The sequence below is a fragment of the Narcine bancroftii genome, chromosome 8, assembly GCF_036971445.1.
Source record: "Narcine bancroftii isolate sNarBan1 chromosome 8, sNarBan1.hap1, whole genome shotgun sequence".
NCBI classification, from domain to species: domain Eukaryota; kingdom Metazoa; phylum Chordata; class Chondrichthyes; order Torpediniformes; family Narcinidae; genus Narcine; species Narcine bancroftii.
In genome coordinates, this window is record NC_091476.1 from 95,958,358 (window position 1) to 96,030,446 (window position 72,089).

At 40.5% G+C, this 72,089-nt stretch overlaps 1 long non-coding RNA gene across 1 annotated transcript; it reads right to left on the reverse strand.

Moving 5' to 3' along the window:
- Window positions 1–38,114: 38,114 nt before the first annotated feature.
- LOC138741814 (uncharacterized) lies at window positions 38,115–60,090 on the reverse strand. Its single transcript, XR_011343788.1, has 3 exons — window positions 59,848–60,090; window positions 57,388–57,527; window positions 38,115–38,347 (listed from the first exon to the last, which is right to left on the reverse strand). It is a non-coding gene; the product is annotated as an uncharacterized lncRNA (long non-coding RNA).
- Between the last annotated feature and the right edge of the window lie 11,999 nt (window positions 60,091–72,089).

The following is a 72,089-nucleotide window of genomic DNA, read 5'->3' on the forward strand; positions in this document are numbered from 1 at the left end:
TCTCCACTGGCCACCGTGAGAGAGGTGCACCAAAGAAAAGGTACAAGGACTGCCTAAAGAAATCTCTTGGTGCCTGCCACATTGACCACCGCCAGTGGGCTGATATCGCCTCAAACCGTGCATCTTGGCGCCTCACAGTTTGGCGGGCAGCAACCTCCTTTGAAGAAGACCGCAGAGCCTACCTCACTGACAAAAGGCAAAGGAGGAAAAACCCAACACCCAACCCCAACCAACCAATTTTCCCCTGCAACCGCTGCAATCGTGTCTGCCTGTCCCGCATCGGACTTGTCAGCCACAAACGAGCCTGCAGCTGACGTGGACTTTTTACCCCCTCCATAAATCTTCGTCCGCGAAGCCAAGCCAAAGAATTCTAGCAAACATTGGCCTGAGAATTTTATAATTCTTCCACATTGTGAGATCAAAAGCAATGATCTGGGCATTTATTGCCCATTCCTGATTGCCTTGACCAAAATAGGTTGTCAGGGCAATTCGGAGGACATTTTGAATGTGAACCACATTGCCTGGAGTAATGAAGACACGTGCAGGGCCGGATTAACATAGCAGCGAAAGACCCCAGATCCCAGATTTTCAAGGATTCAAGCGGCTATGTTGTTAGCAATTTTAGCCAATTATCACCTTTAATTGGGGTTATTACCACAGTCCTTGGGTGTGTTGTCATCAACGTGGCTATCCCTTGACGTCGAGGATGATGGTCTTCATTCCTATGAGCTTTCAAGTAGCTTTTGAGTTCAATCTTGGAAAGTAGCCCACTGAACAAAGACACCTGTGTGTGTATTTGTACTTTATGTTGCACTCATGGAAGCATACGACACTTCACAAATCAACCAACTACTTCCAAAGGCATGAAAACCACGATGATCGGAGCTGATGGATTTGTTGCAGCCATCGTTCGCCTTCACAACCGTTGGGTTCGAAGAAACTTCATCTGCCTGTTCCACTGTTGAGGTTTTGATTGGATTGTTCCTTGTCAGGGACTTCACCCTTGATCTTACCACTATGGGTGGTCCTACTAGAAGCATATCTCCAGTCTGCATCATGGATCTCAGGACCACAGAAGCTTCACCAGCACAACAAGGTGACAATCCATGGAGAAGGGTTTGCTGCATCTCGTAGCTGCTGCAATCTTATAACCACTGGACAAGTTAAATTAAATTGTCCTTGCCTCGCCCAACCACCTTGCTCCTAGTCTGTCATACCCCTCTCCTTCCCCAGTCTAACTCCCGACACAGCAGCATGGGTGCAGTGCTGACAGAGTTCACCTGAGTGCAGCCCCAGCATCTGATCAGGCCACCCCAGCAGCTCATGGCAACGGCTCAATGCGGGAGTAATGGGCGACTTTGTTACCCACAATCCCCCATGCAGCTGGAACAACTCTACCAGTGCCATGGAAATGCAGAGCAGTTCCAGCTGCATGGGGGATGATGGGTAATGAGGATGGCCATTGATCCCGATTCGAGCCAGCCGCCGACCACTGCTGCCGGCGTAAGTCAATTTTGTTGCAACAAAATATGTAAGTAAATTTTAACACAATTTCAGTGTAGGTGTAATTTTAGTGTAAGTGCAAAATGTGTAAGCAAATTTTACTGGGGTGGGAGGGTGCAATTTCAGAGCTTGCCATAGGTGATAAGTTCCCAAGATACGCCACTGGTAATCATTGAATATATAGTGATCTGAGAAAGCTCGCATCATACTTACCAAAAAGGAAGTACAGGGTCAGTATCAGAAACTCTCTCAGGGGGTGGTGGGGGCTGCCGCAGTCACGCTTCTACCTCACCACGCATGGGCCAGCCAGCACTATTTAGGGCCCCTTTAAAATAAATTCTACAGGCCTCATACTACCTTAATCGGGCAGTGTGCAGGTGGAATAAGAATTGGAGATTTCTTCACCCAGGTTTGTTTACAATCAATATTCATGGATAGCATTACTTGGTCTAGCTATTGATTTTTTAAATGCAAATTCAAGATTATTAACTGATTTTAACAGGTTGGAATTTCCAAATTAATAGTTGGTGTCTTAACCACATTACCACTGCCATACCTTTAAATGTTTTGTGCCTCCTGAATTAGATTAGTCCACTCTGCATTTCTTTTTTTAAATTTTTTTTATTTTTCACACTATGAACCATATTGACCAAAATACACATAAACATTTCTCTCTTGAATATACACAGTGTCATTTTCTCCCCTTTTCCCCCCCTTCCCTCCCTCCTTCCCACCCCCCTCCCCACCCACTAAACGTTCAACATATACGATACATTAAACCCATTAAACAATGTCATCACACAATGAAAATAAACAAGAAAATTGTGTCATCTACTTTTACACACTGGGTCAGTTCATTTCGTCTTCTTCTCATTCTGTCATTTTAAGGGGTGGAGGTCTGCGGTAGGACTTCTCTGTTGGGTTCCATGTACGGTTCCCAAATTTGTTTGAATACTGTGATGTTATTTCTTAAATTATATGTTATTTTTTTCCAATGGAATACATTTATTCATTTCTATGCACCATTCCTGTATTTCTAATGAAACTTGCAACCTGAGACATACCACCATCCCGGTATCCATTTTAGTACTAATCCTTCCCTAACCCATGTTAATCTCCCCACACTCACATCAAACTCCTCCCTCCAAATTCTGCCACTTAATCATACAAGATGAGGAATGCGCCTGACCGACCTGCGCGTTTTTGTGATGTTTGAGGAAACCCACAGCAAATAAAGGAAACTCATGAGGTCACAAGTGTCGCATGCAAAATCCATGCAGACAGGTTGATTTGGTTCACTGGAGCTGTGAGGCACTCGACAGGGCAGAGGCCGACAGCATCGAATCCACGCTGCTGAAGATCCAACTGCGCTGGGTAGGTCACGTCTCCAGAATGGAGGACCATCGTCTTCTCAAGATCGTGTTATATGGCGAGCTCTCCACTGGCCACTGTGACAGAGGTGCACCAAAGAAGAGGTACAAGGACAGCCTAAAGAAATCTCTCGGTGCCTGCCACATTGACCACCGCCAGTGGGCTGATATCGCCTCAAACCGTGCATCTTGGCACCTCACAGTTCAGGGGACAGCAACCTCCTTTGAAGAAGACTGCAGAGCCCACCTCACTGACAAAAGACAAAGGAGGAAAAACCCAACATCCAACTCCAACCAATTTTTCCCTGCAACTGCTGCAACTGTGTCTGCCTGTCCCGCATCGGACTTGTCAGCCATAAACGAGCCTGCAGCTGATGTGGACATTTACCCCTCCATAAATCTTTATCTGCGAAGCCAAGCCAAAGAAGAATACATTAGTGGATTAACATTCATTTTTAATCCATTCCTAGAGATCAAACAATAAATTACTTTCTTTTAATAGTAAAATATTTGGGACCATGAGAATTTCATATTAGAAAAAAAATCAGCAAATTGAGATTTTAACCTCCTGGTGTATATTGAAGAAGGTCTGAGTGTTAACTTTGAAAGAAATCTTAAGACTCAAATGTCAAAAAAAAAAGGGATGGTGGGCAAGGAAATGACAGGGGAAAGCAAAAGGCCGTCGTTTTGGATTGTCGCTGAAATTACGGCAAATGCTCTAAATATTCAACAGATCAGGCAGTAACTGTATTGTTGGTTGAATACCCTTGCCAGATCTTGTGACTGAAGGACATTTATTTCAATTGGTTGTGCATTATATTTCCAATATACAGTAAACATCTGTCAGGAATGGATAGAGAGCATCATCAATCCTTTCAGCCATCTATATTTGAATGGTTTAATAACATGTTCAATAATTAATATAATTGGATGTCGAATCATTGCGAAATATTTGAAGTCGTGTAAGTAGTGTAATATCATTTCTACCGTGACACTTCAGTGAGAAGGGGTCAGATGAAAGGTTCTCATTGTTTGGCCATTGCATGCTTCAGCAAATTATTTTCCAAAGGTACCTCATAGATTCTTGAAATCAGAGACTCAGGCACCGATAATTCCACTTGAAGTCTTATCATCATAGATAAGAGCTCAAAAGGGTTTTTTGGTGATGTACATGGATGGGAGAGGTATGGTGGGGTATGGGCTGGGTGTAGGTCAGTGGGATGAAGCAAACAAATATTATTCGGCACACACTAGTAAGGCTAAAGGGACCTGTTTCTGTGCTGCAGTGTTTTATGGTTCTATGTAGGGTTTATAATGATGCAATCTCTAAAACAGTGAGTCGCTGGAGGGCCTCCATGGTTCAGGCAGCATCCATCCGGAGAAATGGACATACTGTAGTAAGGGGTGCAACAACAGAAGTTCTCTGTGAGCTGGACCAACAGAACTGTTTACTGGAATCTAAGCAGGAGATTAAATAATTACAGTTGGCGCCTATCATAATAACCTGACCACTGAAGTCACGTTACCTCCCAGAGTTAATTTTGCCCCTCGGCCACCGGGAACTCCTGATCCTGTGGGAGCCCTCAACTCTGGTCGCTAGAACAGGCCAGCAGACACCCCCTGCACCGGAAGAATGTCACCCATTCTGAATGATCTAGGTCCACATGTGGCGGCTTACGGTGATCTACCAAAACCGTTTCTTGCCTGCTGCTAATGTCTATAACAAATGTGGAGCCGTCATTCTATACCACTTTGAAAGGCCCTTCATATGACCATTGCAATGGGGCCCTGTGTGCATCCCCACGCATGAATACATAAAGGCAGTCCTTGAGTTCAGGCGGAATGTAGGAAGTCATAGACCTATGCTGGATGGCCAGGAAAGTCAGCAGTGGTGTGAGTACCAAAGTGGGAGATTCCTGCTACCCATGTGCTTCCAGAATAAAATCTCCTGGGATCATTGGGGAGGGGTTCAGTAAACTAATTCTGTAGAGGACATGCTAGATCTTCTTTCAGTGCAGTATGGATACCTAAAAGTACCCAAGGCAGTTCATCTATCCAATCTAGTCCCGTAAGATATGGCTTGGGAACCGTTTTCATATGACGGTGAATATGTAACACTAAGCCATGGTACTGGGGATGATACGCCATCAACTGATGCAGTTTCATTCCCAGCAACTGTATGATTGTTGTCCATAACCCGGACATAAAATGAGCTCCTCTGTCATAGGAGAAATGCATGGGTAGTCCAACACACGCTATCCAATCGGTGATGAGGGCTTTTCCACAAGCTGAGGCCAAGGTGTTGGAAAACAGGACAACCTCTGTCCATCTTGTGAAGCTGTCTAGTATTGTGAAGAGGTGAATAATGCCCTTTGACGGGGCAACGGGCTGACGATATCCACATGAATGTGATCAAACCTGCACTGCATGGGTGCAAAAATCTGTAGTGGGGCTTGGTGTGGTGCTGAACTTTTGAGGTCTGGCACTAGATGCATGTCCTTGCCCAAGCAGCGACTTACTCATGCAGCCCATGCCACATGAATGTGCCCACCACCAGCCTTGTTGTTGTCCTAATCGGAGGGTAAGCCAAACTGTGTATGGTGTCAAACACACGACGTCGCCACACAGCAGGTAAAATGGGCCTCAGTTGGCTGGTAGATATGTCACAAATTAGGGAGGCATTTGCTGGACCAATTTCAGTCCCAATATGGCAGTTCATTGTGTTGCCATCTTTTCATCTTCCTACCGAACAGCTGCTAAAGCCGTGTAGTCTATACTGGGAGTAGGAGAATGGAGGGAAACGATGGTGGTGAGGGATAGAGTGTCGGTGACTGGATTGTTCTTCCCAGTGATGTAATATATCAGAGTCGTTAATTCTGAAATGTAGGAGAGTCGACGTCATTGTTGTGCTGACCATGGATCTGACATCTTGGCGAAGGTAGAAGTCAACGGCTTGTGATCCGTGTTGACCGTCCACCCACTGCCGTCTAGGAAATAGCAAAAATGCTATATGGCCAAGTAGAGGGCAAGGAGCTCCCTGTCAAAAGCATTGAACTTTTGCTCCAGTGGTCTCAAATGATGCCTAAAGAAAGCAAGGGGTTTCCATGTGACCTTGATGAGCTGCTCCAGGACCCTGCCTATCACAGTGCCTGATGCATCCACCATCTGAGCTGAACCCTCGGGTGCACGAGTATAATGGCTCTTGTAAGTGTTCCTTTGACAGTCTTGAATGCGGCCACATCCTTGTCATTCCATTTCGGTACCTTGGGATGTCCGGACAAGAGTTGGAAAAGTGGCTGCATAACTTTGGCTGCAGCTGGAATGAAACAAGGTAAAAGTTAATCCTGTCAACAAACTCCTGCAGGCCTTTAATGGTAGAGCCTCTAGAAAATTTGCAAATGGCCTTGACCTTGGAAAATAGTGGAACCGTTTCATGCTGACTGATACGGTGGCCAAGAAAATCGATTAATGTGAAGCCAGGTTGATGGCTAACTCATTGTCATCTAGCTGCTGACGTAGTTGACGGAGTTTGGTCTAGAGATGCTGCTGTGAGTGGCTGGCAATAAGAATGTTGTCCGAATAAATGAATACAAAATCCAGGCCCCGGGTAACTGTGTCCTTTAGGCGTTGTAATATCTGGGCCATGGTTTTTAAACCAAAAGGCATATGGAGGAATTCAAATAGGCCAAACAAGGTAATCAAAGCAGTCATAGGAATGTCGTCTGGGTCAACTTGGATCTTATGGTACCATGCACCAGGTCAATTTTGGAGAAAATCTTAGCGCCGTGAAGGATCACAGAGAAATCCAGTATGTGGGGAATTGGGTAGCGATCTACTGCAGTGATGTCATTCAGACACTGATAGTGCCCATGAGGTCTCCACTCTCCAGACTCTTAGGTACTACATGCAGCGGTGATGCCCAAGGGCTGTCAAAGTGGCAAACAATCTTCATTTTATCCAATGTGTTGGAATTTGTGTTTTGTCAATCGGAATTTATTTGGAGGAGGTAGCCTGCATGCTCGAGCATACAGGGACACCCATGAATCATAATGCAGTGCTGTACTCCATGTTTTGGTTGGGCCGTTGAGAACTGTGGAGTAATAATGCTGGAGAATTCCACTAGGATTCTGGCCTATTCATCCTCAGAGAGCATCACCAAGTTGAGGTGAGGTGCAGGCAATGCTGCAGAGTGGAAGGCAAGGAACTCTAATGTCTTCAAATTAACTAGACAGTGACCTTTGAGATCTACCAGAAGGGAGTGTGCTCACAAAAAATAAGCTCCCAGGAGTGGCTGTGATACATCAGCAATGGCGAAGGACCAGATAAACCGCGACAAACCGAAATTGGGTGGAATTGTCTGTAACCCATCTTTTCTGAACATGTCTGGCCCGGAGAAGGGAAACACGGTAACTTCTAATCCATTGTCGATCAAGAACCGACAGCTTGAGTGTTGATCCCAGAGGAAAAGGAAGTTGTTCTTGTGCTTGGCCTTGGCATTTCCTGGATGCATGCAGGGGAAGAGGCAGCGGTCTGATGGTAATAGCACCACTGCTCAGTTTGCACTGCATCCAGTTGAGTCTGAGGCTGCACCACTATCCATAGTGGGCAGGGTTTGTGCCCTTTGTCAGGGGACCGCTACACACCAAACCAATAGTCTACCATGCTGTTTACCATGTCTTCTGGGACTTGCTTGAGAAAAAGTTGCTGGAAACAAAGACAGGACTTATGTCCGTCCATGAGTGCCAGCATCTCGTTTGTTAGTTTGGAAGGAGTGTGGTCGCCCAGGCCGTCCACATGGAGAAGTTGTGCTGCCCTGTTGCATTGATAAAGGCAGAAAATATGTATGAGCAGACTTTGATGGCTTTATACCTGTTGTTGGGTGGAGGCTGGCATAAGAAATCAACAATGCGCCCACGGTGCCTTGGACCAGCGATGCAACGACTTAGTAGTACTTTATTGTGTCAGCAGTAATCTGGCATAGATGGAACTGGGCCTCGGCCTGCTGCTATGTCCAAAATACTGGAAGTTTGAGCACAATGGCATTCTGCACATCGGGATCACCAATGTAGCGAGCGATGCAGTGAAGAACGCACAACAGGAGTTGTCTGTGAGCTGAACAAACAGAACTTGGATTCCATGAAAATCGCTGGAGTTTAAATAAATACAGTTGGCCCTTTTATCACAATTACCCAACCTCTGAAGTCCCGCGCCCGCCGCCCCCCCGCCATACGGAACTCCTGATCCTGCGAGGGTCCGCAACTATGGAACAATAGGTCCAGCAATTAATGTGGAAATCTATGGAGGAGACAAAAGACCATATAACCCTCATTGTCAATAGGTGAGAGAAAACCACAAAGAATTGACATAAAGGTAAATGCTAAAGGAGTGATGCGGTTTGCCACAATACTGTGTTTTGGATCAGGACCCGAATGGGAGATTAAAGCAGGAAGGGGAGTTAGCAAGCCTTGAAAGTGGGGACGGGTGAAAAAGTTGATCAAGTAGTTGTGTGAAAATAAACTGCTTTGATTCCCAGTGCTTTATAACGAGTTGAGATGCTGTAAGAATCTGGGTATTTTCTATTTCTGCCCTTTGCATGTATCAATGGATAAGGAAGACATTTGTGACCCTTAAAAAAATAGGAAAGATTCCAACTCTTGATTTTATTCCAACATTTATTCTATGAAAGCTGCATAAATATTTGTGTGAGATGATGCAAAGGCTCCCATAATCAGTAAGCCCTATTTATTAATGTAAGATCAAATGAGAGGCTATTAAGCATGTTTACACCACATTGGATATCATAAGTCAGTGGTTCCCAATCTTTTTCTCCCAACTCACATACCACTTTAAGTATTCTATATGCCATAGGTGCTTTGTGATTCGTAAGGGATTGCTCAAGGAGGGATGTGGGTGGAAAGAAATAAATTTGAAAACCACTGTTTTAATCATGCCCAATTGACTCATTATGTGCACGGTTTCATAACTCCAAAGGAAATGGGCCAATGACCATTTTTCTCAAGCAAAATATTTTGGTAACAATTGGGTCTAGAGCAGTGGTTCTCAACCTTCCCTTCCCACTCACATACCACGTTAAGCAATCCCTTACTAATCATGAAGCACTGATGGCATAGGGATGACTTAAAATGGTATGTGAGTTGGAAGAAAAAGGTTGGGAACCATTGTCATAAGTGAAGGTTAACGATCATATTTTACACTTTTCATGGAATCCAAGTTCCAATGTTCACTTTTCATACTCAGAGTCAGTCAAGGTACTTTGGAAAAGATCTGCAGAGGATATAAAGGAACAATATGTCCAGCAAATGATGTGGAAATCTATGGAGGAGGCAGAAAAGTATATAACCCTCATTGTCAATAGGTGAGAAGAAACTTCAAAATATTGACATTAAGGCAAATGCTAACAAATGAATCACCAAAGAGAAATAATTCATTTTTTTTATGCAACAAGGTGAAGCCAAAAACATGTGGCAGTTATCGTTGGGATGAAAGGAACAAAAAAAAAGTTGGAAGCTCTCTAAAGTTAATCCAAGACCTGAATTATTTCAGAACGTGTTAGAACATATTGCAAACCTGAGCCAGCTATTGAAAGGAGACATTGAATACAAGTGGTCACAATTCCATGGAGCATGTTTTCAATAAATTCAAGGAAATGGTTTGTACTAAGACAGGCACAACAGGAAAAAATCCTTGATTTTACAGATGAATGTCATAATTGAAGACTCGGAAGCAGCTCAAGAAAAAGGACGCAATCTGATAACATTTTCCATTAAAAAAAAACCATTGGGTGAAACAAAATGCTATTGTAGCAAAAAATCCTACGGAGCCACACATCCAGCTCCACAGGAAGACATTTGCCACAAAAAGGAAACATAAATTCTTGGAGCAAATCCCACAAAAAAATTATATATATTCAGAGCACCAACAAGATATCAGATTTGTCCAGAAGTAAGACGTATGAATCTGCTCTAAGAAATGTTGCCAGCAGATGCACCATCTTGACTTTCAAGACAGAAGTACAGATTAGAAATGTTAGCACAAGATTACACCTGGCAGAACTGAAACCAACAAAAGTAAGGAGCTACTGGTACCTCTACCACAAGAGATTTGGGATCATCTGAAAGACTGAAGTGATCCGGTGACACTATCAATCAGCGAGAACCAATGACTAGAGTTAGTACTTCTTGTGCTGGATTGGGAATCACTATGGTCAAAAAGAAGCAAGAATGATGATTTAAGAACAAGGTGTACAGCTACAGACAATTGCAGGCAGCCACAGAGAGGTAGAGAGAATGGTGTTTGCATGCAAAGTATTCCAGCAGTACAGAAACACAGAGCATCTAAAAGAGTTGAGGCCAGCAGTGGAGCTATGGAATACTGTGGGAGTTGATTTGTTCACATACAACCTACTACGGTACTTAATAACTGCATCTGCTCCTTTAAGTTCCTCTTTTTGAGAGGAGGAATGTCTTGAGAATTTCATCCACAGTAAGACTCCTATTTACAGATAAAGGGATCCCTGACAAAATGAAGAGTGACAACAAAGCTCAGTTTACTTCTAAAGAACCTAGGGTGTTTGCAGAGTGGTAATTATTCACCTCTGTGACCTCAACCCCATGAATTGAGAAGCTGCTGATTAATAGGGACACGTCCAAACTACAAAGATGAACCAAATCAAGTGCAAAGTAGTAATGACAGACCCAAGCCTTGCCTTATGGCTACTTTGAATTGCAGTTCTCAAGACTGACAGGAAATCGGCATCTGAGCAGTTGAATGGCAGAAAATAAAGTGCAACTTCGCCAGGATAAATATATTCTTCAAAAGAGCGAGATGAAATGAAACAACAGTTCACTGATGCACAATGGAAAGGAAGCCAACAAAATAATGAGCAAGTGAAATCATGACCTGAGTTGGAAGAGAACAAGAAGAAAAGATACATGATCCAGTAGAAAACTGGAACCAAGCTAAGGTTATTGATAAAAAAGACTTTTTAACCAGGATCATCTATCATGGGGACTGAGAGGTGTCAACGGATGAGATGAAATCAGATCCATCTCTTAGCTGCACGAGGGATGATGGCACAGGAAATATCATTAACAACACTGACACCAACTGTCGAAAAGGAAGCTGATGCAAGTCTCACTTCCTCAACAAGAGGATTAAATGAGGTGGCATCACCAAACCAAGAAACCAACCCATCACAGAGTGGAGTTACAGCAAATGAATCAGCAAAGCCAAGATATTTAATGCCTCCAAAAATGGAAATGCTGAAAACAAGGGAATCATCCAAATAAGATGTTTACAAATCTTTAGGTTCAAATTAAAGATGGGATGTTGTATCTTGAAAAGAATGAGTCAGGATCTAAACTCTTTGATGTAAGCATACTATTAAGTAAGTGTTGTACTGTATTCATTAATAGAAACTTGATATCTTGCATATTAAGCACAGATTGTATCAGCAGCGATTGATACGAGGTTTGGTTGAGGAAATAGATTGAAACCTGAAAGTGTAATTATAAACAATGTACTGGAATCATTAAGAGCTGTCCGGCTTGGATGCAAATAAGATTCTATCTATGGAAGAGGGTTCTCTATCTTAGTGTAACTCTTTCCATTCAGAGGGAAGAAGGTGAGGTCGAGATGAAATGGTTTCTGGTTCACTGTTATTTTCCTCATGTTGCTGCTTAGTTCTGCAGGCAAGATTGATAGAAAGTAATCCAGATCACTTTTGAAGTTGGGAATCTGATAAGTGACGAGTCAAACATTCAACAACTATGAAGCCAGTGTCTTTCAATCACAGATCTACAGATGATGCACAGTGGCTCAAAATTTCCTTCAAGCTTGCAAGCCATGTCTGTACTCCAAGAATACATTTGAAGGAATATTAAATATATCATGGATTTTGAATGAGCTGAGGTTTGTTTTCTCCTCAAATGATATCTTATCATGCCTTACTGATACCTCCCACTGAGTTCTTCAAGGGGTGCTGCATTGAAAATTGATCAGTGCAAGTCTATTTCAAGATCCATCAAACAGCTCAAGGCAGCAGCTCGATCTTGGAGCTGCAATAATTCTGAATGACCAAATGAGCATCAAGCTTTGAACTTCAATGGAAGAGGTTGAAAAGCTTAAAGTCCAGAAATAGTAAGGAGGGTGAGGATGTGTGAAAAAAATTGAACATTGCAACTGTAAATGTAGATTAAAGGACTTATTCAACCAATCATCTCAAACTGCACTTGGTAGGAAAAGAAGAACAAGATATTGTGCCCGGCTATAGTCAAAAGCATGTGGAATTACTTCAGATCATTTGTCATTGATGAATGTATGTTGCTCCTCCTTTAGATTTAAAAGTGTAAGAGTGGAGAAGTGTCATTAATTCACATGTTCTGGACTTGTCCTATTCTAGAAAAATACCGGAGAGAGGTTTTCCATACTTTATAAAAAATTTTCAATATGGATTTAACACCGAATCCCTTGGTGATCCTCTGCAGCACAACAGGGGGAAATGATTCTTCCTTATGCCTGGTTCAGAGTTGCGCTCTCTCTTTTGTCTCTCAATGAGACGTGTGATTTTACTTAATTGGAAGGATGCTGCCCCACCTGCTTATGATCAGTGGTGGCGCAAAATCACGTCTTGTTTGAATATGGAAAAGATTCGTTATTCAATTAATAATTCAGATATAAGATTCCAGAAGTTATATAATTACATTGTCTAACTCATATCTTTTCCACATTCCTTATTTTTTTTTACTTTAGCTTTTCTTTCAATGCCAATCATATATACCATTGGCAAGGGGTTTGAATTTTTCTCCTCTACAATTTTTTTTATTTCCTCCTTTTTTTATATTATTAGAGGGCTTTTTCCTTTAAAAATGTATATACTATTTAGAATATGAATTATGGATATGAGTTACAATTTATGTATGTTAGTGATATACAGAATATCTTAATTAGTTAATGTAACTGTCCGTACTATCTTATTGAATTGTACCCTTTTTGTTTGTCTTTTTGTAAAATCAATACAAATATTTTAAAAAGATAAAAGAACGGTTTACATGAAAAAGCAGTTTTTGACTATTAAGAGTTACCCATGTACTCTTCACTCATCATCACTCAACTTCTTTTGCTCATTCCTTTGGCCGCAGTTTGTGACAGGAGATTATAAGAAACAGGAAACGTGATTTTTATAGTTTATGCTATTCTATTCCTTTTTGTTTCTCTCCATTCTGCTTATTCCTTCCCTCCTTTGTTTTCCTAAAATATATAATTTGTCCACTTTCTTCAGTGCACCATTTTCACTTCAGATATTTTGCCAACTCATGGACAACATTGTTTTAAATAGGCACAGACAGCAATGAGGAAGTGTACAGGAGGGAGACTAAGCCGGTAGTTGAGTGGTGTCACAACAACAACCTTGCAGTCAATGTTAGCAAAAACAAGGAGGTGACTGTGGAAATCAGGAGAACATGAACCAGTCCTTCTCGAGGGGTCAGCAGTGGAGAGGGTCAAATTCCTTGGTGTCAACATCTTTGAGGATCTGTCCTAAAGTTTCCAAGTTGATGCAATCATGAAGAAGGCTTGCCAATTAATATACTTAGTGAGGAGTTTGAGGAGATTTGGTATGTCACTGAAGACTCTCGAAAAACTTCCACAGGTGTACCATGGAGAACATTGTGGCTGGTATGGAGGCGCCAATGATTGAACAAGAAGAGACAGAGTGCTGCTAACTTGGCTTGCAACATCACGGGCACCAGTCTTCACTCCATCGAAGACATCAACAAGAGTCAGTGTCTTAATAAAGAAGATTCTATCCTCAAGAACCCCACCACCAAGGCCATGCCCTCTTCTCTCTGCTACCATCAAGAAAAAAAGGTCCAGGAGCCTGAAGACAAGTACTCAGTGACACAAGGTCAGCTTCCTGTCCTCTGCCATCAGATTTCTGAATGGCAAATGAACCATAGACACTACCTTATTTTGCCTGTTTTTTCTTGCAATATTTTTATTTATTTTGTAATGTGGTTGATATAAATATTTACACTGTGATGTTGCCACACAGCAACAAATTTTGTGACATGGTCGTGGCAATAAATCCTGATTCTGAAAATTCTTGTTGGATAATTGAAATGTCCGGTGCCAACAATACCTGGGCCACTAGCCTTGTGGTGATCACAAGCAGACAGCACAAATAATTCTAACTTATGAAAAATAGGTAGTAGCCTCTGAATCTTGTGCTTGCATTGATTCCTGTGAAGATTTTGGTTGACATTTCACATGAAACAACAATCTTATCCTCTGCTTATAATCAGCTTTGGAAGCAATTTTTGTGCATGAAATACATCCAGTGAAATACAAAGTAATCTGAAGAAATAATAACAAGCATCTCACAGAACTGTCAGATATTTATGATTTAGAAAGTTGGTTCCATTTTGGTAAAGTGTATGCTGGTGTCAAGGAAACCTGTTTTGACCTCTTGAAAGACGATGCAGTGTATTCAGGATCCAGAATCAGAATTTATTGTCATGAACATGTGTCACAAAATTCACGGTTTTGCAGTAGCATTACATGTCCAAAAATTGCTCTAAATTACATTTTTCAAAATAATTAAATTAATACAAAATAAGATACAAAGTGGGGTAGTGTCTGTGATTCATTTTCCATTCAGAAATCTGATGGTGGAAGTGAAGAAGCTGTTTTTGTATCATTGGGTGTTGGTCTTCAGGCTCCCACACTTCCTTCCCAATGGTAGCAGTGAGAAGGTGGGATGGTCTGGATTTTGAGGGTCCTTGATTATAGGGGCTGCTTTCTTGAGACACCATCTCTTCTTCATGGAATGAAGAATAATGCCTGCAATAGCACTGGCTGAGTTGACAACTCTCCGTAGCTTCCTCCTAATGTATGCATTGGCAACTCCATACCAGAGAGTGATGCTCTTCCTGGTACACAAGTAGAAATTTGCAAGTGTTTGGCGACATACCAAATATCCTCAAACTCATAACGAAGTATAGCCACTGGCAAGCCTTCTTCATAATTATGTTGACATGAAGGCTCCAGGATAGATATTCAGAGATGTTGGCACCCAGGAATTTGAAGTTTCCCCCCCCCCCCCCTTTCTATGACTGACCCCTAGATGAAGATTGGTTTGTGTTCTCCTTCCTGAGGTCCACAATCAATTCCTTAGTTTTGCTTACATTGAGTGCAAGGTGTAACTGAGGAAAATACTTAAAAAAAAGCATTGTGTTTTATTCATGCACTGAGCTGAACAACATTTTGGACAAAAGCACTTTTGCTGTGATGTTTTGTGCCCTGGAGAGATAGGGGTTAGTCCACTTGTTGAGGGTATTTTATTAGTTGATCTTCCTACCAAGGCACATACAGGCTGTGTAGCAACCAATGGTTGGTATAAATCAGGACAGAAAGCATGAGAGAGAGGCTGCGTAGTGAGTAAGATTCTGCAGCCTGCCTCAAAGGGAATCATCTCAAAATCTGAATGGTCTCCCGGCTGCCAATTACCTCCCCAGACAACTAACAATATTAGCTTGATAGGAATGTGTTCAATGTTGCTTAACACACTGATGTCTCTGTCAAGATGCTTTTTTGCCATATTGTTATTCTCTTCAAGTTATGAATTTCTCCAGCAAGTTGCGATCAGAGATATATTCCTCATTATTGTAAACTGAAGATTTTTTTTTGTGTGTTCTGGTGGGACAATGACCTTAGAGGTGATTTGTAACTTGTAATCTTCATCAGAAATTGGCTTGTGATAAATGTATTAACACACGTAAAATCTCTAAATGTTGCTATGATACACATTATATTATCTCTTGCCTTTTTGCCCAGCAGCCACATTAAAACAAACACTTCAGGACTTAATAAATAATGCCACATTCAGAATAAAAAGAGAGATGCAAGAGACTGTAGGCAAAAAATTAAACAGCTGGTGGAGTTTTGCACATCAGTCAACATCTGTGGAGGGAAGAGGTGGTTAATTTCAGATCAACGTCCTTCATTAGGACTGGAAATAAGGGAGAGAGTCGAGGCAGGAGATGACAAGAGATTGGTGGATGGATGTGAGGAGGAGTTGATGGACTGATGGAGCCAGGAGGGGATTAGGGAAGGATGTAGATTGTGACAGGGGCTGGAAGGTGATATGTGGAGAGAATAATGGGCAGCACAGTTTGTGTTATTACAGCACCAGCGACCCAAGTTCAGATCTGGCACTGTCTGGAAGGAGTTTGTACATTCTTCCTGTGTCTGTGTGGGTTTCCTCTTGGTGCTCCCGTTTCTTCCCACCATTTAAAAGCATATGGGATTTGTGGCTTAATTGGTGGACTTGGGGAGTATGCGCTCATGGGCCAAAAGGGCCTGTTACCATGCTGCGTATATAATGTTAAATGCAGCAAATGATAGAATCCGACAAGAAAGGAAGTTGATGAGTGGAACCAAATAAGGAAGGTAACCATACTGCCGAAAAGAAATGTTCAGGACATTGTAGTATTGTCCACAGGATTTCTTTGTAACATCTCAATATTATGCATCTCAGTCCAAGATGCTGCATTAAAATGAAGACACATTGAGCCAGAGCATTACATGATAAGCCTGCACATATATGCACACATACACCACTCCACACACACACACACACACACACACACACACACACACACACACACACACACCACTCCACACACACACACACACCACTCCACACACACACCACTTCACACACACACACACCACTCCACACACACACTCACACACACACACACCACTTCACACACACACACACACACACACACACACACACATACCACTCCACACACACACATACCACTCCACACACACACACACACACACATATATGTGCCCATTATTCTCTCCACATATCACCTTCCACACTCACACACACACACACACACACACACACCACTCTACACACCATTCTACACACTGTAATGATTATAATATTTGGGAGGAATCTGGTAAGATTTAGTGTTGGTTACATACATACACACATTTTAAAACAGATCTTATTTGAAAGACTGAAGAAATACTGAAGATCACAAGAGAATGTAAACACAATCACAAGTAGTTGTTAAATGAACTGAAGTTATAAAATACACCACAAAATGTTCGGGAAGCAAAATCTTCTTTGTCCAGTGTATGGTTAGCGCACTGCCCGAACAGTGCTAGTGATTGGGATTTGGGTTCAAATCCCACACTGACTATAAGGGGTTTGCAAGTTCTTCCCGTGTCTGCATGGGTTTTCCCTGGGGGCTTTGGTTTCCTCCCATCATTGGAAATGTACCGGGTTGTAGATTAATTGGGTGTAAATTAGGTGGCAAGGACTTGTGATTTGAAATGGCTTGTTACCATGCTGAATATCTAAATTTTTTTTTAAATGTATAAAAAATGTAAAATTCAAAAGAAAATAAATTTATGTCGATGTTTCCTCAGGAGTTAAATGATGCAATTTATGTGCATAGATCCATGAGCAACTTTGTTCTTTCGTTCTTCTATTAAAAATGAATAAATAAAGTTTGTTCTTCTATTAAAAAAAAGATTCATTTTTTTTTCTGTGGATCTGTATGCATTTACACAGCAGCAGAAATTGTCCTGAAACATATCAGAATCAGTGTTTATTGTCCTGAACAAGTCGTGAAATTTGGTGTTTTGCGGCAATGTCACAGTGCAAACATTCATATTATAACCATCTTACAACATTACTATAAATAAAAAGAAAATAATAATAGTGCATGAAAAGTAAGGCAGTGTCTTTGGTTCATTGATTATTCAGGAACCTGATGGCAGCGGGGAAGAAACTGTCCATGTGCCGCTGAGTGCTCGGCTTTAGGCTCCTATACCTTTTTCCCGAAGGTAGCAAAGTGAAGAGGGCATGGCCTGGGTGTGGGGGGGGGGGGGGGGTCTTTGAGGATAGAGGCTGCTTTTTTAAGACACTTCCTCATGCAGATGTCCTGAATGGAGTGAAATCTGGTGCCTTTGTTGTCACAGGCCAATTTAACAACCCCCTGATTCTTAACCTGAGAGTTGGCACCCCCCACCAGGCAGTAATGCAACCAGCCAGAATGCTCTCCACAGTTCACCTGTAAAGGTTTTTGAGAGTGTTCAGTGACTTATCGAATCTCTTCAGACACCTCACAAAGTTTTGCAGTTGGCGAAACATCTTTGTGATTACATCAACATGGAGGCTCCAGGACAGATCCTTGGAGATATTGATACCCAGGAATTTGAAGTTCTTGACCCTCTTCTCTACTGAGTCCTCGATGAGGACTGGGTCGTGTTCCCCTGACTTCCTTCTGAAGTCCACAATCATCTCCTTGGTTTCACTAATGTTGAGCGCAAGGTTGTTGTTGTTACACCATTCAATGAGCTAATCTGTCTCCCTCCTGAACGCTTCCTCATTGCCATTTGTCGTTCTGCTGACCACTGTGATGTCAACGGCAAACTTGTAGATAGCATTGGAATTGTTCTTGGCTACACAGTCATGGGTGTATAATGAGTAGAGCAGTGGGATAAGCTCACATTATTGGGGTGCGCCTGTGTTGATGAGAAAGTCAAGGATCCAGTTTCAGAGCAGGGTACAAAGGTCTAGAGTTTGTAGCTTCTTGACTAGCACTGAGGGAATAATGATATTGAAGGCCGAGCGGTAGTCTATGAAGAGCATCTGTATGTATGAATTGCTAATTTCTAGGTGATCCAGAGCTGAGTGGAGAGTCAACGATGTTTCATCTGCTGTGGAGTGATTGTGATGCTAGGCAAATTGCAATGGGTTTAGATGTTTGCTTAGGTACATGTTATTTCTTGGAATGACCAGCTTCTCAAAGCATTTCATCACGGTAGAAGTTAGTGCAACTGGGCAGTAATAATTGAGGCAACTCACATTATACATCTTGCGCACCGGGATGATTGATGTCCTTTTGAAGCAGGTGGGAATCTTTGATTCCAACAATGAGAGGTTGAAAATGTCTTTGAACACTCCTGTTAGTTGATTGGCGCAGATTTTCAACACCCTGTCAGGTACGCTGTCAGGGCCTGATGCCTTGAAAGGGTTCATTCTCTTGAATAATATTCCGTTATTGATATCAGAGATGGTTGTTGATATTTTTGATTTTGCAAGTGAAAGATTTGAACAATTTAATGCAGTTTTGAAAATTAAACTGATTCTGAACAAGACATATATAAAAAAAAATAGTGCTTTACCATTGCATTGATCACGAGGTGCAGAGTCAAGTTTCAGGAATTTGGCAGTTGCATTCATTACTGTCAGTGTCATTTCCTGCAGACGTCAGTAGATATTGCAATGACATTTGGTGTAAATTCTAGGCCAGGATTTTAAGGGATCCAAGTCAATAAAATAATGGCACCTGGGAGTCATCCTGGCAGTCAACATTGTACAAGAAATCAAGTGTCTTTTGCCTGCAGAATGAAAAAAAATGGGAATTTGGAAATTATTTGGAGAGATTTTCCAGAAAAAAAAAAGACCAAGCAAGGCTGAAATATATTGTACAAATAATTTCAGAGAAACCAATTTTGACCAACAAGATATAGACAGATGCAGAGTTGGGTGAAGAAGAGGCAGATGAGTTCAATCCAGTTGAGTGTGAAGTGATGCATTTTGAATTTAACAGTTAAGTACATGGTTAATGGTAGGATTCTTAACAGTGTTGAAGAACAAAGAGACCTTGGGGCAGTGGTGTACCTAGGGAAAATTGCACTTGTGGCAAGCACTTAAATTGTGCAACCCCCCCCCCCCCCCCCACCCTCACTGCTGCATAACCCTAAAATAGTCATATCCAATGTTGTGTTCGATATATTGCGATAATGGAAAATAATCCACAGCTTAAAAAAACCCTATGATAGCTTCAAAGGCCAGCATTCGCTGAATGAAAGCAGCAAGCGACATTCCTCAGGCCGGAGCAGAATGGCCAAAGTTAAAGGTGTTGAGTGGTTGTCACCGTCCCTGCGGGTACCTTCTCTGAGAATCACTGGTTTATGTAAAAAGGTGAATCTCGGCACTGAGCACGCAGTGGGAGAGAAAGAAGCAGGAAGATGCCGAAGCCCATGCTCAAACTCATCTTTCAGCGCGCACCCTCCTTAGCCCCGACTCCAAGACAAGCGGCTTGTCTCCACTTACTCTGGCTGAGACAGGAAGGGACCAGGTAGGTCTGCCCAATGTCAAAAATAAATAAAAAATACATGAGAGAAATAAATGGAAAAGGGAGTTAGTGCAGCTGCCCTCTTCTGGTCATCAGCTCATGTCCAGATTGAGAAAGCCATAGTCTGTGAACTGCAGTCAACATTAACATGGTACCACCCCTCATTCCTCCCTCCCCTCCTCTCAGCACTGGCCACCAACAGCCCCTTCCGAGGAGGAAGAGAGGCGTCCGCTGGTCTCATGATTCCCAGTAATTTAATGATTCTCTTTCCTGTGTGGTAGCAGGTTGGACCTGCTTTTATAGTAAAAGTACACATGCCAATTATTCTCTCTCTGGTCTGAAAAGTATTCTGTTTGAAATAAATCAGACAAGGGATGTTGGGGGAGTTGGGTTTGGGCCTGCTGGAGTGTAAATAATTTCCAGGGTCTGCTGGGGTGTGCCAACTTGCTTGCTGAGCTCTGCGCATACTGTGCAAAGCGTAGTTTTTAACATTATTGTTAAAGTAGGATTGGTGGTGGAGCACTCACCCCTTGGAGAATGATCAATGCTGGATTGAATAGGAAGCTCACAGCAGAATGTGTGCGGGTTTTGGTGGTGAGCGAGGACATCGGCAGCGAACGGGATGCTGAACTGGTGCCTCCCAGGCACAAATGGGTCAAGGGAACCGACATTGAGCGGTAGAGGGTGCCAACAATGCCTACACTCAATGCACACTCCTGCTCCTAAAGAGCACATGTAAATTTGTCTTTAAACTCTTCTGGAGATTGGTGGTGAGGGCAGTGGTGCCCCACTCAAATGGCATCCAGGCAACCTGTGGTGGCTGCCATACCCTTAATAAGTCTATGCCTTGAGGTGCAAATCCATAGGTCTTTCACAGTTGTCATGCAGGTTGATAAGGTAGTTAAGAAGGGGATTAAGTTCAAGAACTGTGAGGTAATGTTGCAGCTCTATCACACTCTGATAAAACCACACTTGGAATATTGTGTTCAGTCTGGTCACCTCATTTTACTTGAAAGATGTGGAAGCTTTGGAGAGAGTTTGAATCATTCATTGCATATCAATATTTTTTTTCCAAATTTAAACAAGACATTACGTCCCTTAGTCATTGTGCATGAATAGTTTGGATATTATGTGTCCACTTCATCAAAACAGCATGCCTGGCCAGCAACGAAGTAAAGGATAAAATGCGGCATTTAATTCGAGTAATAAAACAAAGTCTTCTCCAAGAATTCCAAAAAGAGCAATTAAAGGATGCAGGGGAGTTATTTAATATGAAGTTTAAAATCTTTCTGTCTTTTGTTGTTGCTTTTCCTTTCTCATGGTTCTTTCTCTGGTCATCCATTTTTTTGTGTGTCTCTTTCTGCCTCTCGTTTAACATTTCTGAATTCCCTTTTCAATGGTTCAAATGTTACTGATTACCGAGATAGCCTGTTGGCACTGATGACGACTCAAGTCCCCATTTATCATCATCAGTTCCTCAAGATTGAAAAAAATTGTGTTCACTCCACTTCTGAGAGATTAAAGATATCTGTGCATGAACTCTTTCAATCTGGATTATCAGTGCACATCAGTTAAATCAGGGCCTTGACAGACTGAGGCACCATGGTACCAGTAAGGAAGTCCAAACCTGACTGACTGACATACAGCATGATAACAGGGCCTTTCAGCCCATGAACCTGTGCCACTCAATTTTACACCCAAATGACCTACAACCCCTGGTATGTTTTTAAATGATGGAAGGAAACTAGAACCCCCGGGGAAAACTCACTCAGTCACTGGGTGAATGTACAAATTCCTTACAGACAGTGTGGGATTCGAACCCCAGTCCCAATTGCCGCCATTGCAACAGTGTTGTGTTAACTGCTACGCCGATCGTGCCACCGTGATTGATATATTGTCCTTACTATGTCAATGGCAGTTCACACCTGCAACAAAAAATGCAGGAATAAATTGAGCATGTGCAGGAATGCCTATAATTAACCAGCTATGACATTGCTTGCCCAAGTAAACCCCTTAAACAGGGCTTAACTCCTGCTGAGCACATATTGTGCTTCCTTAAGACTGCTGGGTGATGCAATTGAATCCAAAAAGTCATGGAGTTTTATTCACAATGCTGAATCACTTGTTCTGAATTAAGTTGTGACCCTCAAAAAAGAGATGGTGTGCAATTCTGAAATAACGTACCTGATGGTTGATAATGTATTACACTGCATCAGCAAATTGGAAAATATCCTTGCCTTGCAGATTTCACCACAGAAACTATTTTTGGATTGTGCAGATGTCTTTTGTGTTTTATTTTGCTTCTATTATGTTACTTGCCATGGATCAAATCAATTGTGCAGAGTGTCCTCCCCCACATCTGCCTTGTTACTACAATTAGATTCTGAACATTCATAATCAGGATGTCATGAACCTTCTGCTACATCTCCTTTTGGCACAGTTTTGGTTTAAATCTGCCACTGCCTTTCTGAGTTTCACACGCTTTAGATCTCAGCCCATCCTCTTGCTTTTGCCATTTCACATTTCCACCCCCACAATTTCTGAAAGCTAACTATCCATGGCCTACTCCACCAACTTCAAACTTAATTGGATCATTCCGGAGGGCACTGTACCGGTTCGTACCATACTATTACAGTGCCAGCAACCTGGGTTTGAATCCAGTGCTGTCTATGAGGAGTTTACATGTTCTCCCTAGGACGTGTGTGAGTTTTCCCTGAGTGCTCTGCTTTCCTCCCACCTGCCAAAATGTACAAGATTGGGAGATTAATTGGATGTAATTAGTTGGCAGGGGGTTCAATAGCCAGAATTGGCTTCTAATGTGCTGTATTATTTAAAAGATTTCCTGTTGTTTCACTCCAAGTCTCTGCCTAACCTCTTCCTGATTCACCTGACATCCCCAGCACAGAATGAAATTAAAATAGTTGGTCACTAGGAGGACTATGTTATTGCAGTGAACAGAGCAAAGCTGTTCAATGAAACAACCTCCCTGTCTGCATCCAGTCTCTCCGATGTAAAGAAGCCCACATGGGATTACCGGATGCAGTAGATAACTCCTTGCAGATTCACAAGTGAAGTATTACTTCATTTGGAAGGACTGCTTGGGGCCACAAATGGTTATGAGGGAGGAGATGTAGGAGCAAGTGTCACATTTCTTTCGGTCACAGGGGTAGGTACCAAGGGGCTATTATGGGGAATGAGTAAGTAGATGAGGGAGTCATGGAGGAAGGTGTCCCTGTGGAAAGTGAGGAGGGGAGGAGAAGATGTGTCTGGTGATGGAATCGCATGGAAGGCGGCAGAAATTGCTGAGGATAATATGTTGGATATGGGGGTTGCTGGGCTGGTTGGAGAGGACAAAAGGAATTGTGTTGTCACATCTTGGATGGAGGGGGCCAGGGAAATAGCTGGGATGTGGGTAAGTGTTGAGTAGAGGGGAAGCCATGTTTTTTTGAAAAAAGAGGACATTTCTGATGTTCTGGAATGGAATACCTCATCCTGGATGCAGAGGAAATAGAGAAAGGAATTGAATCCTTAGAGGGGACAGGGTGTAAAGAAGTGTAGTGGAGGTAACTGTGGACCTTATAAGCTTGCTGAAAATATCTGTAAAGATTTTGTCTCCTGAGGCGGAGACAGAAACAATGGGTCTACCGGGACAATTAGCTTTCTGTATTTTGGGAAGGAGATAGAAAAGGACAAGGCAGGGCTGGGAAACAATGAGGTTAGAGGCTGTGGGAGGGAGATTACCATAAGTGATGAGGTCCGAGATGGTGCGTGAGACAGGAGGTTGCTCTTTCCTGGTGTGGTCTTGTTCAAGGGGTAAGATGAAGTGACTGAGAGCTGCCACCTGGCCCCAACAAGGTAAAGGTCAGTGTGCCAGATTGCAATGGTTTGATAGTGAGGTTGGGATATGTGCACAGAGATCAATGACAGTGCATTCCGAGGAGGTGCGATTGGAATAAATCAGGGGACTGGTGAAGTCAAGACAGTTAATGTCTCAGCAGCAATTGGAAATAAAAAGATCCAGAGCTGGTAAAAGCAAACAACGAGGTGTCTATGAGAATGAAGAAGGCTTACAATGAGAGAAGGGACCTTTATTGGAGGGTGGAGAATCTAGGTTGAAGAAGTAGGCACAGAGATGGAGACGATAGAAGAAGTGTCCAGCATTGTGGTGCGCATGGTTCCTATTAAGGTGTGGGCAAACAGGAATAAATGTGAGGCCTCTACTGGGGTCAGAGCATTCTTTCCTGAGAGAGGGGAAGATTGGCGGAGATTGTAAAGACCAGGAGAATGTTAGAATGAAGATCAGTAGGCTGGAGAGTGGGGGAATCAGAGGGGATGGTGGAGGGTTTGGAGGTCAGTCAGGGTGGTGGAGGGTTGGCGGAGATCAGAGGGGGTGGTAGAGGATAGGGGTGACAGAGGTATGATGGGGAGAGGTGAGAGTGTCAGCAGGTGTGGGAGCTCATTGGAGTCAATGATAGCTGAGGAATTGTGAGAGGTATGAAGGAATAGGGAAGGATAAGGAGTGGTAGTGGGGAGGAAGGGACCCAGCAGGGGACGCATCCAGGGTATCAACCTGAGAATGTTAAGATCTTCCTCAAACAACACAAGTTAACATAACATGCAGTGGAATGTATTTGGGGAGAATGGAATGAACTGATGGCAAATCTGGACCTCGTTTTGCTGAAGTTCGATCATATCATATTTTAATTTTGTTGGCTGTGTATTCATTGTGGATTTCCACAGTGATAATCAGGCCAAATGTATATAAATGCTGGAAATAAATGCAGTGCATGGGATGAGTTAAAAAGTAGAATGGTTCAATTGGGAAGAATTGTATTCCTTCCTTCTGACTAACTTCTCTAAAATAATCAACTAATGATAAGTTTTTAAAGATGATCTTTTGAAGGAGGTAATGTCTCACTTCATCTATTGCAAAGCTCACAAATTTGAGGTATCTGATCATGGATTCTAAAATGCTGTAATTAACCTTTCAATAATGAGCAGACAAGAATCAGGAAAGTATCTGTAATCTCAGCATAATCTTTTCTTGTTGAGAACACAAAGGTTTAGCATTAAAATATAAGTTACAACTAAATTTTACTAGTCATTATATTGCCAAGGGAAGGATTGTTTAATTCAGTGAGCTTGCACATGTATGCTGAATCTGTGTAATTGAAACGGAGTCACAGAAGACCAGGCAATTTCAATCTACTTTCAATTTATATTAAAAAAAAGCACGGAAGATGTTATCAAGCATCTTTAACAAAAACACATGACTATTCATGAAGGAATGCGATGACTACATTTTAATTTATGAATAATCTGAAAGTTAATGGCTGAAACATTGGAGCCTGAAGATTCCACTTGTGATTTGGAGGATTACAGTGTTTGTTGATCCTATCCATAATGATTATGACCATGTAAATAAATAAGATGGACTATTTCATTCTCTGAACTGAACCTCTCTCATTATTAGACAAATGGTGGAGATGTTAATGCTCTGATTACTTTCAATGAATGAAAAAATGATGCAGTATGTTCTAATATTTTTCATTAGCCCTTAAACTGCTGGAGCTAAACATATTTTCCAATGTGTTAAATGCAACAGATTGGAAAATTGGTTTCTGTCTCCTTTATGTTTCGTGAAAGATCCTCTGACTCCACTCCAGTGCTGGGCTTGAGCCCTACTCTAGATGGAAACACAGCACAAAAGACATGGTATCAGCTACACATTTATCCTTTTCATGTTTTATCTCAACTGATTAGAAGCTTGCCCAGGAAGAATAGGGCTTAGAATTTTGACCCAGATCCTTTCCAATGAATGGATCATATCAAGACATATGTTAGAACTCTTATGAACAAGACCAGTAACATAGGGATTAAAGATCCAATGGCCACTGTTGAGAAGGTCCTGAAGTCAGGAGTCACTACAACAACCATTAACTGGAGCATGATCCTATGATGCACCCAAGTCAAGGCCTGAAGATGCAAATGCATAAGATTTAGATCAGGCAAAGTAGAACGTTTTTCTTGCAGTCCACCTAACCAGCCGTTGGGTTTATATGTCTCCAGTACTCAACCTTCAAAACTGCAGAACTTTGAATATCTGTTCCAAAATTAGGAATACGCAATTTGCTGGACTAACTCAGCAGGTTAGGGCGCATCCATGGAAACAATTAATGTTCAACATTTTGGGCCCAAAACTCTTCATCACGAATCCTCTTATTCCTCATGCAGTTATAAAATCCTTTTGAGGGTTTCATGTTATTTCAGAACAGTGTTTCCCACGACTACTTGTTTTTGGGTTGAGTATTCCCTGTGAGATATAAGGTATTTGGTTCAAACGTTTTGTAGGTCAGAAATTTGCACTTTGAGAAATACCAACCTAAAAGGCAGATGACAACATCAGGATCATGTGAACCACAATTGTTTGCTGTTCAGAAGCCTTGAGCCAGACCATAATTCCAATAATTTCTGATGATTTCAATTCTTTTATTTATGCACCAATATGATTGTTGCATCAACTGCAAGATGCTTAGTCTGATTCCTTAAAACATGACAAGATGTTAAATAGCCAAGTTTTCATGAGGTAAAAATGACCTTTTGGTTCAGATTGAACATACACAGTAAACTCTGCCAAGGAAGCAATAGAGAGTGCCTCATTAAATCTATTTAAGAGGCAGTTAGATAGATTTGTGCGTAGCAGGGGAATTAAGGGTTATGGATAAGTAGGTGGAGCAGAATCCACAGCCACAGCACCCATGATCTTATTTAATAGTGGAGCAGGCTTGAGGAGCCTGATGGGCTATTCCTGCTCCCATTTTTTATCTCCTTATAAATAGGTGTAGAGTTTACTAATCAATACATGTGTGCTTATGGAGAACACTGAGTACATTACAATTATTAATCCATTGATGTAGATGTTAGCTTTATAAAGCATACAGGTTGGTGAGACATGTCCAAATAAATTCTGAAATGTAACAATCCAGCAAAGTGGATATTTGGGTTTAGGTACGAGAAACTAATTTTCGTATTGGGACATTTTAATTGGAAATGAGAACATAGCAAGTTGGATGTTTCCAGGGATAGCAACCATAAAATCACCAGTGTTCACAGTTCCTATAGAGAACATTGGTCACTTATCACAAGAGAGGTGGATGACCTTGGTACACCAAAATCGGGAGAGGCATGGCTAAAGAGAATGCTCACAATCTTTTTACCGGGGAAAACAATTCTGGAGCTAGAGGATGTTGGTTTTAGGTGAGAGAGGAGAGATAGAAGAGGAACCTGAGCAGTAGGTTTTTCACTCAGAGAGCAGTCCCTATCTGGAAAGAACTGGCAGAAGAAGCTATAGAAGCAGATATAATTACAACATTGAAAAAAAATTTTAGACTGATACACCCACCCACCCACACACACACTTACAAGAACATTGACCAAATGCTGGAGAATGTTAACAGCCAAGAATGGCCACCTAAATGGTCTGTTTCATGTTGTCTGACTTGATGACAATGTAACTGTTGGAATCTGGTCATTGCTCTGAAAAAATATCCAGAACTCACTCTCATTGAGCTGCAATGGCCTTATGGCAGACTAAAGCAAATTTTGTGTAACATTGCATGACCATAAATTGAATCTTGAATCTTAAATGATGAATAATTATTGTAATGGACTTTGGACTGAACTCAACAAAATGGTAATGGTTTACTCACCCATTCATCAGAATTTATTGTCATGAAGATGTCATGAAATTCATTGTTTTGTGGCAGCATTACAGACAGCTACAAAGTTATATTTAAAAATAAGTAAATTTCAGTGAAAAAAAATAAGAGAAAGTGAGGTAGTGCCTGTGGTTTATTGTCCATTCAGAAATCTGATGGTGGAGGGGAAGAAGCTGTCCTTGTGCTGCTGTATTTCTGTAATCAATCTCCTGTACCCCTTTCTCAATGGTAGCAGTATGAAGAGGGCATGGCCTGGGTGGTGGTGCTTTCTTAAGACACCGCCTCTTGTAAATGTCCTCAAGGAAGTGGAGTCTGGCAGGAGTCACGTGATGGAGTAGTGGGCGGTCGAGAAAACCAGCCCTCTCCAGAAAAATAGGAAAAAAGTTAGGAAAAGACAAAGCACAACAAAAATAAAATATAAGAAATAGAAGATAAAGATACAGAGAAGAGAAAGAAGATGGCACCCAAGAAGGAGAAAGTAAAAGCATCCGAAAAAAAAGTAGAAAAGTCGCTGGAGAAGAAAGAAGAAGGCCTTACCTGCATGAGGTAACAGGGAGCTGTGGTGGCGAGGAGTGCCCGATCCCTGAGGTTAATGCCTACCCTGCGGAGTCGTGGCCTCCCGATCGGTGGACTTCAAAAATGGCTCTCGGAGCCAAACAAAAGTGCGCAACTGTACATGCGCGAGGAGTCGCGCATTCACAGTGTGCTATCAAAGGAAAAAGAGGACACTGACAGGAGGGGGGCTCAGCCGAGGAGCGGGCAACCACAGCTTGAGGGATGCTCGACACCAGGGCACTCAGCTGGAGGACGAGAGAGGAGGGAATGAGGAAACAGATGAGGGAGAAAGATGGAGGGTTGACCAACAAGAGGATCAATGACAGGAGGCCTGACAGATGAGCAGCCCAGGAGGGGAGGACCAACAGCAAGAGGAGGCCCAACAAAGAGATACAAGCAGCTCATCAGGAAAAACAGAAAAGACACAGACACAGACACATAGAAGAGAAGAAGACCAAGATCTTCACAGAGAAATAGAGGGTAAAACTGATGGACAGAATATAGATAAATCTTTTTTTGAAGAACAAATTAGATCATTAAAAGAATGCTTATTATTAGAATTTAGTGCAATTAAAAGCCAAGGTAGTGCCTGAAATGCAAAGTTTAGAACTGGTCATGACAGAAATAGGGAAAAGAGTAGAGAATGTGGAAGAGCGGGAAACTGCTGTAGAAATGGAAGTAAATGACTTGAGAAAAATTGGAGGAAAGCAACAAAAAAATTAAAGAGACACAAGAGTTGTTATCTCATAAAATTGATATGTTGGAAAATTATAGTAGGTGAAACAACATAAAAATAGTGAGCCTGAAGGAGGGTGAAGAAGGCTCAAACATGAAGGAATTTATAAAAGGATGGATCTCAAAGGTCCTGGGAATGACAGAAATGCAGGAAGAAATGGAAATAAAAAGGGCATACAGAGCACTATCTCCGAAACCGCAGACACATCAAAAACCAAGATCCATCTTAGTAAAATTTTTGAGATATACAACAAGAGAAAATATACTGGAGCAGACAAGGAATAAAGTTAGAGAAGATAATAAGATAATACAAGGCTCAAAAAATTATTTTTTACCCAGACATAAGTTTTGAACTTTTAAAGAGGAGGAAGGAATTTAATACAGCAAAATCAATTTTATGGAAAAAAGGTTACAAATTCATGTTAAGACATCCAGCCGTGCTGAAAATATTTATACCCGGGAAGCAAAACAGACTGTCTGGGATCCGGAGGAAGCACAAGAATTCACAGAACGTTTGCAGGACAGAAAAAGAGATATAACAAGAATGAAGAACGGCGATAAAGTATATAAAAAGATGTACAAACAATGTATATGTAAAGAACTAAAGAGGGAAAAGAGAAGGGAAGGAAGGAAGGGGCAATAAAAAGAGAGAGCTTTGTTTTATGTGTAAAAAAGTGTTTTCTGGGTAGGGCTGGGGGGAGTGGGAATAACCGTCACTGCAAAATCAGTTGACACTTGCGAGTAGGATCGCAATCTAAATGGAAGGGGGAGCTGTGGTTGCCCGGCAAGGGATAAGGGACAACTCAGAGAGGGGGTAGAGCATTTGAGGTTATGGTATTATTGGGGGTGGGAACTGTTGGGGTATTTTATGTTTTAAATGTGTTATCGTACATTGAGTTTAATAAGGGAAAACTAAGAGACGAAAATAGGAAAAAAGGGGGATGGAGGAGACGAGGAGGTGGAAAGGAGGTGTAAGTAAGATATAAGATGGCCATATTGAACTATATGACTATAAATATTAATGGAATACATAACCAAATTAAAAGGAAATGGCTACTAAATTTATTGAAGAAAGAAAAAAAATAGATACAGCATTTGTGCAGGAAATGTATCTAACTGAAGTGGAACATAACAAATTAAAGAGAGACTGGATAGGACACATACTGGCAGCATCCTATAATTCAAAAGCTAGAGGTGTAGCCATATTAGTTAACAAAAATGTACCAATCAAAATAGAGGAGGAAATAATAGATAAAGTGTCAGATATACTCTGAATTTTGGAATTTGCTCAATATATATGCGCCTAACGAGGAGGATCAAAAGTTTATGCAGGATATTTTTTTGAAGATTGCAGACACACAAGGAAATATATTGATAGGAGTCGTCCCATATTTAAGGGAGAGTTAGGAAAATGGAGTATAAAGCTAGACTACTATCAGATCATTCACCCCTGTTATTAGCAATAGAACTGGAGGCCATCCCACCAAGAACATATAGATGGAGGTTTAACTCCATGCTACTTAAAAGGCAGAAATTTAGAGAGTTTATTGAATGCCAAATTAAAACATATTTTGAAATAAACACAGAATCGGTGAAAGACAAATTTATATTATGGGACGAAATGAAAGCCTTCATTAGAGGACAGATAATAACTTATGTAACTAAGGTTAAAAAGGATTACAATCCAGAAATAGAGTAGTTGGAAAGGGAGATAGTAAGTACAGAAAAGGAACTAGTAAAAAGGGATGATATAATGAAAACGTGAGAATTGGCGGACAAAAAAATAAAATACGAAACATTACAAACGTACAAGGTGAAGAAGAACATAATGAAAACAAGCAAAGGTATTATGAACTGGGAGAAAAGACACATAAACTATTAGCCTGGCAACTTAAAACAGAATAAGCTAAAAGATCTGTATTGGCATCAAGGAAAAAGGACAAACAAATTATATATAACCTAACAGAGATTAATGAAAACTTTAAGGAGTTTTATAAACAATTATACAAAACTGAGAACAATGAGAAAGATGATAAAATAGAGGAATTTTTAACTAAAATTGAACTGCCAAAATTGCAAGAAGAGGAACAAAACAAACTAATAAAACCATTTGAAATAGAGGAAGTACAGGATATATTAAAAAAAAGCTTCCGAACAATAAAACACCAGGAGAGGATGGATTTCCAATAGAATTTTATAAAACATTTAAAGAGTTATTAATTCCTCCTCTTCTTGCCAGATTCATGGAAGACAGCAATAATTACCGTAATACCAAAGATGGGGAAGGATCCATCAGCACCAGCATCATATAGACCAATATAGCTAATTAACTCAGATTATAAAATAATAGAGAAATTATTAGCAAACAGATTGGCCAATTGTGTACCAAAAAGAGAAAAACAAGATCTAACTGGATTTATTAAGAAAAGATGAACAGCAGATAATGTCTGTAAACTTATTAATATAATTCATGCAGTTCAAGGAAATAAGAAACCAACAGTGGCTGTTGCTTTAGATGCAGAAAAAGCCTTTGACAGAGTAGAGTGGAACTACTTATTTTTTAATTTTTAAAAATTTTTCACACTATGAACCATATTAATCAAAATACACACAAACATTTTGCTCTTGAATATACAGTGTAATTTTCTCCCCTTTTCTCCCTTCCCTTCCCTCCCACCCTCCTCCAAACCCATTAAACATTCAACATATACAATACAATAAACCCATTAAACAATGTCATCACACACTGAAAATAAACAAGAAAATTGTGTCATCTACTTTTACACACTGGGTCAGTTCTTTTTGTCTTCTTCTCATTCTATCATTTTAGGGGGTGGAGGTTCGCGGTAGGCCCTCTCTGTTGTGTTCCATATACGGTTCCCAAATTTGTTCAAATAATGTGACTTTATTTTTTTAATTATATGTTATTTTTTCCAATGGAGTAATTTATTCATTTCCATGTATCATGTACCATTTGCTGTAAGAAGGAAACAGTACATGCAATTTGGGCATGTATGAAACTGAAAAATTTTTGGAAAGATCTAAATCAGATATTAAATAAAATCACAAAAAGCAACATACCATAAAATCCAAAGATCTTTCTTCTAAGAAATATAAGAAGTAAAGAATTAGGCCTCAAACTGGATGAAACGCAAAAAAAGATTTATTATGATACCCTTAGCTGTAGCAAAAATGTATAATGTCAACTTCAAAATCAGAAGAGAGCCTGGAACTACTTATTTAAAGTATTACGGAAGTTTAATCCACAAGAAAAATATATAAATTGGATTAAAACATTGTACATTGGACCATTAGCGAAGGTAGCAGTAAATGAATATGTATCAAATCAATTTAAATTAAGTAGGTTAACTTGACAGGGATGTCCATTATCCCCCTCATTGTTCACCTTAGCAATAGAAGCTTTGGCAGAACTAATAAGAATAGAAAATAAAATAAAAGGGATAAAAATAAAGGAGAAGGAGTATAAAATCAGCTTATTTGCAGATGACATCATAGCATACCTAACAGAACCAAAGATATCAATAAAAGAATTACATAACAAACTGAAGGAATATAGAGAAATATTGAGGTACTAGATCAACGCAAATAAAAGTGAAGTGATGCCAATGAATAACACGGATTATATAGAATATAAAAAAGAATCACCATTTAAAGGCAAACACAAGCAATCTGATACCTAAGTATCAGGTTAGATAATAACTTAAACCACTTGTACAAACTAAATTATCAGCCACTAATAAAGAAATTGCAGGAAGACTTTGAACAATGGAAATAATTACCGCTAACATTGATAGGGAGGGTAAATTGCATTAAAATGAACGTGTTCCCAAGGATACAATACTTATTTCAAACATTACAATTCCCTTACCAGAATTTTTTTTTAAATGAACTAAAGAGAATAATAATGAAATTCTTGTGGAAAGGGAGGAAACCGAGGGTAGCATTAGATAAATAAACAGAGAGGTATAATCAAGATGGTTTGCAGTTACTAAACTTTAAAAATTATTATAGAGCCACACAATTAAGATATTTATCAGATTTTTACCAGACAAGGGAAAAACCAAACTGGAGTAAGATAGAGCTAGATAAAATACGGGAGAAGGTACCAGAACATATGCTTTATAAGTGGGATGAAAAGTTGGTACAATATAAAAGCTCACCAGTACTGCATAATTTACTCAATATATGGAAGAAAATTCACTTAGAAAGGAAAAAAAATGAATTACCAAATACCAAAATTATTATTGATGCAAAATCCACTAATCCATTTTACAATAGATAACCTTTCCTTTAGAGAATGGGAGAGAAAAGAAATCAAAAGAATAGAAAATTTTTTTTTTGGGAAATAATTTATTAACATTTGAACTGTTGAAGTACAAATATGGAATAACTCATGGTACGATGTTTGCTTATCATCAATTGAAAGCTTATTTAAAGGATAAATTGGAAAACAGATTGAGATTATGATAAGGAAGCAGCTTTGAGTATGTGATTACAGACACAATGATAATTAAAAGATTTATAATGAATATGTACATTAAGATGCAAGATAAGGAAAATTATGAAATAAACTATAAACATAAACAGAACTGGGAAAAGCATTTAATCATAAAAATAAAAAACGAAGTAAGGGAAAAGTTAAGTTCTGGAACTATGAAGAATACAATAAACACAAGGTTACACATGATACAGTATAATTGGTTACACAGGGTATATATCACTCCTCAAAAATTAAAAGAATGGGATTCAACATTATTGGATAGATGTTTTCGATGTAAGAAGGAAATGGGAACAACAGTACATGCAATTTGGGCATGTACGAAAGTGAATACGATTTGGGAAGAACTAAATCAGATATTAAATAAAATTACAAAAAGTAACATACCAAAAAAATCCAGAGATCTTTCTTTTAAGTAACGTAAGAAGTAAAGAATTAGGCCTCAAATTGGATAAAGGTTAAAAAAAAATCATTATGATAGCCTTAGCAGTACCAAAAAAATGTATAATGTCAACTTGGAAAATGGAAGAGAGCCTAAGAATACAGCAATGGTACATGGAAATGAAAAAATGTATTTCATTGGGAAAAAAAAAACATCTAATTTAAAAAATATAGTCACATTGTTTGAACAAATTTGGGAACCATACATGGAACATAACAGAGAGAGCTTGCTTATGACCTCCATCACCTAAAATGAAAATGAAAAGAAGACAAAACATCTAAATTCAGTATGTAACAAATATACGACGCAGTTTTCTTGTTTATTTTCCTTTGTGTCAAGATATTGTTTTATGGTTTTATTGTATTGTATATATTTATGGGATTTGGAGGGCGGTGGGAAGAGGGGAGGGAGGGAAAGGTGGAAAAATGGGAGAAAATGCCTCTGTGTAAATTTAATGACAAACATTTGTACATATTTTGCTTGATATGATTCACAGTGTGAAAAAAATTAAAAAAATATTTAAAAAAAGGAAGTGGACACTGACGCCTGCGATGCCCAAGCTTTCAACTCTCTGTAATTATTTTTTCTTGTCCTGTGCATTGGCACCTCCATATCAGAAAGTGATGCAACCACTCAGAATGATCTGCATGGTACAGCTGCAGAAATTTGCAGTCTTTAGTGAGATAACAAATGCCCTCAAACTCCTCATGAATTATTACTGCTGGCAAGCCTTCTTCGTGATTGCATCGACATAGAGGCCCCAGGTCAGATCAACAGCAACAAACTTCCTTTTCCACTGCAGACCCCTCATTGAGGACTGGTTCATGTTCTCCTGATTTCCCTTCCCTGAAGTCCACAATCAGCTCCTTGATTTGGCTAACATTGAGTGCAAGTTTGTAGTTGTGGGCACCACAACTACCTGATTTTTCTTCCTCCTGTACGCTACTTCATTTGCATCTGTAATTCTGCCAACAACCATACTGCCATCGGTAAATTTGTAGCCAGCATATGAATTGTGCCTTGACACACAGTCATGGCCACAGAGCAAGTAGAGCAGTGGGCTAAGCACACATCCTTGAGGTGCACCTATGTTGATCATCAGCGAGGGCGAGATGTTTCCAATTCATACTGGCTGCATTCTTCTGATGAGGAAGTCAAAGAACCTAGGCTAGGCAGAAGCCTAGGCTTTGAAGCTTGTGGACCAGCACTGATGGTAAGATTGTGCTGAACACTGAGCTGTAGTCAATGAAGAACAGCCTGATGTATGTGTTGCTGTTGTCTAGGTGATCCAGAGCTGAGTAGAGAGCCAGTGATATTGCATCTGCTGTGGAGCGATTGTGACCATAGTGGGTCCAAATATTTACTTCAGTGTGAGTTCATTCTTGCCATTTTCAACCTCTCAAAGCATTTCATCGCAATAGTTATAAGTCACCCTGCTTTTTTCAAGCACAGGTATGGTTGATGGTTGATGTCATTTTGAAGCAGATGGAAAGGAAAGACTGCAACAATGAGAGATGGAAAATGTCCATGAGCACTACAGCTATTTGATTGGCACAGATTTTCAGTACCTCATCAAGTACACCATCAAGGCTTGATACCTTGTGAGGGTTCACCCTCTGGAAGGATGTTCTGATGTTGGCCTCAAATATCACAAGGTCATCAGCTTCTGTCGGGATTCTCAGAGGTATCGTTGAGTTCTCATACTCAAAGCGAGCGTGAAAGGAGTTGAGCTCATCAGATAGCGAGGCATCGCAGCTATTTATGGTGTTTGGCCCAGTCTTGTGAAACGTAATGGCTTGAAATCCCTGTCATAGCTGGCGAATATCTGACTCTGTCTCCTGCTTCCCTCTGAGTTGCCTCTTTTGCTGCTGAGATGGCATTCTTTAGGTCATAGCTGGACTTCCTGTAGAGATCTGGATCACCAGCCTTTAACACCATCGATCTCACCCTCAGCAGGTTGTCAATCCTTTGATTCATCACCCAGCAAGATCATCTGAAAACATGTCAGTGCTTGGGTCTCATTTGCTGTCAAACAATCTTGCAAGAGGCAATGTAATAAAGCACTTGTTCTACCATATGACAATTGTTTACTGCATCTTTAAAGGAACAAGTGAATTTCCAAGCCTCTCTTACTTGATGTTTTGCTCACAGGCATCAAAGATCTTGTATAAGTCTCCTTGTGTGCACGTTTCCGGCACAAGACAGTTTGTGATTAATGAGCTCTTCCTTTGTCACTAAGCTCCGAATTCAGGTGAATGTTCAGTAAGCAGGCAACATGGTTGGCTGTGCGGTTAGCACAATGCCCTTACAGCACCAGCGTTCAGGTCCAGGGTTTGATTCCTGTGCTGTCTGTAAGGAGTTTGTACGTTCTCCTCATGTCGGCATGGGTTTTTCCTGGGTGCTCCAGTTTCCTCCCACCTTTTGAAATATTGAAGGGATGTAGGTTAATTGAATGTAAATTGAGTGGCACTGACTTGTGGGCTGAAATGGCTAATTACTGTGCATATGTCTAAAGTTTTAAAAATTTAAAATGTAAATTGAAAATAATTTTTTTGACAGGAGATCCAAGGTATAATCAAATCTCTCTCTCTCTCTCTCTCTCTCTCTCTCTCTCTCTCTCTCTCTCTCTCTCTCTCTCTCTCTCTCTCAAGCATGTTCATTTCTCTTGGATAATTTCTTTATGTCAGCTCACTTGGCCTCTTCTGCTTCACCTCCCATCAGAATATTTTTCTTAATTCAAATTTATCAACTTCTGCTATTGGCTTTCAGATGTCTTCTAACATCTGGTCAACAAGGGAAACTTTCCTTGATTAACATCATAACTTTAATCGCAAATGCCTAGATTACATTTTGACTGGTGGCCTCTTGTCAAATGTTAACACGATCCAGTGCGCGATGTCCTTTCAACAAAACATAGTGGCCCATTCATTTTCATCATGGAACAGTTTTCAACTTTCTGCAGGTGCCAAATAATATTGTGGCAGACGCTATTCCACTGGGTGATCATTGATATGGGCTGGCTGTTGGCAATTAATCAAGATTCCAAATATAATTATCTGAGTGAAATTCACAGAGGAAGCCAGTTACATCTGTACAGACAATAATTTTGAAACCTTTGCTAAAACAGTCTTTGTCAGACAGAATCCACAAATGGATTTAAATATATTTTCTTCAAGTTCACCATCTTTTCAAATCTATGAACTGCTATTAGATAAACATATAATCTAATTTCATCATTTTTTTCTATTGTCTACAGAAATGGAATGAACCACTTTAGTCTTTTGAAGTTGGTCTTTAATCAATAAATCTTCTCCACTTCAACATGGAACCAGTTAAATCATCAAAAAATATTTACCTTTTCAATTAGAAGTTTTTGTTTGGGATTTGGCCAACATGTTGATCTTCAGACTATTAAGTGAATTAAGTGTGTAAGGGTGAGTAATCAAGGATGATTTGGGATGACTTACCATCAGATCTCTCTCTCTTTTTCTCTTTCTTTCTTTGGGGCACAGCCAAAAGACAACTTGCAATTTGTTAAGTAAGTCATCTCAGGCAAGCTATTTGAAGACCATCAGTCTTGCAATTCTTGGTAGTTATTGTTGTTTGATGCAAATTCGAGCTGTTACCTGAAATCAGGAGTTCATCAGGGTGCAGAAGAGGAACATTTAACCCATTAAACTTTGCTGGCTGTTGGCCCAACAATGCTATGGCCCCACAATATTTTCTCAGTGTCTATCTAATTCACTGTTGAAAGTGAAGATTAAATCAGCTTTGACCAACATTTGGAACTCCAGATCATGACCACTTGCTGCTAAAAATGTGACTAGATTCCCCCCATCTTTAACTTATAATTTAAAGAAGAGTCATTTGTCCCAACAAATCCATGTACTATCTGAGGAGATTGCTTTATTTTAGTCTCCTTATAAATTGTCCTCCTGCAAGCTGTTCACTCTCTCACAGGCCCAGTAACACCCCTTTGATTCTTATTACCATTGACTTTGTGGTGCGCTGAGATAGCAGCGAGCAAGCACAAAACTCAGACCGTACATCAGGCTTTATTCAGGTTAAAGTCTGAACACCAGTTCATGCTTCAGTGGCTCCTGTGTGACTGGCTCAGGAGGGGCCGGCTCAGGTCTATATTCAGGTCGGCTGATTGACGGCTGGCCAGGTGGAGTCAGCCCTTAGGTGGTCTTCCTGCAGGTACAGAGATCACCCCTTGCAGTAGGCTGGTGGTTGTATCACCACACACTTGCACTGGGAACAAGTTACATTGGCCATTTTATGTATCAGCAGGCCTTTACAATGTGCGAGGAAACCTGTAGATAGGGAGAGAACATGCAATTGCCAAGTGAAAGCAACTGAGATTAGTGTCAGACCAAGACACTGTAGCACTTCTTGTATTACTGTGTCATGCAGGCCTCCATAATTTTATTGATGACATAATTTTCTCTTTATTTACCTTGCCTATACCTTGATAATTTTGAACATACTTTCATTCTTTGCTTCTAAATTGAGCTACACTTGAAAGTTTCACACAGTAAAACAGCCATTATCAAACTTTTTTGGCTATGGCTCCTGAGACTCAGCTCAACATTGATGGATCCCCTTCCCTGTGAAGCAGTCCAGTTTTGTTGGCTTCTTCTGTGCTTCTCTCAAACCAACGACGTTTTTTTTTAAATATTTCAGTCCATGGCCACCCTGAAATGTGCTGTCACCCCTGGGGGAGTGGGGGCAGGGTTAGCCCCTCGACTTGAGATGGTTGCTGTAGAGTACAATCATAATTATACACGGAGATTGAGCTTAAAGTTGACTTTTCAGACAATGAAATGCAAAAAATTGCAGACACAGAAATCCTGAAATAAAAATGAAAATGCTAGAGACTCTCTGCAGATCAGCAACGTGTGGAAGGAGCCACAGACATAATTTTTCAGGTCCTCAACCCTCCATTAAAATTAGAAAATTGAGAAATCGCATGTTTTAAGTTGCAGAACTTGGTGGAGAGGTAGAGAGAACAGAGCAAATATCTGAAAAATTGTGGAATCCAAAGTTGCAAGGTTACACAATTGCTTTTGGTGCCATCTAAGAGAGAAATGAATGCTTGTCCAGAAGAATGTAAAGAGTGGAAGGGGATGATGCAAAAGCCAAAAGTTGATGACAATCTGAGGTGAAAAAATACTAGAAATACTTAAATGAATCTCTTGTGTTTTGATTAAGGCACAGATAGATCTTTGAATAATGGGGGAATCAAAGGTTCTGGGGAAAAGGAGGATGAAGGGAGGTTTGGAAAGATTCGATGGGAACATGGGGAGAACAGATTATCGGTAATTTTGTGGGAAATGTGATTGGTCTCTGAGCCAATAAAGACTCAAGGGCCACATGACCACCTTTGATATTTTAAGGAGATATGGTGGTAAATCTTTTTTTATTTGATGTACAGTTCCTTATTGAAATCTTACAAGTCCAGAGGACTTCAAAACCCAGCAGCAATAGAAATTCACCAAGGCAAATGGTTACTTAAACAAAAGTTGCTTTTAATTATCTTTAAACATGAAAACAGAATCACACTTTAACTTATCATATTAACTTAACTAAATTAACTTATCCCCCTACTAATTCTAAGCGCATGTGTATGTAATATGTTCAGGAAAGTTCTTTGATTCACAAACCAATCTCACTTCTCACTCCTCCAAGTTCACCGGTATCAGGCAATACTTATATTGTGCACAGAACTGAACATTTATGAATTTTCACCTGGCTCTAGTGCTTAAAGGTAATTGGTTACTGCTCAGAAAGTTTCTCGTTAGTTTCAGAGAGGTTTTTATTTGCTAATTGGACACACACACAAACTGATTTCCTCTGATTAGCCACATCAGTGTCTTGCAAAGAAACTTGCCCCATCAAATGATAACCTCTTCTTCCATGTCATCACAGAGTTCTTCTTGTGTCCCTTATTTCAGGAGAAACACACTAGCCAGTCATTTCCTCTTGTAAGGACTACAAGGGTTTTCAATAGGCTGAACTCAGAACTCACAACCCGTCTTCAAAATGGGATTTTCAACAAGCCTTCCACCTTACCATGTTGCAGTCTCTGAAAGCAACTGCCAAACTGAGGAACTGACTTCTTCCTCTCACTCTTCAAAGAATCGCATGTTTTTTCTCTCTTTTAGAACAGCAAACTGAAACCAGACAGATTGCTGACACTAGAATCAGTTCTGAGTCTGGATACCTGTTCCACAACATCAGTCCAATTAACACCTACTTATGATGTCTCCATAGGCATTCTTTAAAGTTTCTGTAAAGACACTGTGGACATGAAGTCTCTGCTCTTCCATTTCAAATAAGATGTCTTTTGTGAAATGTTAATGTCTGTTTGTGAAGTGACCTACACTAAACCCCCATAATCTATCTCTTTCAAAGATATATTTATGTATAATATAAAATATAATATAACCTATAACATAAAATTGAACACGCACTTGAGCAAATCAAGTCAAGAAAATGTTGGCTGTCAAATTACAATTCTTGAATTTATCATCTCAATTTTGAAACTGATTCACCATTCATCCATTATCTCTCTTCAACCTGCTCAACAAAGCAAGTTCTCTCAATCTTCCTTTCCCTGGGGTTTCAGATCACTTCTCAATTGTATTTCAACAAGTTAGTGACAGACAGTGCCTTCTCTGAATGTTCAGAGAATTCTTAAGGATGAAAGATGGTGAATTAAATCCTTACTCCACCTATCAATGATCAACTTTGTAACTTTGCCACTACCTAATCTCTGCACAAGGAGGAGTGCATGAACTGAACAGCTTCAACAATAAAGAATAGTGCTATGCTTCTTAACAATGGGGTAAGTGTGGAGTATGAGATTTAGTTTGAAGAAAGCAGTGCAGAATCTGAATTAATAGTGTCTTTCATCATTTATTTTATGCTCACTTTAATGAGAAAAATGCTGGTCAACAGCAGAAAAAGAGTAAAGGTAAAAGTTCAATTATTGTCACATAATTCTACATTTCGAATGTAACATTTATGAAATTCTTTAACTTTGTTTATTGTAAGGAAGACAAATACCTTTTGTAAATTTACTCTGACATCAGACCATAGACCTTAACTTTGACCTCTTCTTCCATTGGTGTTTGCAAAGGATAGACTATGAAATATATAAATAGTGTAAGAACATAAGACCACAAGAAATAGGCCATCCAGCATGTCAAGACTGCTCCTCCATTCATTGAGATCATGGCTGATTTGATGATAGGCTCATCTCCACCACCTGTCTTTTCATCATCCCCCTTAATTCCCCTATTATGTACAAATCTATCCAACCTCATCTTTAATATATTTACTGAAGTAGCCTCCACTGCTTCAGTAGGAAGAGATTTCCACAGATTCACAATCCTCTAGGAAAAGCAGTTTCTCCTCATCTCCATCCTAAATTTACTACCCTGAATCTTGATGCTATGTCCCCTAGTTCAAGTCTCATCCACCAATGGAAACAACTTACCGGCCTCTATCTTATCTATACCTTTCATAATTTTATACATTTCTCTGACATCCCCTCCCATTCTGTGAAAATCCAATGAGTATAGTCCCAGGCAACTTAATCTTTCCTCATAGGCTAACTTCCCTCATCAACCTGTTGAACTTTTTCTGCACCACCTTCAAAGGAAAACGATTCAAAGCTGTTGGCTCTTTTGATGGGTTGGTTTCACTAAAAAATGCAAGGTTGTGTGAATTTGTGTGAATTTTGCTGGGTTCCTGTGTTGTTAACATGAGGTGGAACCAGAAGGCTGCTCTGTGTGTGCCAAGGTAGCCTGCAGAAGAAATCCCAGTCATTGGTGAAATTTGATTTAGTCTGCAGGAGACCTTGATCAGGGATCTGTATTATCTGGCCTCCAGCTTCCAATCATTAACTTTAATGCCCAAAATATTACCAACTTAGGAGCACAGAAAATGGAAACTCTGGCCCATAACAGTGAAGAAGATTCATTTCGTGCTTCTCCAGCATTGACACCACTACTCTGAACATCAGTGAACTTCGGAAAAGCAGGGACACCTCTTCCACATTTTTATCTTAAAAGAGATTGCACTGCAAATAAAGCACATTTTGCTTATGAACTGACTGTTATTGATTAAAAAGACTTAGCCAAGTAATCTTGTTTACGTATGGAGCATACGTGGAGTGGTATCGCTGCTTTTCAACAGTTACCTGATCAGTTTTTGATGTACTTTTCTCCTGCAATTTCCACTCCTAGTTTATTCATGAGCATGAATTGCTTCCCCTCACCAAGCCGAAAATGTGTTCCCATGCTCTAACTACCATGCATGCTGCCCACTTCTATTGGGTGATAATGAGATAATGGACTTGTTTTAAAAATAAGTTTTAATCATCTCCATAAATATGTAGGTTCCATTGGACATTTCACAGTGATTATTCTGCAGGAGGTCTTTACAAATATATACCACAGGAATAATTTCCATTTCCCACACCAGCTGTACTTATGCCCTCTGTAACATTTGATTTACACCCAGTGTTAGGAACAGAATGCAGGAATGAACATTTGGATGTGCTAATTGTGGTTTAGGAAATTGCCTTGAATTAAAAAGCAGAAAATGGGAAGAAAAGAAAGTCATGCCCTTCATCAAATTGACTACCTTCTGCTCTCGTACGTCTAACTGCAGAGCTCCTGCCAATTTAAAGTCTGCCATGCTCTAAATATTGAATTAACAAAAGGGATAATTATTTGACCCTCACCCTACTGTGACTCTGCAAAACAGTTTCTTCCTTCTGCTTAAATAATTGATTGCTTTTGCCTGAAGAGTTTATGGGTTTTATATTCTTTCTTACCTCAAAAGCAAATCTGATGTATCATTGTAAAATGAAGAACTCTGTCTTGGCATTATCTCACAATAAACATAGAAGATATCAGTGCCAGGAGTTTCATGTTCCAGGTTGTGCTGTTTTCCTATTTTAGATGACATTGTTAAACATCAAATGCAATGACGTTGCTAATACCAAAACTGATAGGTTCTCCACTCCTGTCATTAATATTAACCTGGTTTGAACTGATATTGCCAAATCACTTCCCAATATCCCTGCCTATTCTTGCCAACCAAGCTTCCAGGAAATGGAATGAAGTGAACATTTATTACTACAATATTAGTCAAGTTTGTTTTCATCTGATTGCACACATTTTCTTCTTTCTTTGGCTTGGCTTCGTGGACGAAGATTTATGGAGGGGTAATGTCCACGTCAGCTGCAGGCTCGTTTGTGGCTGACAGGCAGACACGGTTGCAGCGGTTGCAAGGGAAAATTGGTTGGTTGGGGTTGGGTGCTGGGTTTTTCCTCCTTTGTCTTTTGTCAGTGAGGTGGGCTCTGTGGTCTTCGTCAAAGGAGGTTGCTGCCCGCCGAACTGTGAGGCGCCAAGATGCACGGTTTGAGGCGATATCAGCCCACTGGCGGTGGTCAATGTGGCAGGCACCAAGAGATTTCTTTAGGCAGTCCTTGTACCTCTTTTTGGTGCACCTCTGTCTCGTCTCGGTGGCCAGTGGAGAGCTCGCCATATAACACGATCTTGGGAAGGCAATAGTCCTTCATTCTGGAGACGTGACCTACCCAGCGCAGTTGGATCTTCAGCAGCGTGGATTCGATGCTGTCAGCCTCTGCCATCTTGAGTACTTCGATGTTGGTGATGAAGTCGCTCCAATGAATGTTGAGGATGGAGCAAAGACAATGCTGGTGGAAGCGTTCTAGGAGCCGTAGGTGATGCCGGTAGAGGACCCATGATTCGGAGCCAAACAGGAGTGTGGGTATGACAATGGCTCTGTATACGCTAATCTTTGTGAGGTTTTTCAGTTGGTTGTTTTTCCAGACTCTTTTGTGTAGTCTTCCAAAGGTGCTATTTGCCTTGGCGAGTCTGTTGTCTATCTCGTTGTCGATCCTTGCATCTGATGAAATGGTGCAGCCGAGATAGGTAAACTGGTTGACCATTTTGAGTTTTGTGTGCCCGATGGAGATGTGGGGGAGCTGGTAGTCATGGTGGTGAGCTGGCTGATGGAGGACCTCAGTTTTCTTCAGGCTGATTTCCAGGCCAAACATTTTGGCAGTTTCCACTAAACAGGACATCAAGCGCTGAAAAGCTGGCTCTGAACAGACAACTAAAGCGGCATCGTCTGCAAAGAGTAGTTCACGGATGAATTGCTCTTGTGTCTTTGTGTGAGCTTGCAGGCGCCTCAGATTGAAGAGACTGCCATCCGTGCGGTACCGGAGGTAAACAGCGTCTTAATTGTTGAGGTCTTTCATGGCTTGTTTCAGCATCATGCTGAAGAAGATTGAAAAGGGGGTTGGTGCGAGAACGCAGCCTTGCTTCATGCCATTGTTAATGGAGAAGGGTTCAGAGAGCTCATTGCTGTATCTGACCCGACCTTGTTGGTTTTCGTGCAGTTGAATAACCATGTTGAGGAACTTGGGGGGACATCCGTGGCCCTCTAGTATTTGCCAAAGCCCTTTCCTACTCATGGTATCGAAGGCTTTGGTGAAGTCATCAAAGGTGATGTAGAGTCCTTTGTTTAGTTCTCTGCACTTTTCTTGGAGCTGACTGAGGGCAAAGACCATGTCAGCAGTTCCTCTGTTTGTGCGAAAGCCGCACTGTGATTCTGGGAGAACATTTTCGGCCACACTAGGTATTATTCTATTTAGGAAAATCCTAGTGAAGATTTTGCCTGCAATGGAGAGCAGCGTGATTCCCCTGTAGTTTGAGCAGTCTGATTTCTTGCCTTTGTTTTTGTACAGGGTGATGATGATGACATCACGAAGGGCCTGAGGCAGCTTTTCTTGGTCCCAGCAGAGCTTGAAAAACTCATGCAGTTTGGCATGCAGAGTTTTGCCCCCAGCCTTCCAGACCTCTGGGGGGACCTGCTGCTTTGTCACTTTTCAGTTGTTCAATTGCCTTATAAATCTCTTCCCGGGTGAGGACCTCATCCAAATCTAGCCTTAAAGGCTGTTGAGGGAGCTGGAGCAGGGCGGATTCTTGGACTGAGCGGTTGGCACTGAAAAGAGATTGGAAGTGTTCTGACCATCGGTTGAGGATGGAGATCTTGTCGCTGAGGAGGACTTTACCGTCTGAGCTGCGCAGCGGGCTTTGGACTTGGGGTGAGGGGCCGTACACAGCCTTTAGAGCCTCGTAAAAACCCCTGAAGTTGCCAGTGTCCGTGCTGAGCTGGGTTTGTTTGGTGAGGCTAGTCCACCACTCATTTTGGATCTCCTAGAGTTTGCGCTGAAGATGGCTGCTTGGGCGACAGAAGGCTCGTTTCTTCTCTGGCCAGGACGGCTTTGCAAGGTGAGCCTGGTGGGCAGCTCACTTCTTTACCAGGTGCCCCTGGATTTCCTGGTTGTTTTCGTCGAACCAGTCCTTGTTTTTCCTAGAGGAGAAGCCCAGTATCTTTTCAGTGGATTGCAGTATGCCAGTCTTCAGCTGATCCCAGAGGGTTCAGGGGACGAGTCCGTGAGGTGGATTGCATCCTCGAGCTTTGCTTTGAGGTTTGCCTGGAAGTTTCCTCTCACTTCGTCTGACTGCAAATTTCCAACATTGAACCTCTTTCTGGGGGCTTTACTGTTCCTGGACTTTGGCTTGAAGTGAAGGTTGAGCTTGCAGCGAACAAGCCGGTGGTCAGTGTGGCATTCGTGCTGGGCATGACCCTGGTGTGGAGCACATCTCGTTTGTCTCTTTCACGCACCAGGACGTAGTCCAGGAGGTGCCAGTGTTTGGATCGGGGATGCATCCCCGATTGCACACATACAACCTGACAAAACAGCGTTCTCTGGTCCTCCATGAAAAAGATGCAGGCACACAACCAGACATCACATGCATGCATATGTGGGTAAGTATACAAATAAATATATGAATATGAGAGTCTCGGATGGTTAGTGTGATCCGTTCCTTTGGTCGTTCAGCATTCTCACTGCCTGTGGGAAGAAGAGCTCCTACAGAATGTTAATTTATGGAGGCTTGATTATGACAGAGTATTGATTATTAAGAGGGGCTTCATGTTTTTAATATAGTTCTTCTCATGGGAGACTATATAATTGTGAGTGACTGCTCTTTGGAGTCAAGCTCACAGGATATTTAAAAGAAGAGCTTTTTTTTACACACAGAGTGGTAGAATTCTGCAACTGTCTCCCTTTTTCCAAAATGTGGATCTTTCTCACTCTTCACTTTCCTCTTATCCTTCCACTATTGCCTTTATAACAAGAATAAACTGTCTCTTCATGATGATTGAATGCGAAGGAGAGAGCAGAAGATGAATGTGACTGGTTGGGTGGAGGCTTAATTTCAAGAAATCCCCAACATGATCCCAATAGAATGAACCAAGAGTGGAAGGTTTCCTGATGAAGCAAAATGTATTTTCGAAGGTTATTAAAGGTTCACATAGAGATTTCCAAGAACCTTGAAGAGAGGCAATTTTCATTATTCTCAGAAATAGTATGAAAAAGAGCAGGAAATGTAAAGTTGTAAGGGGCTGAAGAAACTGTGGATGAGTTCTTGTGTGGAGAATTATCAAGCGCAGCAGTAAGCAAGACAATTGTACCAATGTGGGGCTATCATTGTTCCAGGCTTGGTGCATGGAGTTTATAACCACAACTCCATTTAATCTCCTGCTGTTCTAATTCTCTAAGACACAATGAGTCTTGCCTCTGCATTGTCAGAATGAGTTACAAGGAGCATTTTCCGAACGGCTTTCCCACTGAGCATGCAATTCCGTTCCGCTTCACTTCAGTCAGAGGAGACAGTGATTTGCAGTTGATCTGTGTGTTGAGATTTTTGCCCAGATCATGCATCTTTCCCTGGGCTTCTGCTGAGATATCAGGGAAGGGAGATGCTAAGAGAAGGATATGAATTGCAGCTATTTTTTTTTGATTCAAATTTAAAAAAAATAACAATTTAAAATAATCCTTTTAATCTGTGTAGCAATTATCCAATGATATATCACCTACACATCTTGTCATTATTTCAACCAAATAAAGGTGAAAAAATAGAAGCAGGTATGACCTGAAGCCTGCTGTGACATTGAATGAAATTATGTCTGAGTTTGAATCTCATCTGTCCTGCTTTCATCACAAGTTGGATCTGAAAAGCTATCAACAATGTTGAATATATTCTTCTTCTTCAATATTTTTTATTAATATTGAAATTTCACATCCAAAAATACAGAGTAAAAAAGTTAAAAGTTAAAAAGAAACGTTACAATTAAATCATATCGTTTTATCCAAGCTACCCTACATTATAATCAAATAAATTACATTGTATTCGTATTTCATTATTAAAAAATTCTAAACCCACTACCAAGAAAGAAGCTGTTTGGCTTAAAAAAAGGACAGAATTCTTATCAGAATGATAAATTACCTCATTAGTCAACAGTTCTATCTTCAAAACAAATCAAAAGATATAAAAGTAATTCAAAAAGTGTCCGCAGAGTGTGAAAATTTGAATTCAAATTGGAAATTGAGCCTCTAATGAAGGTTGATTAAATTCAAAAATTGGGAATTGAAATTTCTCTTAGATTAAGAATTCCAAAGGTTTACAATACTCTGCTCCATACGATCTTCTCATTTGAATCTGAGATAGCTAAAATATTTCCTGAGGATATGAGAATTTATTGTCATATACCTAAGTACAATGTACTGATACACCCAACATGTTTACTTGCTGCAGCCATACAAGTACATAAGATAGACCAACAATCATATAAAATTACAATAATCATGTTACAGCAGGAGGCAGAAAATAAAATAATCAATATGTATGTATTGTCTTTTTAAATTTATTTCAATGAATTTACTATTATAATTTTCCTTTACAAGTATCTGGCTGCAGCAAGTAAGAATTTTGGTGCATATGTCCATTAAGCAATATGAATGACAGCAGACTCTTGATCATTATCTTAAATATAAAAGATGAATAAATATTCTCACTTGCCGTTGTTGCCAAATTTTTTCAGTAGTGAAGATTGATCTTTGCTGGTCCCAGACCAGGGTTAGGGTAGCACAGAAAGTACGAGAGGTTGATACTTGTTGAGGAAAAAAAACCTGCTCTTGAATGTGGAGGTGTCAAACATCCCCTTCTGCATGAAGGTACCAATGAGATGTGATAGTGACCAGTGAGGTGGAGATCCTCTCTGATCTATCCATGTGAGATACTGCCTCAAGAAGTTAGCACCTCCATTGTCACTTGATATTGGTTAGCTTTCTGAGACGGCACCTCACAGAGATACTTTGAAAAGACACTGTTTTCAGAGAGAGGAAGCAACATCACTTAATTAATTCCTTGTGATAGTACAGATTCTATCACCAATGTGTAGTGTAGGATGACTGTGATTGGCTGAGAGTGTAGCCACACCTACTGGCAGGTCTTAAAGGATTGCTCCTAGCCAGACCAGGTCATTCTGGACTGGTCGACCTACATGTGATATGCTCCCATCTTTTAGTTAATCAAAGCCTTGGTTTGGATCAACAAGTCTTTGGTTCTTTCGACGCGTACTACATTCCTCAAAGATCTTTTTTTATCTTCTTCAGATTGCCTCCAAAGCTCCAGTAACTATGAAAGTGCCAATATTTCCCTTCGTGTAGTCACAGATGAGGAGGAAATGATCATTGTTTGTCAGATGTCCTGAAATGCCCAGTTAGGTACCAATTAAATAGATGAGGGTGACCTCATGTGTCACAGACCAACAGCAGTAAATTTCTTTCATGGACACCTCAGTTCATTTGAGATCTATAAATAACCACTTATAGTGGTTAAAAATAAGGCCAACATGAGTCAAATTCCATAAAATTAAGATGAATATTTAACACAGTTCCCTTTCTCTTTCTTTGGCGTTTTCCACTGTGGTAGTGAAATTCACCAAATGGCAGCTGACCCATCTTTCTGGCACTTGATGGAACCTTAGTATCAGCATTAGCTTTAACCGTATACTTAAACAATAGACAATAGACAATAGGAGCTGGAGTAGGCCCTTCGGCCCGTCGAGCCAGCACCGCCATTTTACAGATCATGGCCGATCACTACTATCAGTACCTCTTTCCAGCCTTATCCCCATAACCCTTAACTCCTTTGCTCACTAGAGTCTTATCTAACTCTCTTTTGAACATAATCAGCGAATCTGCCTCTACCACCCTCTGTGGCAGAGCATCCACAGATTCACCCTTCTCTGCAGTGTGTGATTGGTTTGCTTATGCTTAAAGGTTTGGGTGAGGAAACAGGTTGATAAGCAGAGTGGATACACTGCTGATGTTAATGTGATTTCTTTCCCGTCTTCTTGGGCATTAAAACATTCTCCACTTTGCCATGTTTACCCTATGTACTTTTAAACTCTGTCTCAGTTTATTTCCATAATTTTGCTAATTTTTTGTCTCCAACAAAAATCATGTCTTCCATAGTTCTCCATGCACCTCTTTTACTTTGTGTTTTTGTAATATTTATTATCTCCTCTATTTTCCATGGTGTCTAGTTAATTAGTGGTTCCATTGGGAGCCATTCCAATGCACCAGGTGTGTGACTGCTTCTGCTTTGTTCTCATTTAGCAAGCTGGCATCTGAGCTCTCTTTGACACTTGCTGACTATGGTCCCAGTGCCTCATCTTGTTCACTCCAATTCTAACCTTGGAATTCTTGTTTATGATCTGGTGGCTGTGAGTGTAATTATTGTTAATCTCTATTCCTATTTCTTTTCTGCTTGGCCAGATTGTAATTCTTGAGTTTCTGAATGGTTAACGGGACATGGCGAAGTGTTATGTGAAGGTGGAAGCAATATTGAAGGTGTTTGCCTTCAGCTTTCAAATCAGAAGCATGTGAGTTCAGAAGGGCTAATGTTTGCCTTGTTTTGTGTATAGTCAGCTTTCATATTTTCTGCCTTTTCATTGCTCTCAGCCTTAATAATCAGCGCCTAACAATGACTAACATTGCATCATGTATGAATGTTTGGAACATATGCTACGCTCTGGGCAGTTCCATTGTCTCCAGGTCAAACATAAACTGTAATGTATTTAAACAAGCTGATAGCATGTGTCAAGGGAACAAACAAGTCAACATTTCTCCAAGTGTAGAAATTGCACAGGAATAATTATAAACGGGAGAGCACATGAATTCAAACTTCCCAGTCCTTGCAGGAGATTTGTGTGCCTTTGCTTGCTGCAACAAGGAAGAATTTTGGTGCGAGGTACATTGAAAACCTGTCATTCCCAAAGTGGGCAGTGCTGCCCTCCTAGGGGCAGTGGAAAGATCCAAGAGGGCAGTGAGGAAAAGGGGGGCTTTCAGGGGGCAGTGAGGAAAAAGGGGGAGATCTGGACGTTTCCGGCCTCCTCATCCTGCAATGCTCATTGCGCACTATCCGTCAGGTTAGGAGGGGATGGGGGTGACTGGCCAGGACAGTGACTGCCCAGGACAGTGACGCCTGGGGATGGTAACTGGCTGAAACGAAACCACTCTGGACTGTGACCGCCCGGGATGGTGAATGTAAATTGGTTTTCTATAAGTTTTATTTGTGAAATATCTTTCTTTTCTTTTCTTTGGCTTGGCTTTGCGGACAAAGATTTATGGAGGGGCAATGTCCACATCAGCTGCAGGCTCGTTTGTGGCTGACAAGTCCGATGTGGGACAGGCAGACACGGTTGCAGCAGTTGCAAGGGAAAATTGGTTGGTTGGGGTTGGGTGTTGGGTTTTTCCTCCTTTGCCTTTTGTCAGTGAGGTGGGCTCTGCGGTCTTCTTCAAAGGAGGTTGCTGCCCGCCGAACTGTGAGGCGCCGTGATCCACGGTTTGAGGCGATATCATCCCACTGGCGGTGGTCAATATGGCAGGCACCAAGAGATTTCTTTAGGCAGTCCTTGTACCTCTTCTTTGGTGCACCTCTGTCTCGGTGGCCAGTGGAGAGTTCGCGATATAACACGATCTTGGGAAGGCAATGGTCCTCCATTCTGAAGACGTGACCTACCCAGCGCAGTTAGATCTTCAGCAGCGTGGATTCGATGCTGTCAGCCTCTGCCATCTCGAGTACTTCGATTTTGGAGATGAAGTCGCTCCAATTAATGTTGAGGATGGAGCGGAGGCAACGCTGGTGGAAGCGTTATAGGAGCCATAGGTGATGCCGGTAGAGGACCCATGATTCGGAGCCGAACAGGAGTGTGGGTATGACAATGGCTCTGTATACGCTAATCTTTGTGTGGTTTTTCAGTTGGTTGTTTTTCCAGACTCTTTTGTGTAGTCTTCCAAAGGTGCTATTTGCCTTGGCGAGTCTGTTGTCTATCTCGTTATCGATCCTTGCATCTGATGAAATGGTGCAGCCGAGATAGGTAAACTGGTTGACCGTTTTGAGTTTTGTGTGCCCGATGGAGATGTGGGGGGGCTGGTAGTCATGGTGGTGAGCTGGCTGATGGAGGACCTCAGTTTTCTTCAGGCTGACTTCCACGCCAAACATTTTGGGAGTTTCCGCCAAACAGGACATCATGCACTGGAGTGCCTGCTCTGAACGGGCAACTAAAGCGGCATCATCTGCAAAGAGTAGTTCACGGACAAGTTGCTCTTGTGTCTTGGTGTGAGCTTGCAGGCGCCTCAGATTGAAGAGACTGCCATCCGTGCGGTACCGGATGTAAATAGCGTCTTCATATAATATATGATGTATATAATATATTATATATATATACACGCTTGCTTATAGTGTCAGATCAGTTGTTGTTTTAAATTTGCAGTATATCTGATACCAAGAAAGATGTGTGAGTTTGTTGTATGTGTATGTGTGTTGGGGGGTGGCGGGTGAATGGCACTAAGAATGTGGCCAAGAGGGCAGCAACCTGAAAATGTTTTGGGAACCACAGTTGTGAACAAACTCATTTTCATTTTAATGCATAGGATCACACTTGTATGCGGGCATTGAAAGTTTTAATTTGTTTGGACGTTTACTGGAGAATGATTTTTGCTAACCTGAACTGGTAACAATAATGTATAAACTTCAAACCAGACAGGTTCACATTCCAACCCATCTGCTCCTTGTGACCATACCAACTACACAACTGTGTTCATCCACAGAAACAAAATCCAAACATAAATTCAAAAGCCTGAAAGAGCACTAAAGAACTGAGGTTCCATGTAAGTTTGCCCAATATATTAGCAGCAATTTCTTTAATTACACCATCATGAATACATTGAATTAAATTAAGTAAAACCTGAAATTACATCCATTTTCTGATGGCAGAGGACAAGTTGTCAAACTTAGTGATTAAATTTATTTATTTTTAAATGTAGATATATAGCACGGTTACAGGCCCTTCTGGGCCATGAACCCGTGCCACCAAATACCCTAATTACCCTACAACCCCCTTATGTTTTAAATTGTGGGATAAAACTGGAGCATTTGGAGGAACCCCATATAGACACGAGTAGAATATACAAGGTCTTTACAGACAGTGTCAAATACAAACCAGGTTATTGGTGCTGTAATAGCATTGCATTAGTTACAACAATGGTTCCTTGCACCCAAGGGCTGGTAATGAAGAACAAATTTCTCACTCCTTGATTTCAGCCAGATTATTGGGTCCTATTGCCATTTGTGTTTTACAACACCTAAGTTAAAGTTGAGCACACAACTGCAAATTTTTCTGGTTCAATTTATACTCCATGCTCCTCCAAAAAGTTGTCGGGGTCCTGCGGGATATATCACGGTGCAGAAACTGACTCAAAATTCCTACACATTCCTTTTTAGACTGCCCGTGTCACGGCAAAATTCCTTGGTTGCGCTATTACATACCTGCAGTCTAAAAACCCCTATTGAAGTGTCTCCCTCTGTGTTTTTCTACATTAGTGTGTTTCTCAACAATATAAATGCAAACATGCCAAGGTTAGCTTTCTTCAACTGGCCCCTTTGTCGACCTATGACCATTTCCAGAATGGCCTGGAACCACAATGAACTTTCTCAGTGGCAGTATTCTTGCACCCTGTGTCTTGTTGCATATATTATCATCAAGCATTATCTTGTGTGGAAGTGTGTAATAGTGATTAAAAGTGATTTGGGGGTTTTCTCTTGCACAAGAGTCATTTCAGAAAAAAGAATTGTTCACCTCGGTTTGGTGATGTAAACAAGATTTCCATGGACCACTGCCACTGCTGACAACGTTTGTTGAGCAACTAATCAGACGCTATACTTTTTCAAGATTCTCAGATGGGTATTTCAAACACACAGAACAGCCTGGTAAATAAGGATAATTGTCAAACTCACAGTAGAAAGGAACTTACAGGAGCATTATAAATCTGTCATTGTTCAGCTTGAGACTCAAAACAAGCTGTACGCAAAGATTTTAAGATTTTAAGATCTATCGAACCATATCACACGGCAATAAATCTGCATAAACATTTTAGAGCTGTGTAATTTTAAAGCCACTGCTTAAGGGTAACACCTCCATTTAAAAATAATAGCCAATTATTGAAAATGTATCTTTTTTTAATTCATTGCTTCCAAACCTTATTGACGAGGCTGTTATCCAATAAATTAGCAGGCTATCTTATTGTCCACACTAAAAGGAATGCAAATGAGGTTGATTGGGTAATATTATGAAAGAGCCTGCATGTAATGATTGCAGATTGGACAATAATTAGTAGGTTCAAACAAATATAGAAAATTTGCTCCCTGTTTTTATTTGCTTTGTTCAATTAATTAGGATACCAAGATATTGAGCTGGAAATTTAATTCAGAATAATTAGTGTTTTGACTTTGACTATGCCTTTGGTCATCTATCCTAATTATCTTCATCTTATTGTAATTTCAGTCTGTCTGATTAAGCTTCATGGACTATAGTAATGTTATAAGTTCTATTTTTATATTTAGCAAAATTTGATCAACTTCTAGGATTTCACAGATGGATGATGAAATGTATCCATCCCAATATTTTTCTTGCATGTATGAATTAAGTTTCCATCTGCTAAAATGTCTCATTTAGATGTGCGGAGAAATACCCAACACTCTGTTCAATAAGGGTTCCTATTTTAGAGCAGAATTCACCTTTTCACAAATAATATCTGCATTTCTCTTCCTCCATTGTGACTGTTTCAGGAGCTGAGGTGAAGTGAGACTGACAATTTGGTGCCAATTAATGGCACAGCGTTGGTAGTTTCAGACAATGGATCTATCTCCTGGGACTCTGGCTCAGACTACATTCAGATGCTTGTCACTAATTTTCTGAACGATTGATTGACAACTATTAGGATGACCTGTGACGTGACCATAGTGCCACAAGTAATTTCATTACTGAGGTGAACTCTGATTTCATTTTCAATGGTTAAAAAATGGCAGCATTAGAGACTATTGTGTTTTTTGACAATATTGTGTTGGTTGTGAGATATCAGTTTAGGATTGAGTAATAAATACTATTATCAAGCAAATTCATAAGCCTTGTTCTCTGTTTTGTGAACTAGTAATTTTATTCTCTCCTACAAATTTGCACATGACAATATAACCTTGATTCTTCTTTCTTACAATGTGAACAGCATCTGAGTTTTTTTCACCATTAAATTATTATTGTACCAGATTATTCATTCCTTAGAATCTATCCAATTTCTTTTGTTTACATACAACTTGAATGCAGCAATATGAAAGTCGTGTGCTCAAAATCAGTTGATAAAAATGAAGCAGCTCTCTAGGATTTCCTTGTTTTACTTCTGCTTTGCGGCTTAGTTTGATTTCATATGGATGTAACTCCTTGTTGCTCAAATTTTCATTTAAAATGCATGGCCTCGTGACTAGAACTAAGTGGCACCAATCCATTCCCATCAATTACCACCTGATTAAAGCCAATATTTCCTCTTGTCCATCAAGCAAATCGGAGGCCATTATCTGAATGAAAGACATTTTCACTAATTATGTAATGCTGTACGAAGTTTCTGGAGTGTGGAATGAGCTGCCAGCCAAAGAGGTGAATGCGGGCTCAATTTTAACATTAAAAAAAAAATTGTGCAGGTACATAGAAGGAAGGGGTATAGAGGGAAATGGACAGGGAGCAGATCAGTGGGACTCGTCAGAGTAGTAGTTTGGCACAGACAAGGAGGGTCAAAGGGTCTTTTTCTGTATTGAAATGTTCTACAGTCCTGTAGATGCAAACTTTTGGCAAAACTAGAAACCAGCTGGAAGATCATTACAACTTCAAGCCCAGGAACAAGATTGGAGCTAACTATTGAAACAAAAAATGCAAAATATTTGCGTGATTAGTCCTGAGAAAAAGTCATCCTCCCAGTTCAACAACTTGTACCTGAAGTCTTGTCACATCAATTCATGCAGGTTTATAATGACTTGCTGGGGTGATTTTACATTAAATTGTGCTTCAAACTGTCATTTCTTTTGTCTATATTTAATATATTTAGATAGGTTGCTGTTCAGAAGAGAGATTTCACTGTTTATTTTGTGTTGCAGCAGTTAATTTACAAAGCAAATATTAAAATAATCCAAAAAATTAACTTATTTTGTACAAAGAACTATTCAAATTTGAAGTTGCTCTCAACTAATTATAACAAATGTTTTTTTTCTGCTATTAATAGATATGACATCCTAACTTTTTCCAAAACACTGTTTAAAGGTAATCCTAATTGTGTGTTCTTCACTGTCAGAGATCTATCATAATGCTGTACCTGTGGCAAAACCAACCAATTATTCTTCATTACCAGTTATCTTCCTTCCCATCTGTTGACTTATCCCATCTTCCGCTATGAGAAATGGTAACAGCGAAGATTTGTAAATGTCTTTGCAAGCAGGGTGTCAAGAACATTTACAGACTTCAGACTGAGCAGGATTAGGGTGCAGAGATCATTAGATTAGTATATGAAAATACAATGCAGGTCTAAATAAACCAGAGATCATGGACATTATGTTGTGTTTTCTCTGCAATATGTTGATTTCCTATATTTTTGTTCAATGACAACATTTTGGTCAGTTTGTAAGCAGAGGTGGTTGGAGCATTGACATTGTTTTTCTGTGGTGCACCTTGAGGAACAAGCTGTTGTGCTGGTTTGAAGCTATTGCCAAGAGGAAGGCATAATTACAGGATTTACATTGACAGCTTGTAAATACAGCGATAGGAATTATAATGGGAAAACTTGACACAAAAATGTGTCGACAGGAAGCACACAAAGATGAAGATTTTACTTTCTAAAATAGATAATTTATAAATGTTTACTTTCGTCATATAGCTTCACCTACCATTCCTGGATATACCAGCCAAGCATAATTCTACATAATATTCATGAGCTCACCTATATTCAGTCTATCATGAATCTTTTGTGTCATTTATTAATTGTCAAGTCTTTTCATACATTTTAAAAAATAATTATATTTAGCATATTTAAAATTGCCCTGAACATCCAAAGAATTTGATCTCATCTTTGCTTTAAACATATTGGAATAAGCGGAGGTGCCAGGGTACCTTGCAGAAATGTTTAAAGAAGCTGATTGCTTCAGTTCAGCAGGCCAATAAAAGATCAAGTCTGGACAGTATGTTATCATATGAAGGGCAAACCATCCCTTGGTGAGAGTTTCTTACTCTTGCAGTTTTCTTGCCTTCAGTGAATGAACTCATTATTAGAATGGTATACAAAACATCATGCCCCTTGCTCTTTGGAAGCAGTCGCCCAATCAAATATAATGTTTGCAATGTGCCTTTGAATACTGATTCTATTTAATTATTTTTTAAATAAATTTATCGATACAGCATGGAAACAGGCCCTTCCAACCCATGAGCCTGCATTGCCCAAATGCACCCATATGACCCATTAACCTATTAACCCCATATGTCTTTGGAAAGTGGAGCACCTGGAGGAAACCCATGCAGGAGAATGGCCTTACAGACAGTGCCAGATTTGAACCCACATAGCTGCATTTTGATCACTACTAGACTACCCATGTCACCCAAATTAGTTGGAAAAGTTGGAACTACTACAATAATTGAGCAGCTTAGCTAAATCTGCTCCAATAACTATGCTGCTTGAAAGATAAAATATGCAAATAAAAGCTCTTTCTTGACCCAAGTTCCACCCATTTATCCAGCGGACAGAAATTGAAGGCAAGAAATCTCCCAAGATGAAGAAAGCAATTTTGTTTCAAATTCTGGGAAGGGGAGGCCACATGGAGAATCTATTTTGGCATGCAGTTGAGTATATTAACACTTTAGCATAATTACTTATCACAAATGATGCAATTTTCTGTCCATCTTTTTTGTCTGTTAATTACCATAAAATCCAAATGCCATGTCATTGAAATGCCTTATTGCAGATCATTAACCAATAAGATAATCACAGCATTAAATAAATTCAACCATAGGTGCAGGATACCTTGAGTGGATAATGAACTAAAAGAATCAGAGTTCTAACGATGACGGACTGTTCACAATACCAAATGCCTTGAGAATCCTCGAGGCAGAGTTGTCTCTGGTTTGTGTGGTGACACCTGGTTATTTTCTCTTTTCCCCACACTGTGAAGAACAGAGATACCAAGAAATTACATGAAAAGGGAATGACTTTAATTGTTAATTTTAAAGTCTACCATGTGTCCTTTGTTGAGATCCACTGCGTTAAAATCACATCCTTTGAGGGAGTCAATAGGGCACCAGCTTATGATTCCTGAAATCCACCTCTGCTTCCATTCACAGGTGAAGTGACTCTTTCAGCTTTTGCTGACACCTCTCCCTTCCTTTGCAATTCAAATGAGCAGAGCTGGAAATATTATGATTAATGACACAATCACTGAACCTGTGTAAAGTGAAGCAAGCAATTAAATTCTTCACCCAATTGCCTCACTGGGATGACCCCCCTTCCTCATATTTTGGACACAATGTGAGCCATGCAACCATACTGTGATCCACAGTCTGTTAAAGTGTCATTTGTACTCAGTAATTTTTCAAGATTGACATTAATACACGTGAAAACTTTTTTATTGGTAAGAAGAATCAGAACAGGACATACGTAGTAAATGGGAGAGCATTGATGAATACAGAAGAGCAGAAGGATTTAGGAGTAACGGTACATCGTTCCCTGAAGGTAGAAACACATGTGAATAGGGTGGTGAAGAAGGCTTTTAGTATGCTGGCCTTTATCAATCATTGCATGGAATATAGGAGTTGGGAAGTGATGTTGAGATTGTATAAGGCGTTGGTGCGGCCTAATTTAGAGTTCTGTGTGCAGTTCTGGTTGCCTAATTATAGGAAGGATATAAACAGAGTGGAGAGAGTGCAGAGAAGATTTACCAGAATGTTACCTGGGTTTAAGCATCTAGAGTACAGGGAGAGATTGGGCAGATTAGGTCTTTATTCTTTGGAGCATAGAAGGTTGAGAGGGGATTTGATAGAGGTATTTCAGATTATGAAAGGGATAGACAGAGTGGATGTGGATAGACTATTTCCGTTAAGAGTAGGAGAGATTGAAACGAGAGGACACAAGTTAAGAGTTAAGGGGCAGAGGTTTAGAGGTAACATGAGGGGGAACTTCTTTACTCAGAGAGTGGTAGCGGTGTGGAACGAGCTTCCGGGAGAAATAGTAGCGGCAGAGTCAATTTTATTATTTAAGAAAAAGCTGGACAGATATATGGATGAGAAGAAGGTGGAGGGTTATGGTCATTGTGCAGGTAGGTGGGACTAGAGAGGAGTGTTTGGTTCGGTGTGGACTAGAAGGGCCTAATGGCCTGTTTCCGTGCTGTAATTGTTATGTTATGTTATGTTATGGACATTCGTAAATTCCTGCGTTGTAGTTTCTACAGAATTAGTTCATTTTAGAAGGAAGTTAAAATACTTTTCAGAGTGTATTTACATGAGTATTAATCCAGCATGTGAGAACGTTAGTAGTTCAATAAGTATTTCCATCTCTATTGATTCGCAGCATATATTACCCATTCCTAATTATTCTCTCTAATTAATTGGCTTGCAAGGGTATTTTGGAGAATGATCAAGAGTCAACCTTTTCATTGGATTATTTTATGACAGCCCAGATAAGAATAGCATGGTTCTGCCTTTGAAGGCCATTGGTGAACTGAATAAGTTTTTATTAACAACATGGCAGTTTCATAGTTATGGTCACTGGTCCTCATTTAAAAAAAATACATTTAATTTATTAACTCAAATTGAAAATCTCCACCAGCTGTGTTCATAAGTCCAGAACTGTAGGTACTTACCCAATAGCCTAGCCACAGTGTTATTGCTCCACCAAATTCTTACATGCACACTTCATCTAAATGTCACACATTTCTTTATTGTGATGTGATGTTTTAGTGCATGTGACTCACTGAGAGCAGTGCCAAGATTTGATTGTGTCCTATCAGGCTCTATTGCATTGACACACATGAAGCCATAGTTGGTATTTATTGGTTTTCTCTATTTTTATTTGGCTTTTGCTCTTACCAGTGATCAATAAAAATATTGAGGTTTAAAATGTGTTAAGTTGGATTTCTGGAAACCTTTATGAGCTGACATATTATAAGGGCACTGGATTTAGGTATTCTAATAATTAAGCTTTGGGAAATCTGCAGAATTTAGCTCTTCCTAGCAACGACCTGGGGCAGCACAGTTGGCATCACGCCTTTACAGCACCAGTGATCAGATCCAGTGTCCGAGCCTGTAAATAATTAATACCTTCTCCTCGTGGCTCTGTGGGTTCCCCCCCCGCCCCCGGGGCTCCAGTTTCCTCCCACCATTCAAAATGTATCAAGAGCGTAAGTGAGTCGTGTGTGAATTGGGCGGCATGGACTCTTGACCGAAATGGCCTGCTGTTACTGTGCTGTATGTCTAAATCTAAATGTAATACCTGGAATTCTTGCAGAGAAACAGACCCTTTGGCCCAACTTGTTCTTCTGTTCAAAAGTCTAACAATGTCTCATAGAAACATCTTTTGAGGTTGTGGGATTCTAAGTTTTGCAATTGAAATGCAACTGTCAATACAAATAACTAGAAGACATTTGAGTTTCACCAAGATTAGGGGAAAATATAAATGAAGAAACAGTGGGGCTGTGGTGGTGTGAGCAGTGAGAGAGACACAGCCACCACATTGAGGGTGGTTAACGACTGTTTTTATTCCAATTCAGCGTGCCCCTTCTAGGGCAGTGTGAGCTCAGTCACCTGGTGCATTGTGACGTCATAATCGCTGCCCAGGGGGCGCGGGCTGGAAGGGATGCTGGAGTCAGAGGGAAATTCCTCTGATGACGCCATTTCCTCTTGACTGCCCCGCCATGTGGCGATACAAGAGGGGCCGTTTCACCATGAGGATGTGCACCGCCACACAACCCCCACCAGAACCGGCTACGCATCCTATCGCTTTGGCAGTCTGCCCCGGCTGTGATAAGTCCACTGTAAAAAGTTCCTCCCTCCCCCCAAAAGTAGGGGGTGAAGGTTCCTCCAGTCCAGTGCAAGATTTTGTACAGCCCCTCGTACGGTCGCTGCAGCGGTGCACCCTGCAGCCCCCTTTGCACGAAAATGAACTGAGCCAAATCGAGTTCTTTGGGGAGGTTGATTAGCTGGGTGCTGTGGCATGTTGGGGGGTGGGGGAGCCAGGGAGCCCAGTCTCCTGCAGAGGTCCACCAGCAGGTTTGAGTCGGTGGCCGCGGTGTTGCGGTCTGAGCCAAAAAACTCATCCAGTAGGGAAAGTGATGCACCGTACACCATCTCCACCACAGAGGTTTGTAGGTCCTCCTTGGATGCCATCTTAATCCTGAGAAGGACCCAGGGTAGCTCGTCCACCCAATCTGGTCTGGAGAGCCTGGCCAGAAGCAATGCCTTCAGGTGCCTGTGGAACCTTTCCACCAACCTGTTGGACTGCAAGTGATATGATGTGGTGTGGTGGAGCTTCACCCCCAGGAGTTTTGCCATCTGGGTCCACAGGACAGACGTGAACTGCACGCCCCTGTCACTGATGATGTGCGCCAGGACTCCGATCCACTGGTTGACCAGAGTCCTGGCACACGTCTCTGCAGAGGCTTCCTTGATCGGGATAGCCTCCGGCCACATTGTGGCATGGTCGACCACCTGGAGGACGTAACGAGCCTCCTTTGACACCGGCAGAGGTCCAACGATGTTGTCGTGGATGTGTTGGAACCTGCGAGCCACCGAGTCATAGTTCTGTAAGGGTACCTGCATGTGTCAGTCGACTTTGGAGGTCTGGCACCTGGTGCAGTTCCTAACGAACTCCGCCACCTCTCTCTTAAGCCCATAGCACACGAACCGCTCTGTGACCATACGCACCATCATCTTCACCACCGGGTGAGCGAGGTCGTGGACTAGACTGAAGACCCTTGCTCTCGACTGCAGTTGGACTACCGGATGTGGCGTACCTGTTAACACATTGTGTCCAGGCTGCTGAGCAACTGGATGCCTTTGAGTTTGAGGTTCCGAGATGGGGGTCTGCAAGGCCTGCATCTCCGCATTGTTCCTCTGGGCCTGGGCCAGTTGAGCATAATCTAGGCCGGGGACGAGAGTGTTAATGGCAGGTCGTGAGAGTGCATCCACCACCAGGTTGTCTGAATGCAATGGGATTTGATGGTATCCCTGTACGAGGTCCACCTTGGAGAAGATCTGGTGCCGTGAAAGTTGGTGGAGAAATTCTGTATGTGGGGCATTGGGTACCCATCGGGGGTGGTTGCATCATTCAACCACCGGTAGTCCCCACATGGTCTCCAGCCCCCAGATGATTTCGGGACCATATGGAGCAGTGATGCTCAGGCACTGTCCAAGCTCTGGATGATTCCAAGTTCTTAGAGTCTGGAGAACTCCTCCTTTGGTTGCTGGAGCTGCTCAGGTGGCAGCCATCTAGGCTTGGCATGCAGCGGGGGGCCTTGATTGGTGATGCGGTGGAAGACCCCATCTTGGGGCACAGCGGCGTTGAAGCATGGATCTAGGATGGCAGGGAAGTTGAGGTATGCCTCATTCTCCCTCGTCGTGAGCCAGAGGGCATCCGCATGGGCTTCTGCCTTTCTCAGGTCTGAGAAGTCTTCGTCCATAAGGTGCAGCCATATGTCCTCTGGCATTTGCTCTAGGAATATTTGGCAGAAGAGAATACAAGGCTTGTGGTCTTCTGCCAGGGCCAGCACCTCGTCCATCAGTGCGGAAGGACTACGGTCTCCAAGCCCATCTAGGTGTAGGCAGCCTGGAAGCCTGTTGCTGGGGGGTGAGCCCAAAAGTTCCCAGCAGCAGATCTTTAAGGGTGGTGTACTTGCCCGTAGCCGGAGGGTGGTGGATGATATCGTCCACCCTTGCCGCTGTATCTTGGTCCAGAGGGCTCAAAACATGTTAAAACATCATGTTGCGGAGTTGAAACTGTACTTCCGCCTTCCTGAACCATGTTCTCGGTCGGTGGGTCCAAAAGGGGGGATGCTTGATGGAGACAGTGTTAAGCTCTGCTGAATCCATGGAGTTCAGGAGACCAGAAATTCATCTGGGCTCATTGGAGTCACCACTGTGGAGGTGTGAGCAGTGGAAGAAACACAGTCACCATGTTGAGGGACGTTAACAATTGTTTTTATTCAAATTTAGCATGCCCCTTTAAGCTCAGTCACCTGGTCATAATCGCTGCCCAGGGTGTACGCTGGAAGGGATGCTGGAGTCAGAGAGAAACCTCTGATGACGCCATTTCCCCATGGCTGCCCCGCCACGTGGCGATACAAGCGGGGCCGGTTCGCCATGAGGATGTGCGCCACCACAGGGTAATCTTTCCATTCATTCACTGAAATACTGTATCTAATTATCAAATACAGTGTATGATCATCAGCTTTGTTCATTTCACTGCCAACTTTCACCATGATATCAAATTCACCTGTTCTATCTCTGACAACATTTTCCCCTTCCTTGATCTCTTTGTTTCCATCTTGGGAGACAAGCTTTCCACCAACATATTTTACAAACTCGACTACACTTCCTCACACCCTGTCCCCTGCAAGGATTTGATTCCCTTATCACAACTTCTCTGTCTCTACTGCATCTATTCCCAAGATTTTTATTTAATTTAGACATACAGCATGGTAACAGGCCATTTCAACCCATTGGTCCATGCGGCCCAATTTACATGCCATTAACCTACACCCCGGTGTGATTTGAACAGTGGGAGGAAACCGGAGCCCTCAGAAAACTCATGCAAACTCCTTACAGACAGTGCAGGATTTGAACCCCAGTACAGTCACAATCACTGGCACTGTAAAGGCATTGTGCTAACCGTTATGCCAAACAAGATGAGGTCATTTAGTCCAGATCTTCTGAAATGTCTGCCTCTTCTACAAATGTGGCTTCCCCTCCACCACTATCAACTCAGCCCTAACCCTCATCATTTCCATTTCCTGCTCAGCTGCCTTCATCCCTTCTACCCCTTGTCCTTACCTCCCACCTCTAGTCTCTGCATCCAAGTCATGATTCTCCATAATTTCCATCATCCAACTACTAGACATATCATCCCCTCTCCTCCCCTGTCTGCCTTCTTTAGGGACCACTCCCTCTGTGTCTCCCTCATGTACTCATCCCTTCCAACCGATTTCCCCCTCATCCTCTACAGAACCTTCCCTGTGGTTGCACCCTCACCTCCTCCCTCACCACAATCCAGGACCCCAAAAGCAATCCTTCACTTGGTGTATTCATGGGAGTGATCTACTGCATCTGGTGCTCCCTTTAGCCTTCTCTACATTGGAGAGACTGAACACAAACTGGAGTTCGCTTCACTGAGCACCTTGGTTCTATCTAAATCAATGACAGGGATCTCTCAGTGGTTGACCATTTCAGTTCTGCGTCCCACTCCCAGTGGTGAGAACACTGGTCTTGTAAACCAGGGATATTGAGTTTGTTCCTCACTGGGGCCTCATTTCTCTGAGGGGCACTTGATAAAGTGGTGACTGTGCTTTCCTCATAGTAGACAAAGTTAAAGAATTTCTTTTTCATTGGTTTTTGTAATAAATACAGTACAATGAAAAAAATGGAACAAAACTGAAAGTGCAATATATATTATAAATTATATTTATATTATAAAACTTGAAACAGTATAAACTCAGATCCCCTTCCACTGTATTGGGTGAAGACAAAAAAAAAAGACGTTAAATATTTAGATATAAACCCACCTAACCTATTTGATGAAAAAAAAACTAACCAAAGAAAACATCTGAGCAGATTATCCTGAGAGTTACATATATCTTGTAGCTTTTGATTCATACTGTGAATCAAAAAACAAAGGTAAGACTATATCTCATTTGGAAGAGTGAGTACATGAAATCACATTAAAAATATTTACATCAAATGAAAATAAGACAATTAAGGTCGCCATGTATCTTCAAATTTCACCGATGAATCGAATACATGATATCTAATTTTTTTCAGAACTTAAACAGGACATAATATAAGAGAACCACTGAAACACTGTTGGAGGACTAGAATTTTTCCATTTGAATAAGACAGCTCTTCCAGCCAACAATGTAGAGAAGGCCACAACACATTGCACAGGTACAGAAAAACTCCCTATGTCTGGTTCAATAACCCCAATAAGAGCAGTTATTGGATTGGGTCATAACTCCACCTGAAATACAGTTGAGAAGATATTAATTTTTTTTCCAATAAATTTTAAAGATGGACAAGACCAAAATATATGTGTCAATGTAGCAGTATCAGATTCACATCTGTCACAAGTAGGGTTAATATTCAAAAAGATACAAGCCAGCTTATCTTTGGACATGTGAACACGATTTACCACTTTGAATTGGATTAATGCATGCTGGGCATATATTGAAGATGTATTCATTAGTTTAAGAATAATTTCATGTATATTACATCCTAAATGTAGTATTATGTGACAATAATGGAACCTTTACCTTTACACACATGTCTGTCAATGGCGCCATGTACTAACCCACCAAGACTACCTGTTAATTGGAGGAACAACACTTGATCTTCCATCTGGACACTCTCCAACCAAATGGTATTAACAAGGATTTCTCTGGTTTCTAATCACCTACTCTCCTTTTTCCTTCCCTGCCCTTTTCTTGTCTTATTTTCCTTAGCTATTCCTCCTCTATTCACAGAGCTATGTTTCCTTCCCCCTCCTCCCCCCCCCATCTTGCTGATGTGCCCTCCCTCCCTTATCTATCTATTACCTCATGCCTTTGGGACCCTCCTCCAACCCATACCCCTCCCCCACCATTTTGTTCTGACACCTTCTGACATTTTTTTCTATACCTTGATGAAGGGCTCAAGAATGAAACATTGGTTATGTATCTTTATCTTTGCCATATAAAGTACACTGTTTGACCTGCTGAATCTCTCCAGCATTGTGTTTTTACTTTAACCACAGTGGCTGTAGACTTTTGTGTTTTACTTCTGATATAAATTAATTTGTTCATGGCTCTATACCCCCATCTCTCTGATATCTGGTACAGCCCCCTAACAGGACAGAAGAAGTTTCAAGAAAGATTACTGAGGAATGGGATTGTTCTTTGAGGAAAAAAATGGTCTTGGTGGCCAAAATTGCCTTCCATGTCACAAGGAACTATTAAAGTTGTACGTTCATTCATTTTTTTTTCTCTCTGATTTCAATCACAATTTCATCAGCTGCCAAGTTTATAGGCTCTCTGTAATTCCTTTCCAAAAAAAAATTCTACTTATGCTTTGGGAGGATAAAGCATTTCACTATGTTAATAAAATAAATGTACAGCAATTTCTGTGGTTAAATGAAAATGAAGCATTTTAAGTTACATTGACTTGGAGTAAATTGTACTCGACCAACAACCCATGGATTTCCTAATACCTCACTTGGTTTGCACAGGCCTGTGGGGCCAACCTAGCTGGACCAATCTGTTCACCTTTTGCAGCTTACTGCTATCAAAGGCAGATATAAATCACTCTTGTTCGAATGAATTTAAATCAAGCTGAATGATCAATGTGATATAAAAATTTTAAAAAATTAAAAATACTTAAAACCTGCAAACATGCTTGCAATAATTAGAAATGTAAAACAAAATGAAGAAAATGCTCACTGGCAATAAACCTTTTAATCAATGTTGGCCATCTCATTCAAATAAACAGGCATACAATATATGTCAATCATTCCTAGAATAAAATGGAAGCCCATTGGACCTTCCAACCATTGCTCTTCCCCTCTTGAGTCCAGCAGTGAAAAGGAAGGTTAGATGTACAGGTGTCTGAACTTCCATTCACCTCTGGCATATTGGCTTGGAAGTTAGTCATGAAATGAACTTGAAGAGGACTATTACAGGTCTTCCTTTGCAGAAATGCTAGATCGAGTTAAGTATGGATAAGCCCAGTATATTATGTTCTTATAATACATTCATTAGTAATATATGATGTTATTTATTTTCACACTAGTTCTTGGTTTTGCACCAAGGAATGGAGAATGCTGTTTATTTGGCCTGTACTTGTACAATCCGATGACAATAAATTTGACTTGTCTTGTCTGAACTGTACATGTTGGTCCTTGACTTTGCACCCAGCTTCCAAAATAAACTCATTTGCATTCTCTTCTTATCTGCCAAGTTTAAAGATACAGCATTGCAAGTTCCAATGCATTGATTTAAAAATTCTGATTGTTTCTATTTCTATCTGTGACTTCATTTTACTGAATATTAATGATGTAATCCTCTTCTCAAAAAAATAACTTTGCCCCCTGTGCTACTGCTTCACAATTAACAACTATTGAAGTAACCACCATATATTTTCTCATATCATTTACACAATTGTGTTGATAGTATTGTTAACATCTGCTTATCAGACACATAAAGAATGGTCTAGTTCAAAATCTTTTTTTTTTCATTTCACACAACATCTCGAGCCTTTCACATAAACACTCCCACCAATGCTCTATCTCCTGATGACCATCGTAATCTTTCCCCAGTGCCCTCCCTGTCAACTCATCCCTTTCCATTTCATTATTAGGAGCTCCGTGACAATATCCTGAACATGAGAGATATTATTGTTGCTGAAATCATTGTTCATGAACAATAAAAGCAAAAGAAATGATGAACAGAAAAAGAATGTTATCAAGACAAACATGTATTGCAAATTCTTCAAAAAGGACGCATGAAAACAAATAATACAATAAATTACTGATGAAAACGGTGTCATACATAGTTTGGAAGGGATGGGTTCAATTCAGTGTATTCTGGGGCAATGTCAAGGGTGCAAAAATTGGCTTGGACACAAAGCTGTAGAAGAGTGAGATTGGCTTGACTTCTTGCTTCTAATCAGTGGCCAACAATTATTCCACAGAATTACATGTCTGGGGATAACGTGGTTAGACTTAACCATATAACATATAACCATATAACAATTACAGTACGGAAACCCGCCATATTGGCCCTTCTAGTCCGCACCGATTTACCTACTCCCTGCCCATAATTGCACACATGACCTCCAGATAGCCTTCAGGCAGCTGTCATACACTGCAAATGAGCTGGACAAAACAGACTGTGTATTAAACTGTACTGACGGTGAAGAATGCCAATGGCAGCATCTGCATTCTTGCAACAAATGTCACTTGGCTGAGGTACTAGACAATAACGCCTGAGCTGTGTCCCTCAGCTCTCCAGAATCTTCATAAGAGGAGTTCACAGAGTGAAAATGATAGACATTGGGAGATGGGGAGGTGGGGGGGGGGGGGGGGGGGGGGTCACAGAGACAGTAGTTTGAATGAAGAAAGGATTGAATTGGAAGAAGTAACAATAAAGTAAACTAATATGGAGTCTTCAGGGCCATCATACACATATGAAGTATTATTTTTCTCCTCGTCGTCTCAGCAGTGGATTTGAGATGTGATCTTGGCAAATTCATTAACAACTCCATTGGATTATATCTTTGTTTTGGAGAGGAAAACTTACATTTTAGCTTGCAGTTTTTAAGTGATCGGAGATAAAAGGAGTGAAGTGAGAGATAAAAGAGTACCAACTGTTACCTGTCAGTAACAAACTTTCACACACTACAGTGAATAAGTTGATGACATGCGGCAATATCAGCCTTTACCAAACTGTAATGACAATGAGTTTATAGTCATATATATTGTACAATGTACATATCCACCAAAATTCTTATTCGCTGCAGCCGCACAGGGACTTCATAAAAATGCTACAGCAGTATGCATTAAGTTAAATTAAACTGTATCTCATATCGATCCTCCAAATAACTGCAGGTACTAGAAATCTAAAATGAAAACAGCAAAGGCTGGAAAATATTCAGTAGGTCAGGTGGACGTTAGAAAGCCTTGTCCCCTGTTTCTCCTCCCAGAAATGATTGATATCATTGTTTATGCATGAGAGAACTATTTCAGTTCTTCCCCACCTTTCTCCATAATAATCCTTTGAACAACTTATTTTTTTTCATATTTTCCTGACTGAACCTTTCAATCCCATTACTTGCCACAAAAGTGCTTTGTTAATAAATGGAGATTATGTCGGCACCTTCCTTCTGGAACGAAACAGGTCAAAGGATCTTTGCAGGAATAATGTCAGGGGTGCAACATGTGAAGGCAACACTTTTCAACTATACGTGGAGAACAGTGAAATTTATTTTTTGTTGAAACGTTTTTGCAGAATTCATTTTTGGCTAACAAGGTCGTTATTGCATTTTGCTTGTAATTTGAATTACTCCACCCCCCCCAAAAAAAAACAAAAGGAAAAATGGCGATATTCACGAAAGTCAGCCCTTTTTGTCATTCTAAATGTCAAGATCTGCATAGAAAAAGACAAATACCCAGCCTTGGAGTTTTTAATGATTTGTTCAGTATCTGCAGCAATTTATTTGAAAAAAATTGTTATTCTGTACTTTGAAAAAAATGTCCCTGAATTAAGTTCATTAAGAAAAGTAAGTATAGTCACAACAAATAAAATAACTAAATGAATATAAATAATCTAAACACAAATTGCATTCTTTTTTGGCACAATTAAATAGCACAGATGCAGGAACACGATCGCTCATTGTGAAGTCTATACACTCAACACTCCCTACTACAAACTGTTTCCAACACAATATAAATGTCAATTACTGCAGGGTGTCCTTGAGCTTCATTTTAAATGATGTAGAAAAAGAAGATGCATTTCATTGTTAAATCTGATGAATTTTTTTTTATGGAGAATCCTATGATTTGTTAAAGAATCCAGTTTGTAATTTTATTCCTGCAAGTTACATTGCTTGGAACAAATGTTGATCATTCAGAATAAATGCTCCCTGAATAAATGATTTCCTGTTGCGTGCACACCCTTCAAACGGTTGAAATATTCACCAAACTTAATTCCCTATCAACATGGCGATACTGGATTTAACGATGATCCAGGTTCAAATTGGATGGTCTGGATGAATTATTCTGTAAGTTCTCTCCGCCACATACATTGTGAAAATCCATGAATTTATACAGCATTGTTATTTGAATTGGGACTCAACTTTAGACACAGCAAATGACATTGATACAAGTTAGGCTGAATGTAATTTTTGATTGAAACTCGTAGTGTTGACAGAAGCATTAAAAGATCAGTCACTGAAGCAAGAATAAATTTTGATATTTAATATGTGCTGCATTCAGGTTTAAAATACATTATCTTGATCTTGTGAAAAATTCAATTGAATGTAGCATCCTCTAATTGTGTACTGTAAAGAAAGGAATATTTCAGTGATCTTACTTGATGGCATCTCTAACAATCGCTGAAAGATGTTCAGAGATTCAGGTTTTGCATAAATGACAAGATGCCATGATGAAAAAGATTAGCAATATGTTCTCATGTTAAACAGTTATGAGATAAATTACTTAAAACTCAAAATTAAGGAAAATGAAGCGTGCACTGATGACTTTGTTGTTGCTGGACAAGTATTTCTGCCATCCTTGAGCCACAAGAGACTGCCTATGTAGATAAAGACTTGATGAATGGTTTCGACTCGAAACATCCATGATTCCATTTCACTCACTGATGCTGTTCAACCTGCTGAGTTCCTTCAACAGATTGCTTTTATCTCTATATGCCATTCTTCATGTTCAAGATTTTGCAAGTGTTTTTTTTTCAGGTCAGTGGAGGATAAATGTTTGGTTGGATCTGTCTGATTTCTGTTAACTCTCTGGACAGGTCACAGATGAGTTTTCTGCTTTTCATTTTAGAGCAGTTTTTTTTTAAATTAAGGCAAAGCAACATTAATCCTGAATAGAATCTTGAAACAAAATAATAATTTGGTTTAGAATTAAAAATGAGCTGCAAGGTAGGTCAGTTTTGTAAGGCTTGCAGGAGGGGAGGTCAGATTGGCATTAGAGTTTAAAAAGACCTTTATAGTTTTTGACTTCCATTGATTCTGCAAATTCAAGATTGCCAATATGATTGCCCCTTAAAAATAGGACATGCGAGAAAGGAACTTTGGAAGGATTTGGGTGAACAGGCAACAATTAAACAAAAATCAACAAGAAGTAATGCAATATATTGCCTAATCACATTTTGAGGTGTGGGAAGTGATGTGGAAGCTGTCATAAAGAGGTAATAAATGAAACAGAATAATCTCAAGGCAGTTAGTGACTCACCATCGTTAAAGTTAATGGGCCAGATTAAGTTGTCTGACAGTAGTTGGTTCAGTGGAAAACTGCTGGCCTTCTGCCTCTCAATTTGCCTCGGGTTATCTGAGCATATTTGGTTCAATGTTTAAGTCTAAAAGTACCTCCAGGTGCTCCTGATCTCTGATTCTGCCCTACAGCCTATTGTTCATTCCACTGTTTGTGATGCACAATGGTAATGGCTAGTATTCAGACACTCTTCTTTTTCCATTTGAATGAGATTATTCTTGCTGAAATACGGGTGCAGGTTTTTAATTTTGCTTGATTTTAATGTTAATTGTTGATATTTTATGATGTTTCTAACTGAAATTATATTTTTACATTATTTATATCTGATGGGATAATTTAAAAAATCAAAACAAGGCACAAACAATTCTAATGCCTTTGAGAGCATCAAATCCTTTGGACTATCAGCATGTTCCCATGTGATGTTGCCTGAGATCTATTTGGCCCTTGGAACCACCAACTTGTAGAACTTGTCTTGACTGACTCATCTGGCTCTCCACATCTGAAACCCCATGCAAGATAGAAATGATAGGCAATAGGTATGGCCAGTCAGCATGCCCAGCATTATTTGGTCAATTGATTTCAGTTAGCCTATTGTGGTAAAGAATGAAAGACAAAAAATGTCTCATTCTAATACATATCCAGTACAAATGGGCAGGGAACAATCATGCAAAAAATTGTTTAGGACTCCACTGAATACACTTCCCATCACACATCCTTTATCCATATCCCAGAAAAAAAAGGAAACAGATGCCTTTTAGACCATGAAGCAGCAACAAGAACAAATCCAACTTTAATGCCATTAAAAAAGATTAGTGATGTTTTTGGTTCAGGAAAAGTAGGGCTTTTTATGGAGTTTCCAAAATATTAAATGGTACAGGGTGTAAAACAGGGAAATACATATTCCAGAAAATGAACGTGCATTTAATTTGTGAAATGTAAATGACTGAAGATTATTTTAGAAATAAGAAATGGTAAATGATGTTAATAATCTGATACACAAGATGTAAGAAACAAAAGCAAAAGGTCATTAAAATATTTTGGAAATATGAGTGACATTAATGCCCAGAAGGAACGTTATGTAACTTTGGCCTTAATGAGTTGCGAGATTGTTTCATGAATTAATACATTTGGGGAGGCCAGAATTAATCAAGGATAGTCAGCTTGAAAAGCTCCTCTTTCATAAAATTTTTTGTGGCATTTTTTGTGGCATTCACAGAGGCTAGAAGGGATGGTGAGGTCCATGTGAATCCTGGTGAGTCCTTTGATATAGTCTCAGTAGGAGACTAGTCCAAAGGATAAGGATCCTTGGGACCAGGGCAATTTTGGTAAATTGGATCTAAAATTGGCTTAGTGACACGAGGCAATGGATGATGGTTCAGGTTGCTGTATTTTTTTGATTGGAAGCCTATGTCCACTTGTGCACCATTGGGATAATACTAGAACTCTTAACATTTGTGACATATATTATTGATTTCAGCATGAGTTTA